Below are 72,089 nucleotides of genomic sequence, written 5' to 3' on the forward strand. Positions count from 1 at the left end.
TAGACTTGGATGGAGTGATCTCGTTGGTAAGTCACTGTACTCTTCAGGGTAATAAAAGTTTGTTGATGTGTCACCAGTAAAAGTGACAACACAGAGCAGTATCTGACTGCCTGCTCTGCCTTATTTCAGTTAACATGATGATCTCCCATTCCATCTATTCTCCTTCAGAGGGTATATTTCACTTTCCTTTATAGGAAAAAAATAAAGCTCTATTGTGCATGAATGCCACATTTCCTCAGTCCATTCATCTGCTGATGACTGACGGGCTCGTTCTCTATTGTTTTTGTAAGAATAGGTCAGTGCAACTTAGAAAGTGTTTAATTGGGCTTACAGTTTTAGAGGATTAGAATTTATGGTGGTAGCGGAATGGTTGAGAGCTTTCCTCTTGATCTGCAAACATGAGGCAGAGAGAACATACTGGGAATAGCCAGAATCTTTGGAACCACAAAACCCACCCCTAGTGGCACAACCTCCTCCAACAAAGCCACACCTCCTAATCCTTCCCTAACAGTTCCACCAACTGAGCACAAAGCATTCAAACACATGAGTGTAAGGGCCGTTCTGATTCAGACCACCACACTCACCATGAGTGTTGTAAATAGTGCTGTAGTAAACATGGTCATGCAAACCAGAAATACAAAGTGGTGGTTATTATTATCATCATACATTAGGTTATTTATTTATATATGTATAAATTTATAATATATTTATATATATTTATTATAGCTAATGAATCAATAATGAAACAGGACAATGGATCAAAGTCAAAACTCTATTTAGATTTCTCTTACTAGATTTTTGTTTTCAATTAATGTTCTTTTATATTTTTTTTATTTTATGAACATTTGCTTGCATGCATCCCTGGTACCCAAAGAAGCCAAAAGAGAGTGTTGGTCCCCTAGAGTTAAATTTACAGACAGTTATGGGATGCCATGTGGCTGCTGAGAACAGAACCTGAGTTCTCTGCAAGAGCAGCAAGTGCTCTGTCACTGAGTCCTCTATCAACCTGGTAGTTTTTCCCTGTTTCAGGATTCTACACTGTGTTTGGTCCTAGTTTCAGTCTGGTTGGTGAAGATTGGCCTGGTTTCTCCTCTGCCTTATTTGTATAGAGTTGGTTGTCATTGGATTTATAGACTCCTGAAGAACTAGAGAATGATCCTATTCCAGTATTTGGTTTCCAACTTATCCTTTGTGCTTTGTCCCTAGGGTAGTGATGGCTGGCGTCTGCTGGTAGGCAGGCCTGTGGAGCCATCATGATAAGCTTCCACTCCTGAGGCTCCTCTCTCTTGTTCTAATAAACTGATGGTGTGGGGAGAGCTTCTTACGTGATTGATTGCACCTGCTTTCTGTTCTCCAGTGTGAAGGCAAGAAGTTGAGGGCTTCATGGTGAGTACCCAGGATGGTAGTAAAGGCCAACCTGGTCTATAGAATGAGTTCCAGTTTAACTTTGCTTTGGCCACCATGTGGAGAAACACTGGCTTCTTCACAGTTTACCCACAGAGTGTCTCTTCATGTGTATTCATGTATATACAGGGGCTCAGGCACACCCAGGACGACAGACAGAGAATCACATTGGCACACACACTGCCACACTACACAGTTGCACTCATGCACTGGCCACCATGAGAAAAGCACTCAGCACATTTGATCACACATCCCAAATTGAGGGAGGTCATTCAGGATGAAGGAACGGGAAGATTGTGAGGCAGAAAGGGAAGTGAAAGTCCAGTGTCCCACCCTGTCAGCAGGAATTGTGATATAAGGCATGAGTTTTGAGAGACACACAGATCCTGTCAAAATGTCCAAGGGGCTTCTCCTCCTCTGGCTGGTGATGGAACTCTGGTTGCTTTATCTGAGTAAGTGTTCTAGATGCTTCCGTTCTGTACCCTGGGGAGGGTAGATTTTAGGGTAAGGAGGTTCCACTTAAGCCTATCTCCTACTCAACTTGCATTTTTATAGGATCTCTTCCTCACTTTGTTATGAAGGGATTTTTTAAGAGACTGATTTGGGTGTTCAGGGATGAAGTAAATGGTTTAATTAACTGCTATTTCTAACCTAATCAAAGACATAGAAACAGGGTATTAAATGAATGGGTGTAAACAATTTCATCTGCAGGCAGCACAAAGCAGAGGCAGGGGAATTTTGTTCTGCTAAGAGCTCTTGTTTTGACTCCTATTGTTCTCTTTGTTTTCAGGAGATTTTATTTGCTTTTTATTTTGTTTTGCTAGGGAGGGGGGCTCCAAAATGAGTTCTTTTCCTCCTTTTGTTCTGTTGCTGGTTTTTTGTTTTTGTTTTGTTTTATTTATTCTGAGACAGGGCCTCTCTGTTATGAAGTTCTGGCTGTTCTGGAACTTACTGTGTAGACCAGGCTGGCCTTGAAATCATGAAGATCCACCTGCCTTTGCCTCCTAAGTGTTGGGAGTAAAGGAACGCCTCACTATGTCCAGCCCTTATTTTTTTGTTTCTTTGAGGCAAGATCTTACTGTGTAGTGCAGGCTACTTGGGAGTCAACAATCCTCCTGCTTCAGCCTTCTGACAGTTGTTATGACAGGTGTGTGTCATGTGCCCAGCTAAGGGGAGGTTTCTCTGCGGAACATTGATACAGATGAGTCACGTGAATGGACATCCAGAGGCACACACAGCAACCACTCTGCTCAGTGCTGTCGCTCTCCTGGTCACCAATGCTGACACTGTCAGTATGTCCTTCTGCCTCTCCCTCTTTCTCTCATCCTTGAATCGAGGTTAACTCAGGTCTCCGGTAAACTTGAGTTTCTCCTATTCTAGTTTGCAGGCTGCTTTAGGGCTTTCTCCTGATCTCTGAGGTTCCTGTGTCAGAGAGCTTGTTGCCACACAGGGTGCTAACTTCACTGCCTCCGTCCACAGATATTCTGTACGTTACCTTCCAGAAGGTGGGCAAGGACTACTTCATAGATATTCCAGAAGCCATCGATGGAACAAAAGCAGCCGGCCATGTTCTCAAATCAACTCTTTGAAATTTACCTATGCGCTTGCTGTCTGTCTGTCGTCTGTCTGTCTGTGTATCTGTGTGTCTTTCTTTCTTAATATTTATTTATATTTATTTGCGATGGTGTCTACGTCTAACAAGGTAACCCAGATTGGACTTCAACTTGCTCTTCTTCTCCTGCCTTGCTGCTCTGAGTACTGGAATAATAATGCCTGTTCCAAGTTTTGCCGTTGTTATTGTTACATCCTGAAACTACAGCGAAAAAAAAAATTGCTGGAGCTTGTGTCCTCATGTCTCGTCTGTGGCAGGACAGGGGTTGAATGGGCTTCTCCAACCTTGCTTAAAGGAGTTAGCACCTGGTGAAATGACCTCTCTGTTCACTTATTTGACTGTTGTTTGGCTGTGACCTAGAGCCTTGCTAGGTAGTGGGGACTACCTCAAGTTTGCTGGCCTCCTGGCTTTGCCTACTAAGTATAGGGGCTATAGGTGTGCACCACTATGCCTGGCTTATTTATTTATTTTTACTGCATCTGTGCTTAAATGGTCAGCTTAGAAGAGAGTAGCTGCCCAGTTTCCGAGGATCAAAGGTAGATGTGTGAGAAGAGATGGTCATGGCATCGTCACACCACAAAACTGAGGCTTGGCTGAAAGGTCATCAACTGGAGAAGGAACAGGCAGGCAGTGACAGAGAAGTGGCACTCCCACTGGGTCACTGCAGTTGAGAAACTCACCTGGTAGCTGTGATTTCTTTTCTTCCTAGTATTTTGTAGCTGAAGGAATCATTTCTCCTTCTGTTTCTGCATCTCATGTGTATGGTTCCTCATTCCGAAACGTTTAGGTATCCAGCGAAGTTGATTTCATGGTGCTTCTTGGCATAGAAACTGTGGAACTCCTTTTGTGGCAAATACTGTTCTTGCTGCCTTGTGATAATGAGGACTGTGGCTTGCCCCTAAGAAGCCCACAACACACACTGGCCTCTAGAGTGACGTCTACTTTGTCACCCTAACAGGGACTTTTCTGCCACACCAAGCTTCTTGCTTCCTTTTTTATAGTAGTGTTTGATTAGGTGAGTAATACTGAAACTTTTGGGTGAAAAGATTAAAAACATTATGAACCTTAAAAATCTCTTTCCCCTCTATGCCCAGTTCCAATCCTGTCCTTTCATCATGGAGGCCCGGGTTACCTGAGATTGCTGTTCCGTCAATAGATGCTTTCTAGGCATCTGTTACACCAGAGTCCGTGAGAAGGGGCAATGCTTTTGTTTATTCACTTCACAGAAGAGACACCATCAGAACAACAACGCACATTTCAAACTTCCTGAATCATTGTTAACTACATCTCATCACAAAAATGAGGTGCATTAGTGAGATAGTAAAGCTAACTAAACTAAGATTGACTGCCTGGTTCTGTGATCATAGTGCAAAACCTCATACTGTACCCTGTAAATTCACACACACACACACACACACACACACACACACACACACACACACACACATCTGGTACCATTTTCTACCTGCCATACCACTGGACACACATGTAGTGTGCTCATGCAAACAGGCAAAATACTGAGACATATGAAATAAAAACAAATATTTATCTACTTGACTTCCCAAGACAAGGTTTCTCTGTATAGCACTGGCTGTCCTAGAACTCACTCTGTAGACCAGGCTGGCCTCAAATGCATAGAGATCTGCCTGTGTCTGTCTCCTAAGTATTGTTTTTAAAGGTGTACACCACCACTGCTGGGCAAATAAATCTGGTTTTTTTTAAGAGAGTAAGTGGGATAGAGACTGTAACTACATGCATAAAACCTACACACGCACACGCCAGACAAAACCCTAGCATAAATGGTTGAACCGCTCCTAAAGTCCCACCCCTAGGAAAGAGGCTGTTAGCAATTCAATTGATGGCTGCTAGGAGAGGGACACTCAGTTCTTTCAGGGCTGTGGCCCTGAGAAGCTGCCCATGTGCTAGTAGATGGCTGTAATGACCCTACATGCACGCACATACCGGCAACACTAAGTGGACATATATTTTTAAACAAGAGAGCACATAAAAGGTGCAAGGCTATGGAGCAATGGGGGAGAAACTGGAAGAGAAAGAATGGAAGATAGATCTCATCAAATATTTATTATATGCATGGTGAAATTATTAAACAATCTTGAAAAGAATGAGTAAGTTAGAGCGAGCAAGCTGGCTCAGTGGGTAAAAATACATGCTCTAGAGCAGTGGTTCTCAATCTCCCTAATGCTATGACCCTTTAATATAGTCTCTCATGTGGTGGTAACCCCCAACCATAATCATTTCATTGCTACTTCATAACCGTAATTTTGCTACTGTTATGAATCATAATGTAAACATCTTTATTTTCTTCCTGTCTGTTGGGAGTCACAACCTGCAGGTAGAGAGCCACTACTCTGAAGCCTGAAGACCCCAGTACAGACAGGAAGGTGGAAGGAACAAGCCAATTCACTAACGTCCTCTGACCATCATCCACTCACTGTAACATGTGAACATCTCTCTCTCTCTCTCTCTCTCTCTCTCTCTCTCTCTCTCTCTCTCTCTCACACACACACACACACACACACACACACTATTAAAATTTTAAAGGAGAGTCAAGAAGAGCAAATCCACAAACTCCTCCTAACTTTGTGTTACCTAAGTGATCACATGGTCCAGAGCAAGCAATTCCCATCTCTGTTTCTGGATAGAGAGTAGGACAATGGAGTTGACTACCACCGATGTCTTTCCTGTCAGATGTCTGTCTGGGCTGGGCAACCCACTCGAGACATTCAAATTAGCAGTACACAATATCTACTCAGTGAGATGTTGTTGTTGTTGTTGTTGATGATGATGGTGGGGGGGATGGTGGTGGTGGTGTGTGTGTGTATATGTGTGTGTGTATGTGTGTGTAGCACAGGTTTTTGGGTGGCTTTAGGTGAAACATGTGACCTAGATCACAGGGTCTGACCTCTATTTGGGAGCTGATTTACAAAATATTGGAGTGTTTAAATTGGCAAAAAGATCTTGCTATGGAGAGACATTTAGAAGTTTGAGATCACCTCTAATTTGGGATGGAGACCTTGAGACTTAGGAGTTCAACAGCACAGGCAAGCATTTGTGCTAAAGGAACTAGGAATGTTCCCTCGTCTTCCTGTACTCTCCCTCTACGTGTACAGAAATGGTGGAGCATATTTGAAAAATTTTTGTCTGTGTAACAGCGTTCTCACTTTCTCCCGTAGCACCAGCTGCCTCCGAGGATACAATAATAGGGTTTTTGGGCCAGTCGGTGACTTTACCTTGTCAGTACTCATCCTGGTCCCAGAGCCGCAACAGCATGTGCTGGGGCAGAGGTTCATGTCCCAGTTCGAAGTGCAATGGAGAGCTTCTTCGTACAGACGGAACAAGGACCATCTCCAGGAAGTCAGGAAAATACACACTTTGGGGGAGTATCCGGTTAGGTGATGTGTCCTTGACCATCTCAAACACCAATCAAGGTGACAGTGGGGTGTACTGCTGCCGTATAGAGGTGCCTGGCTGGTTCAATGATGTCAAGAAGACAGTGCGCCTGGAGCTGAGGAGAGGTGAGGAAAGAACGGGGCTCAATGCTTAGAAAGAGGTAACATCCGTTCAGTGGGTTGTGGTGATGAAACCATGCTTATTCGAGTAACGGGTGGAAAGGCTGCCTCTCAAATGGTGAGGCACCTAGTGTAGTTAGGGAAACCCGCATATTAATTATAGCCAGAACAGCCACAGAAATGAAGGAGGGATTCCAGCCAACAAATGAAGAGCAAGACGGAAGATGGAAGGTACAATTTATCTGGGGGCTTTACCCCGCTTTGCAGAAATTTGGCTCCATGCTTTTGGGCCTCTCAATTTTTATGTGAGCCATAATGATTTCTCTCCCTCCCTCCCTCCTTTCCTTCCTTCTTTCTTCCCTTTCTCTTTTTCTTTCTCTCTTTCTTTCTCCCTCTCCCTCCCTCTCTCTCCTCCCCTTCCCTCACTCCTTTCCCTCTTTCCTTCCTTTTTTTGCATATTATTTGATTTCCAAATAATAAGAAAAAATTAACTGTGCGGACTGAATAAGGTCCATGGTTCAGTTTTAGCCTACAAGCAAACATTTTTTGATTCCTGGCAGAGGGAGGAGGCATGGCACCAGGTACCACCTCAGGCAGCTCTCACACCCTTTTTTCCCCATTTCTATCCAGTGTTTTGGGTAAAATTTGGGATGTGAAGGGACTCCGAAAGACTGGGGCTGCAAGAACAGAACACATGCAGCTTATGGCTGAAGTATGTGACCAATAGGCACATACACATGTCTAGCCAGAGATTTTTAGATTGGATTGGGCTTTGCCTCTGCATCAGCATCTCCTGTGGGATTCTTGAGTCCTGGGCTGACACAGTGATGCCTTGGAAGGCTCAGCCTGGATGGCTGTGTCCTTAGGCTGTCAGGATGGCCCTCAAGTGTTCCAGAGTGGGAACTAGATGCTTTTCATTAGTGAGCCCCATGCACATTCACACACATGACTCTCACAGCGACTCTGTGATATCAAAGAAGAGGAACGAGAAGTTGGACTAAGTTAACTTCAGTAAACTTTTCTCTCCTGCAGGCGTTCCTTGTGGTCCTGACAGTTTGGCAGGAGAATCAGACATTAAACAAACAGAGATATGCGTGGTTACAAAAATATAATAGATGCTGTGGTGAAATCTAGAATTGGGGCATCTTGTTACTGCACAGAAGAGAGCTCCCTTTAGCTGCAGTCTGAGAGTTAAGTGAGGGCTAACCTACTGAAGAGGACCAGCAGTAGGAATAAGGATGAGGTCCAGCAAGTGCAGAATTTACTGCAGCTGGAAGGTCATGGCGCAGTGTAAGAAATACAGAAAGAACAATTGACTGACGAAAGGGAGAATGTTCTCTTCCAGCAATGCATGACTGGAAAGACAGAGGTGCAGATGGTGCCTTAAAGGGCAATGAGCAGGGGTAGGTTTTTTTGTTTGTTTGTTTTATCCGATAAACAAGGAGATGACAGTTGAGTTTTAAGCAGGGTCTGGGCATAATTAGCTTTGTGATTTTTTTTTAAGATTTCTGTAGCCAGATTCTGACAAATAGACCAGAAAGGACAGAAATGAAGGCAAGAAACTCAGGTGGAGTAAGCAGTTCAGGCCAATGGGCCAAGAGGGGCCAACAGAAAGGATGGAAAGGAAATGATCTCGGATTTCTTTGTGGTGTTTCCTATCTCTCATCTCTACTCAGTGACAGATGCATCTTCTGTTGGTTACAGCCACAACAACCAAAAGACCCACAACAACCACCCGGCCAACCACCCGGCCAACCACCCAGCCAACCACCCGGCCAACCACCCGGCCAACCACTCGACCAACCACCGGGCCAACCACCACCCCTTACTTGACCACTACCCCAGAGCCGCTTCCGACAACAGTCAGGACCACACCTGATCCCACAACCACGGCCCGGCCCCAGACACTGGCTTCCACTGTAGTGGGTACAGCAGTAACCATGTACCCCTCAACAATGCCTGGCTCCTTCTCACAAGAAACCACAAGTTTTTCAACCACAGAGATCTTCACGAAAGGGTCTGCCATCACTGCAGGTGAGGATTGTCCATTCTTTCCCTTCTGGTCAGACATGGTGTGGTTTCCTTGAAACAGGATTCTTCTACAATGGGCAACCCAGTGACCTGCACGTGCGCTCATGTGTGTGCATTTCTTTCCCTTTATGTTTTTGAAAAGTCAGCATTTTGGGTTCTCTACTTGACCTCTCAGGAGTCTTGCAGAATCTGTGTGCTGAAGGTTATTCTAGGTTAAACTCTATTCAGGGTTGGACCTATTCTCTCAGGAACTCACTATTCTCTGAGTGTTTGAGATTTATTGAAGTGAAATGGCTAATTAGTGCCCTAAAATTTGTAACAGGAAGGGTTTCATGATTTCTACTTCTTTCCAACTCATGGTTGCTGAGGAAAGACGTTCTTTGGTGGTGCAGTCACTTGTAAGCTGCCCATGGTGCTGTCAATAGCCCATCACCTATGCTCCTGTAAGCAACTCTAACTGACTCAGTGGAGCACTCATGCACACACGTAAACACATGTACACACACAGACAGACATATACACACATACATAACACACATACATACATGCGAGCATGCATACATAAGCACACACAAGCACACATGCATTCACAGACATACACACACGTACACACACAGACATATAAATACACACAGAGACATAAACACACATACATACACAACAGATAATCAAACACATGAGCATGCCTATATACACACAAGCACAATCCACATACAGGCACAGACACACTCATATGTGCACACATACTTACACAAACACAAACATATACAAGTACACACATGCATACATGTGCACATGCATACACATACTTACACAGACACAGAAATATACACATATACACACATGTGCACACACAGACACAGGCATATGTACACATACAAAACACATACACAGAAAGAGAGAGAGACAGATTGAGAAGAGGGAGGGATCAGCAAGATTGAGAAAGAAATAAGACAAGATAATGGAATGAATATAATGAAAATGCATTATATGCATCTATCAAAATGTAATAAACCCATTATGTATAATTAATATATGCTAACAAAACATTTTAAAGGAATGTAATATATTCCTTGGCAGTAGTTCCATTCTATCCCTGTTTCTTAACATTCTTTCTTTCTATTTTGTTCTGAATTTTCCCTGTTTCTGAATCTTGTAATACTGGGTGACCAACTTGGGGTTTGCGGGCTTGTAATAGCTCCTACCATGCTTCTGATTATTAAGTAAGACTATCTAAAAGTCATTGTGAGGTAGTTTGACTGCTTTTCCAGGCAATCCAAATGCCTTGAAAATGTCTAGATAATTGAATCAGCCTTCTAAAATTGAATTGGTTAATTCTGTAATACTCTGAATAGTCATCAAAGTTCTCAAGTTCTTAATTAATCAAATTTTGTGGGTTTTTTTTGTCCCTTTGGGTTTTTAAAACAATCATCCTCTGTGGTGTGTGTGTGTGCATGTATGTATACAGAGGCCGGAGGTTGAGGTCCAATTCAGCGCCTTTCTCAATCCCTATGCAACTTTCTGACACAGGGTCTGAGCCTGGGACTCACAGTTCCAGCTGGAATGGAATATCTAGGAAGCATGCTCTGGGATCTGCCTGTCTTTACCTCCCCTGCTGGAGTTACAGGCACATGATATCATAAGCATCTTCTTCCTTTGGGTGTCAGGGATCCAACCTCAGGTCCTCATGCTTGAATGGCAAGCACGTTATACTGCCTAAACCATCTCCCCAGCCTTAAGTAGTCATCTTAAACCAAGAGCATGCTTGGTTGTTGTTTTTTGTTTTTGAGATGGGGTTTCTCTGTAGCCCTGGCTGTCCTGGAACTTGCTCTGTGGACAAGGTTGGCCTCAAACTCAGAGAGCTGCCTGTCTCTGCCTTCCCAGTGTACCACCACTGCCTGGCTATAATTTATTGTCTCTCTTTTTCCTTTCTTTCTTTCTTTCTTTCTTTCTTTCTTTCTTTCTTTCTTTCTTTCTTTCTTTCTTTCTTTCTTTCTTTCTTTCTTTTATTCTCTCCCTCCCTTTCTTTATCTATCTATCTATCTATCTATCTATCTATCTATCTATCTATCTATCTATCTTTTTTTAATTCTAAAACTAATCTTTAATTATTGAGGAAAAACCGGAAACGTACCAATTGGAACAAAGATGTTGATAAAACTAGCCCTGACTCTCACCACCCACTGCCCTGTTGATACTGCGATTGTTTTTTTAGTAGCTTTAAAATTTTGTTTTCAGAATCAGAAACTCTTTCTGCATTCAACAACTCTCAAAGAAGTGGGATGACCATATCTACAGACACAGCCTTAGTCAGACCCACAGGTATACAGAACTTACTACCTGCATCTTTCCTTCCACCTTGGGCTGGGGAGATGCAAACACAGAATAAAAGTGATCCAGAGATGAGCCCAGTCCTATTTGCCATGGTGTCCTCCTGGTTCCCATTAATATCACGACAGTGTAGGTCATTGGTTCCTTCCTATGGCTTGGAGGGAGGAGTGTGAAGGGAGAGGGAGGAGGGAGAGCACCCTCTTTAATTCACGGAGTTTAGGGGCAGCATGTGGCATCTCTGGTATATTTACCATTACACTTCTGGCTAGAATTGAGGATGACTTTGTTCTCTCTTGTCTTCCAAGGGTCCAAGGCTTGGATTCTCTCATCAACTTCACAGCTGATGACACAGAAAACAAGTAAGTTTGAGACCTGTCAGCACTGAGGTCAGGGAGCTCTCTCTGCTGCTTGAGTGGTTTGCCTCTGGCCTGGGGAACAATCTGATGTCTGTCAGTGGGTCTTGGAATCAGCTATTTTGGTTCCACTCTGGTTGTCTCCCACATCCTCCAGCTTGTTGGGAGGAAAGTGAAACATCCTCGCCTTCTGCTTTCTGATTCTTTCTGAGGCCCCTCTCTTGAGGCCTCTCCTTTTCCTCTGCAGCTTCTCACTCAAAGCAAGGGGTAGTAGTTAAAGAAAATCACCTTTCATTTTTCAACCTGTTATTTACTTATTTTAAATCACGCAGAACATATGCCAATGTGCTTTGGTAAAGGAGACATAAAAGAATGGGAAATAAAATTTTCTTATATATATATATTTTTCCTAAGTTCCAGCCACTTTTCCTGACCCAATGCAAGTTAGATCTTTGTAATTACTAATTGAAACATTCTAGATGATTTTGTAATATTGCCTTATGGATGTGTATATGAGCCTTTTTCCTCCCATTGAGAGTAATCTTATAAAATTCATCTTCAGTATTGATGCTGTAAACTTTAGGGTCTTTGAGATATGCAGTCTCCTTTTTTGTAACCGGCACAAACCCCACTATCTGAGCTCTCTTCATTGTTTTCATTATTTCTGTTTCCCATAAAGCCCTGCTATGTGACCATCCAGTAAACAGAGGTCTAACTTAGGACAAAAGCTGTTCATTCTTGTACTCTATACATTTATGTAAAAATTTATTTATTTGCTATTACAGTGTGTGAATAGTGACCTTTCTTTTTTTTTTTTTTAAATTAACTTGAGTATTTTATATACATGAGGGTCAGAAACATCCCCTCCCCCATCCCTTTTTATGGGTTTTCCCTCCCCATCCTCCCCATTGCCGCCTTCTAGTTCACTGGGGTTCAGTTCCCCACCATTGTTCCACTGGTGCTATTGTGAATAGTTCCGTGACATGCACATGAGGGGTGAAGGCAACCCCTGGGGTCAAGTTTCTCATCCCACTGAGTTCATCCCCACTTGTCATCCATTGGGCGGGCATTTAACAAGGATTTGTTTATATGTATATAGACGTGTCTGTGCGAGTGAATGCTATGTGTGTGGGGGTGCTCATGGAGGTATTGAATCCCTTGGAGCTTTAGGGTGTTGTGGGCTCTGGCAACTGAATTTGAGTCCTCTGGGAGACCAGAACATGTTTGCAATTGCTGAACCCTACGAGCTACATTTTTGAAGAGGACCCTCATGAGGCTTCTCCATTGCTGTGAGCATGTGCTGGTTGTTTGATTCATCAGATTCCATCATGGACGCCTTCTCTAACAGAGCCTCTCCAGTTCTGTGATCTGTACGTCAGATAGCAGTATTTCAGCTTCTTCTTGCCCTGAAGTCTGCAAATAGTGGCCAGGCCTGACAAAACGCCTTACTATTTCTCATCTATTCTTTTTGCTTGTGTATATCTTTAAAAGAAAAAAAAATATTGAGTGATACCACACGAAGGTTTTGCATTCGGTTTTATTCACTTTGTTTTTACATCAGACCACCTCCTTTCTCATGCTGGGAGGAGATCTGCCTTGTCGGGTTAAGCCGCTGCATGTGATTTCATTGCCCATTGATTGGTGTTTCTGTTGCCCCAATGTTTTCGTATTATAGACAGCATAAATGCACACTTCTTCCTTCAGTCCGTGTGCTTCCTTAAGTAGCTGTACAAGTGTTTCTTTAGGAGAGTTGGTAATGGAGTAGAGATGTTATGTTGAAAAATGTGCACTATTAAATTTAATAGCTATTACCAAACTGTCCTCAGGAAAGGCTGGGCCAACTTGTTTGTCCGCCCACAGATTATCAGCTTCTCCATATCCTCCCTGCACTCGATCCCATTTGTTCCCTTTGTTCTTTCAGTCTCTCTAGAACATGTCATCTTGTTCCTCTCCTGTTCTGATTACCAGAGAAGGGAGCATCTTTCTTTGTGTTTATTAGAGAAAATGTCTATCTTCTAACTGTGCGGGGGAGGTAATGTGGCATCACTCTCAGAGGCTCAGAAGATAGGATCGAAGGGGACAGACAGGACTGAATGGAGGAGAGATGATGGGTCTTAATATAGGACTATAAATGAAGAGGGGGTGTGTGCAGGTCTGCTGTTGAAAACCTTTGACTTGTGCCAACTCATGAAGGGGACGGTGAGAAATCGGAATTAGTTCACAACTTAGGGGAGAGTGGTTGTTAAGAATCATCGTTCTTTGTTCATGCAGTAAAGGTGGCTGCTGTTTTCTAGTGAGAGAGGAAGGAAGGAGAAAATTGATAGAGGAAGAGAAGAGTGTTCACAAAACTATTACCTTTTATTCTCTTTGAATCTTAACCTAGTTTATATTGAATTACTTAGAATTGGATTACCTGATGTTTTTCTTGCTAAGCTATCCCTGATATTTATCAGTTCATTTCTCTGTGGCCAAGTCCAAACAGACAGAATTCCTGCTGCCCTGTTGGTGGGCTACAATACAAAAGAGGACCATGTTGTAACAAAAGTCTGTCTCTACATCACATGTCATTATGGAAGAAACTGAGATTCATTTAGCACATATTAGGTCAAATAAGGAATTTTCATAGACCACTTCATTTAAGATCTGTTTGGTAGATAAAGTCTTGTTTTACCTAAATGTCCTGGGGTCACACAGCTCTCAGGTACCAAGTCCTGGGAGTCTACCTCTGATAGCTAGGTCTTAGCTATTAAACCTTGTTCTATGGTTTGAAAGTCAAGTGTTTGGGGCTCTCCAAAAGCTCATGTGTTAGGGAACTGGATCTTCAGCTAGTGATACTATTTTATTTGTGTGTGTGGGTGTGTATGTGTGTGTGTGTGTGTGTGTGTGTGTGTGTGTGTGTGTGTGTAGACATGACACTTGTATACGGGTTCCCACAGAGGCCACAAAAAGGCATCAGTTGCCCAGGGGCTGGAGTTACAAGGAGTTGTAAGCTGTTCCACTTGAGTTCTGGGAGCTGGACTCCCGTCCTCTGGAAGAGCAGGAAGTAGTCTTAACAGCAAGGCCCTAGTGTTGCTATTTTGGAAGGTTCTGGAATATTGGGGAGATGAAAAGTAGCTAGAAGAAGTAAATCACAGGAGTAGGTCTTTGGGAATATCCAGCCTCTCACCCCTTTTATTTGTCTGCTTACTGTCTGCAAGACATGAGTAGCTTTATCTACCAAATAAAACTCTTAAAAACTTCTGCAATGCTCCAAGTGGTTAGGAATTATAATTCAATTATAAATACAATGAAAGTAACAACAAAAATGCTGAAGAAGGTTGTACATAGGTTTCCTTTCCTTTTCAGTGCAGACATTGTAGGACTCTCCAACCCCAATCCTTTGTGCTTCATAGCAGAAACATGTGACACACTCATTAGTTTCCCTCCTGATTATGGGTTCCTCAATCCCTTGTCCTAGTGTTCCTTGAAACCTTCTGCATAGCCTCTGTCTTAGTTAGGGTTTTCCTGCTGTCAACAGACACTATGACCAAGGCAATTTTGATACAGACAACATTTAATTGGGGCTGGCTTACAGGTTCAGAGTTTCAGTCCATTATCTTCAAGGCAGGTGCATGGCAGCATCTAGCAAGCATGGTGTAGGAGGAGCTGAGAGGTCTACATCTTCATCTGAAAGCTGCTAGCAGAACACTGGCTTCCAGGCAGCTAGGAGTAGGGTCTTAAAGCCCACGCCCACAGTGATGCACCTACTTCAAGAAAGCCACACCTACTCCAACAAGCTACACCCTCTAATAATGCCTCTCCCTGGGCCAAGCATATACAACCCATCATAGCCTCCAATAGGGGTTGGTTATAAGGGTTCTCTGGGAGCTTAATGTCCCATGGTTATACCACCATTTTGTAATGATTTCATTTTTAATAATTTCAGGTGAATTACTTTTCTTTGACCTTTGCTAAATCCCTCAAAGTATAAAATGTAGATGATAGTGGTGCTTTGATCAGAACAGTAGTGCTGTTGAGCAAGAAAATGCACAAGACAGAAACCTAGTCTATAATTATTCACTGGCAAATGATGGTCATCGTGAGGGATTCCTTCTGCTTTCATTCTTTACATCCCTGCTGTAGCCACTCACAACCCTTCCTTTTAGGCTAGCGGGGAAGGGTAATAAGAGGCCATTTACGCCAGCTTTTGGCTAGCTCCACGTTCTTGCTAAGAACATAGTACATTGTCTTATATTTTTAAAACTGCTAATCACACTAGGGTAGCAGCAGAGAAGTGACAAATTACAAACTGGGAGGTTTCAGAAGCTTTTAAAATCTCACAGTTGTAATTCTCTACCATTAGAGAGAGTGGGATTTTTGAAAGCTTTCATAGCCTCTTTTCTAGACAGCTTTGTAGACCTTTCAATCATTGCTTTTATTGCTGCTGTGGTGATGGTGGAGGAGGGGGGATCTTTAGTCCCCTGTTGCCTCTTGGTTGCTTTGTCCTTTTTGTATTTCTCAGTCTGTGGAGGTTCTGCTTTACAGCTGAGTTGTGGAAATCAAGTCACAGCTTAAAAAAAAAGAGCTTCAGTCCAGTTCTCTATTCAAGTTCTTCTAGTTTTATGGAATTTATTTTTATAAGGCAATTCTGTGTACATATATCTTCTAGGTCAAAGTTCTCTAAGTTCAAAGTGTGTGGTCCTCAGTGGAAGCCTTACATGGGGTAGTAAATTCTCACCTCCTCTGTCTTGCTATGTGAAATAGATTGTTGCCCAAGACCAGACAGATACATAAACAGAGAGCCAGGACTTCCAACCACATTTCTGGGATCATCATTTTTTATTGGATATTTCTTTATTTACACTTCAAATGTTTTTCCTTTTCCTGGTTTCCTGTCCATAAGCCCCCATCCCCTCCCCCTCCCTTTCTTCTATAAGGGTCTTCCCCTCTCCATCCTCCCCTCTTTACTCCCCCGTGCCGACAGTCCCCTACACTGGGTGTCCAACCTTGGCAGGACTAAGGGCTTCTCCTTCCATTGGTGCCCAGCAAGGCCATTGTCTGCTACATATGCAGTTGGAGCCCTGGGTCAGTCCATGTATAGTCCATGTATACCCATGTATAGTGGGTAGTGGTTTAGTCCCTGGAAGTTCTGATTGGTTGGCATTGTTGTTCTTATGGGGTTGCAAGCCCCTTCAGCTCTTTCAATCCTTTCCCTCATCCTCCATCTCCATTTTAACTGTAAGTCTAAGAACATAAGATTGGGAAACAGCAAAGAAAAATAATATTTGTAATATAGTGGAAATCTGATTTCAAAAACACTTGGCCCCCAAACAAAACAAAACAACAAGAACAACAACCACAAACCTTTTAAATGTGTGTTTAACGTGTGTGTGTGTGTGTGTGTGTGTGTGTGTATGTGTGTGTGTATACATGAGCACACATATGTGTGTATATGGGTGGGGTAGGGTATGATATGCCTATGAATGAGAAAGCCAGATGACAGCCTCAGCTCAGAGTCATCTTCAAATCTACCATCCTCCTCTTTTGAGACAGAGTCTTTCATTGGCCTGGAGATCACCAAATTGACTAGACTGTTGGTTAATGAGCCTGAGGGATCCTCCTGTCTGCCTTTCAGTCCTGGGCCTGTAAACACATGCCGTCATAATGCACCTTTACACAGGTGCTGGGGATGGAAGGTCCTTGCTCTTGGAGGACAAGTATTTTCAGGACACTGACCTTTTGCTCCAGTTCTGACTGCCATTGTCGCTCAACAGCGTCGTTGAGGGCAGGATCTTGTATTCATTTCTAATGTTTAAGTTTATTATTCTCTCAGCCCCTAAATGAATCATTGTACTACTGTTAGTGTACTATGTCAGAACATATATGGATAGCAGCTTTCCACAATGTCAGAATTTACTGAATAACAGATTCACAAGACATATTGGTTTTGTTGGCTGTAATTTGCCAAGGGCTCCTGAATTTCCATCATGGCCTGCTGGTTGTAAGTTCTTTTGTTTAAATTTTAAATACTAGTATTAACTCCCAGATCACATAGCAAACACATCTACATACTTGTATATATGAGTATTACAGCATGGTTATAAAAGGGTTAAAAGTCTTGGGGATGGGGTGAGCAGCAGCAGCAGCAGCAGTGACAGTGACAGCATTCACAGATTTCAAAAGGCTTTATTGGTGATAGAGGCAAAAGACTGCTAGAAATATTAAGAACATTTTTGTAGAAACAGGATAATGAGCCCCCCTAGAGGTCTCCTGGAGGTCTGCACAAGTTCAAGTCCTGCTACAGGATTCAGTCGAGCTACAGAAGGAGGGTATGGGATCATGGAGGTCATAGAAATATAGGGCAGCACCAGGAATGATAAATGGACAGAGAGACAACAATGTGAGTAATCTGTGCCAACAATAGGGACCATGCTGACATCATGACCATGCTGTCGGTTGCCTATGCAGTGGGCAGTCAGATGGCTGTCCTTGCCATTCTTGTGGTAAATGTCCTGTGGGTGGATGGGCTCTGGGTGTGTTACATTTGCCATGTCTGGTGTGTTAAGTTTTCAAGCCTGCTTTTGGCTAATAGGATTTTAATAATGTCCTTGTGCTCATATGCGCCTACTCTGCTTTGATAGATTTAGAGAACAGTACGTCAGCCTTTAGTTGTTTACCAGTCTGGGCCTCGTGAGCTGTGCTGAACAACTTCTGCTGCTCACAGGCACCAGTAGACACAGAATTAGTTTAGAAGATCGAGTCAAATGTTCCTTGTAAAGTGTAATCCCTCAGGGCACGGCACAGCCCCCAAAAGCACTGGTTTACACAATACAGAATAGCTTAGACAGGGAACAGCATGATCTCAACGTATACCCATCACCAGGTAAAGTCAAAGTGGTGTGCGCTCAGACTCAGTGAGGACCGTGACATCAGTCTAGTGTGGCTGGCAACAGCAAATGCTTTTGTGTAATACAACATTTGTCTTTGCTCATGATTCTCAGATTCCTATTCTTGGCTCTAGAGGCCAAATATTGGCAAAGTATGGTGAGTGTATTTGGGGAAATGCTTCTTCTTTTCCATTCTATTACTGTAACTTTCTCTGCAAAGCCAGCCCAAGCTTCACTTTTCAAAGCAAGCTTGTTTTTTCATTAGGTCAGAGGAGTCTCAGAGGAAGGTATGGCTATGAGTAAAATTTCTTATATTTCTATATTTGGTTTAGGCACATGAAACAGGTAATATTTTCTTTAGTTGCTACTCTGTAAATGACAAAGGGTGTGTAAGAATGAATAAGGAGGGGCTAAGATTGTAGCTTAATTGGTAGAGTGTTCAAATACAAGCACTACCGTATAATGCTGACATTGAGATCCATTTTTAGAATCTCAACACTTAGGAGGCAGGAGGAAGTTCAGGTAATCCTCGGCTACATAGGGAGTTCAAAGCCAGCCTGAAAGCTATAGAACAAACAAGCAAGCAAACCATCGACAACAAAATTAGTCAGTCATGGCCACTTTAGTCAAAGGTGTTCTACACTTTGGGAGTGTAGACACGCTTATGTATCTACAGGCCTCATCCGTTGTGTTCTATTTTTTCATTTTGTTGTTTTTCTGGAAAGAGTGGAAAAAGATACACTGGGGGCTCCAAGGACGCAAGAAGTGGGTTCTATCTAGGAAAAGAGAGCCAAAGTCTGGATGACCGCCAAAGGCCAGCTCCAACATCCAGGTAACTGAGGCAAGCAGGGAGGTATAGTGTCATACCTCACTGACTGGGACCAAAAGCTGATGACTTTTGACAATTTAACTCTCTCTTGCTATTCTGGGGCCAAAAGCTGATGACTTCTGGCTGCTTAACTCCCACTGATGGCAGCAGGGAATTAAGAAAAGAAACTCAGTTATTTGGGCTCTTTTCTCTTTGACTCAGGGGCCCCTCTCTGGCCAGGCAAGAGGCTCAGAGTTCCTTAACTCTTTGTGAGCCAGAGAGAAAAGAAAAAAACCAGTAAAGAGAAGGGAAGGGAAGGGAGGAGAGGAGAGAAGAAGAGAAGAAATGAAAACAAAACAAACAAAAAGAAAGTCAGACATAAACATGTATACCGGGTGGAGCAGAAAAGGGCTGCACCAAACGTTTATTATTGCTCTCATCCTTTTATAGTTTTTTAGACAAACGGTTCTCTGTATAAGAACAAATTACTTCACAGATAAAATGCTACACAAAGGGGAGTTACAGAAGGATGTGGACAGTAAGTTCAAAACAGCAGTGTTTCATTCTATAAGCTCATAAGTTCAAAGCAACAGTACCACATGGCCTTCTAGTTCATACCTGTGGATTCATCCTTGGATCTGACCTAGAATGAATGATTTTCCTTTATCATAAATCTGTCCCAAGACTATTTGTCTTAATGTAATTCAGGAAAATTCATTGTATTTTTTATTATGCAGTCTTTACTTACTAGTCTATGAGGGAGCACATTCTATTCTTGACTCTAACTTTATTGCATCTTTCTGGCAAAAGCAACTAAAACCAGCTCTTTAAACATTCTTCCTAAGATTATTTGAGTCAAATCAGGAATTCTATAAAGTCATTAATCCATCTAAACAACATTAATTCATGAAAGTTCACCCAGGAAGTAACAACACCAAGGTATAGGCAGTGAGTCTCTCCCAGTGTCTACTCACATCAAGCCACATAAATGAGGAGTATGGCAATGGCAAATCTGAGAAAGTACATCAATAGCAAGAAGCAACCCTGGGAAGAAGGTTTGTGACCATGTCTCTCCTGAGTGTGTCCATCGTAGCTGGATGGTCGGCCGCCTCTGGGGAGATCACTTGTGCACTGCAGCTTTTCCTGTGTGGTATCCTCCAGATGACTTAACCTAACTCCTATGGACAAACTCAATTCTGAATAAGTTTACTGATGGGAAAAGAGTAGGCAGATGGGAGCCCAGCATGGACAAAAATAGGCAAACACAATAGAACGTGAAATTGAAATTGTGTAGAGGTAGTTTAGCAATCTAACTTAATGGAGGCACAAAGCTAGGAAAGGGCTATGTTCTTCCTTCCTTCCTTCCTTCCTTCCTTCCTTCCTTCCTTCCTTCCTTCCTTCCTTCCTTCTTTCCTTTCCTTCCTTCCTTTTCATCCAGACCACACTTTCCTCTTTCTCCAGTCACATGCCCCACCCTACCTCCACTCCTCTTCCCTTTCTCTTCAGGAAAGGGGAGGCTTCCCATGGATATCCAGCCCTGAAATATCATATTGCAGTAGGACTAGGTGCATCTTATTCTATTGATGCTAGACAAGGCAGCACAATAAGAGAAAGGGTCCCATAGGCAAGCAACAAAGTCAGAGTCAGCTTCTGTTCCTGCAGGTAGGAGTCCTGCATGAAGACCAAACTACACATCTTTACCTATGTGTAGAGGGCCTAGGTATGTCCTGTACATGCTATCTGTTTGGTGATTCAGTCTCTGTGGGGCCCAATGGGCCCAGATTAGTTGATTCTGTAGGCTTTCTTGTGGCGTCCTTGACCCCTCTGACTCCTATAATCCTTCTCCCCCATCTTCCACAGGATTCCTCAAATGTCACCTACTGTCTGGTTGTGGGCCTTGGCCCCTGTTTCCATCAGTTGCTGCATGAACCCTCTCTGATGACAGTTATCCTAGGCTCTTGTCTTCAAGTAAAGCAGAGTGTCATTAGCAGTGTTAGGGGTGGGTTCCCTCTCACGGTGCGGGTCTCATCTGGACCAGTCACTGGTTGGCCACTCTCTAAATCTCTGCTCCATCTTTACTCTGTACATCTTGTAGACAGAGCAAATTGTAGGTTAAAGGTTTTGTGGCTGGGTTGATGTTCTCATCTCTCAATTGGAAGTCTTGCCTGCTTATGGGACATGGCTGGTTTGGGCTCCGTATCCCCCAGTGCTAGGGTTACCTTCATAGATTCCTGAGAGTTTCCATTGCCCTTAATTTCCTAGCTCATCCCAGAAATGCCCCTACCTCATTCCAGTTGTTTCTTCCAATCTTCTTTCCCTCTGTTCTGTTCCCATTTCCACCTACTTCCTTATCCCCATCCAGTTCCATGCTCTCCACCCTCAACCCTAACCCATCCACCTGCACTGTCTATTCCATTTCAAGAGCTAGGTTCTTAAGCAGGCTTGAGTCATAGGCGAAACTATTTAGTTTGTCTACTAAGGGCTAGGAACCATTTGTATCTTCAGAGTAGGGAATGACATTTTCACTTGTGCCTGAAGGGAAATTTTTCTTGAAAAGTGTGGAGGGTTTATTACATGGGAGCAAGTCTGGAGGCAGGCAGGCAAGCAGGCTATGCTGTCAGCCCTTACAATGCTTGAAGTAAGAGAACAGCTAGGTTAGCATGGTTAGCATTGTTGGTAGAGAGGCAGGGAGTGGTCAGAATCATTTAGGAGTCTGAGTTCAGTACATGTCTGGTGATCAAAACAAGACACAGGTAACTAATTCTCCATACCTAGAAGACCAGATCAATGGCAAATATTAACTAGTAAAGGAACCCACATGGAGAAGAATGCAATTTGGTAGAGCTTGAATTTGAAGTTCTTCTGAACAATGTCTGATTGTCAGCTGTGTGTCAGGGATGATTTGGCTGTGGGACTGGGATGTGTGACTTTAATCATTGACTCTTCTTTCTGACCAAAATAATTACTCACAGGGTAAGTGCTGAGGAAGAGCTTGCTGGAATGCCAGTCCTTTCTTGTTTATTATATCTTAAGGAGTAGTTCAAGGCCAGAGATGCAATTTTGGAAGTTGGTGCTAATAAACGACACTTATCAAGTACTTATTACAGGCCAGAACTGGGTTCAGGACTTTCATCCATTGTTCATTGTAAGGTCTACAAGGAAGAGCTGATAATTCTGTTCATCATATAGCAGAAATGGGTTTGGAAAGGCTAAGAAATTTTTCAGAGTTTAAGCATAGGTCTTTTTGATTCTTTGAACTTGTACTTTTAAATATTTTATTGTATTGCAAATGATACGTGTGGGGGACTAAATGAAGTTCCTGTTGGGTCACTTACAGATGTTTTGAGATGATAGCTGGATGATGAGAGGGATGAAGAAAGGCAAGAGTAAGGCTTCCTCTCCCTCTCTCACATTAAAGGAATAACATTTGGGAGAGAAGAAAAGCCACCCAAGGGGACAGAGCTAATTGCAAAAACTCAGGTGGACTCCAGAGAACAGAAGATCAGAGTCAGTGTTACTGAACGTGTGGGTTATAACCTCTGTCCCAACATGTCAGGGTCAGTTCTTCCACTTTTCCTCCTAAACCTATTTCAAGAGCTAAATTAAAGGCAAGAAGCAGAAAAAGATTTATTAAGTGAGGCTACACTGGGAAAAGGGACAAGGACATCTGGTTGCCTCTTACTGGTCCAAGTCCATCTTCAGGGTCCTAGAGTGATGCTTTTAATCCAAGGCAAGAAGTATGTATGACTAAGTCTAGGTGAGGTCGCTTGCCTGTCATTGTTTCAACTCCAAGTCAACCAACCATGTAAGGTCATCTGACAAGTTGTAGTCTTCCTCTAGAAGACAACTTCCCCCTCTGGCTACCGTTAGGGCTTCATTCATTTCTTCTTCAGGCAGGAGATTCCTGGGGATGGGGTAAGCAGTATAATTTCTTTTTTTTTTTTTTCCAAAATTTATTTATTTATTTTATGTACGTGAGTACACTGTAGCTGTCTTCAGACCCACCAGAAGAGGGCATCAGATCCCATTACAGATGGTTGTGAGACACCATGTGGTTGCTGGGAATTGAACTCAGGACCTCTGGAAGAGCAGTCAGGTGCTCTTAACCTCTGAGCCATCTCTCCAGCCCAGCAGTATAATTTCTTAGGCTGTGTTGTTTCACTAGTCTGATAGCCAAAGAGAAGAGACTACTTTGAAATGCTCAATTAGTTGTTATCTATTAGAATTATTTTGTTGCTAGATATTGTGGCAAAAAAAACCTTTAGAATTTATTCCTCTTATCCAACTGCATCTAACTTGTCTCTTCCACTCTTCAACACCTTTCCAGCCTTGGGCAGCCACAACTATACTCTTAACTTCTATGCAATCAGATATTAAGCTTCCATACACAAACAGAAACACATGATGTTTGATTCGTGTGTCTGTCTGTCTATACTTCACTTAATACAAAGTCTTCTAATCTCAATCATGTTACAAATGAAAGACTTTTATTTTTTAAAGATTTCTTTATTGTGTGTGTGTGTGTGTGTGTATGTGTGTGTGTTTACTTGTATGTGTATATGCTCTGTCTTTGTCTGAGTTCATGCTGTGTGTGTGGGGAGGGTGTGGGTGTGGGGATGTGTGTATGTGAAGTATATGTGCCTGAGGAATCCAGAAGAGTGTTTATCTCCTGGAATTGAAGTTACAAGCAACTGGGAACCTTTCAGTCTAGGTTGTAGTACCCAAACTTGGGACCTCTGGAAGAGCAGCAAATGTTCTTAACGACTGAACCATCTCCATTTTCAGTTTTTTGCTCATGAACGTGTTGGTTGAGTCTGTTTCTTGTCTATTATGGGGATGTAGATAACTCTTGGAAACACCGTGTTTTCTTGGGTGTATAGCCAATCAGAGCCCTGGATCACATGCTAGTTCTATTTCTAGTCTTAAGGAATTGATATCATTTTCCGTAATAGATGACGATTTACAGACCCTTTCAACAGTGTGTTAGAGCTCTTCCCTCCTGAGTTCTCACAGTTCTCTTTCCCCCATCTCTGGTTCTAGCTGGAATGAGGTAAGATTTCACTGGGGTCTGGATCTGTGTTCCTTGATTAGTGATGAATATTTTCCCATACTTATAGAAATGTCTTGCTCTTCCTCCAAGAAGTGCATACACAGGTAATAGTATTTTTGCTATTAAGCTGTTTGAGTTTATTTTATTTTAGACACCAATCCACAGTCATATAATATCGGGATGAAGTTTTTTCCCATTTGTTTTCTTTGTTGAACAGAAAATTTTTAGTTTGGTGGGGTTTTTGTCTTTTTGTTGTTTTCATTTGTTTGATTTCTTTTTTGTTTTGTTGTTTGTTTGTTTTATTTTTTGTTTTTTGCTTTTTTGACATGCACACTGAGGGCCAAAATAACTTTATCCTAAATTATTTCCTGCCTTTTCTTCTAGTAATTTCATATCTTACATTTTGATCTTTGGTACAATACCAGTGGGTTTTTATGTACAGTAAGAGATAGGTAGGAAAGGCTCTTCTTATGAAAATCATACCGTGAGATTCTAGTGACTATTTTCCTGGAGATGAGGTGGGCACTATTCAACCCACTACCATTTCTCTTTTGCAGAACTAACTTACTAGCAGGTTCTGGGAGTCTCTGTTCTGCAATACCTGTATGGAACTCAGGGCCTTCAGGATCTAAGGGTCTGAGAGCAGATCACACACAAAGCAGCAGTCTTGGTGGGTCCAACTGTAGAAACTGACAAGGTGACTCCTCTGTGGTATGGTTGAGGGGGGAAGTTTCTGTGGTAGATATGAGAAAGGGGACAGTCAGAGGCATCTGGAATCATTCAAAGTAAGGAGAGAAAGAAGTAGGCTGAACATGGTCAGCAGACTGGATCTGTTCATGAGAGAAGCAGGAGCAGAGTAGAGAGGTGGGGGATGGGGAGAGAGAGAGAGAGAGAGACAGACACATAGACACAAACAGGAGGAGAGAGAGACACATACAATGAGAGAGAGAGAGGAGAGAGAGGAGAGAGAGAGGAGAGAGAGAGGGAGAGAGAGAGAGAGAGAGAGAGAGAGAGAGAGAGAGAGAGAGAGAAGAGGGACACACACACACATACACACACACACACACACACACACACAGAGAGAGAGAGAGAGAGACACATACACATCGAGAGAGAGAGAGAGAGAGAGAGAGAGAGAGAGAGAAGGGACACATACACGATGCACACACACACAGGAATATTAGCAGAATGAGTAGCTGGAGTGGAAGAAGCCTGTGAGCAGGGAAGAGAGTTTAGGATAAGGGAGGAGGTGAGAAGGGTTTGGATGCTAGCACAGATTTTGAAATGTGTAACTGGTACTTGTGATGTGGAGGGAGGCTGGAGGCCAGCATGTGCTTTGGTATGTTAATAGGCACCATAGATAGCCATTTTTCCTCCCGCCTTTTGGAATTTGGGGAAATGGAGTTTCTTTTGAACATGGCATTTGTCCCATCTCAGATGGCTGGCATGGCCGTATTTCACAGTGAAGAAAGAAACCACTGGCCTGTGCCCTCTTGCTGTTTCATGCCCAGGACTGTGGCCTTTGGAGTATGTCTCCTGGCCTCTCACATTTATGAAGGTGTGTGTGTGTGGGTGGTGCTGTTAGATATCATATCACAGCGCTGGTGTTTGCAAAGTGTCTCTTATGTTAGCCCATTCCAATTTAAAACAGATTAGCTCTGATAACAAACTGACCCAGGCTGGCTTTGTGTGATGGCCTCAATTTCAAGCTGATCCATCATGGATGATTACAGTCCAGTGGGATTTGGCAGAACAAAGGTAGGACTTTTGAATTCCTACCTGCAATTTCCAGCGGTGGACAAGAATAGCAGAAAGCAAACAGCAACAATAGCTCAGTGGCTAGGGGGAGCTCAGTGGCTGCCTTCCCTCCTTGCATTTTCATGCTCCCAGGAATTCAACAACCCCATCTCTTCGAAGAACAAATAAGCTCTCTGGTACCAATTATTCTCCGTCACCTCCTCTTTCTGTGTCAAGCGCTAGAAAGCTGGGGAGGAAAATCCATGTGATTGAATCCAGTGGTTATTAGGCTGAATATTTTAACATTTGGTCTCCCCCTCTGTGTCCTTTTTGTGTATATGTGTGAGGTACATGTGTGAATACATGGGTACAAATACCTGTGCATTTATGCATGTGTGTGTGTGTGGGGGGGGTCAAAGCAGGATGGTGGCTGTCACCTGTTGCTTCCCACATTATTGGCTTGAGATAGGGTTCCTCACTGAACAGGAAGCCCACTGGTTCTGCCAGTGTCTTAGGTTTTTATTGCTACCATGAAATACCAGGACCATAAAGAAAGTTGGGGAGAAAAAGATTTTTTTCCATTTCCATTTCCAGATCACAGTCCACCGCTGGAGGAAGTTAGGACAGGAACTCACACAAGGCTAGAAACTAGGAGCTGAGGACATGGGGAGGTGCTGCCTTCTGGCTTGCTTCAAAGAGCTTGCTCAGCCTGTTTTCTCATAGAACCTAGGACTCTCAGTTGAGGGATGGCACCACACACCATGGGCTAGAACTTCTCCCCATTGAGAAAATGCTTTATAGCCGAATCTCACAGAGGCGTTTCCTCAACTGAGGCTCCTTACTCTCTGATGACGCCAGCTTGTGTGAAGTTGATAAACAAAACCAGTCAGTACAGCCAAGCTGGCTGGCCAGCTAGCTCTCAGACCTGACTGTCTCTACTTCCTTCCTGGGGTTACAGCCGTGTCCTGGAGATTTGAACGCAGGTTCTCGTGCTTACAGAGTAAGCCTTTGAACCCACCTTGCCATCTCCACAGCTCTTTTTTATGCAATATTTTTATTATAGGGTCTTACTGTAAATATAACGTGTTCTTGGATGCTTTTTCTCTGCTCTGGCTTCTAACATTGCTTTTACTTTTTGGCCTCCCTGATGGTCTCTTCTGGTTTTTTGTTTGTTTGTTCCCTCTTCTGCCTCCCCAGTCTACTTCCCAATCCTGATATTTGTCAGGTTTTCCCCCTTTCATGGGATATACATTCTGAAGACTTGAACTGCTGACTGGGTACTGACAATTCCCAAAGAGTACAGTATCTAAGGGTGTACTTTTCTTACAAAATTGATTCAGATTCAGATAGATCAGTGTGTGTGTGTGTGTGTGTGTGTGTGTGTGTGTGTGTGTGTGTGTGTGTGTGGTGTCCCACCGGTGTAGTAAACACAGTACCTCTGACTGTGGCTCATAACCTGTCTCTCTCAGGAACCTACCTCTGTTCTTCCCTCTTCTCTGTCTTTGTCAATAGTTGTTGATCGTGTGTCTTTGGTGTGACCTTGGAGATAAGGAAGGCTCTCATTTCTCTGTAGCTCATATTTAATGTCTATATTCTGTTGCTTCTATCCCCTGTCAAACATTTCTGTAATTTTACCCTTGCCCTCTCCCAGCCCTGGACTTCGGACCCCAAATTAGATGAGACCTCTATTGTTACTAAATATAATGTGGCAAGGAGTAGCTGGTAGGTTCATGCCAAGGTGGCCCCCTGAGAAGTTATGCCATGTGATAAGCCTGGTATAAAGGGGTTTTATTTGGGGGAACCAAGGAGTATGAGGACCTGGAGAAGAGATAGAGGCAGACAGACAGGAGCAGAGCCATGAGGGCAGAAAAGGATCGAAAAAAGGAAAGAGAGGATGGCTGTGGGAACAGAAAGAGAGGGAGGGAGAGAAGGAGAGAGAGGCCAGGCAGTCCTTTTATACACTACCTGCACCCCGCATTAGGTAAGGTTGGCAAGTGATAATGTAATCAATTGCTCGGTCTCTGGGAGGAGCCTAGCGGAATGGCCTATAAGCAAACACCTCTGGGCTATTCCCTTGTCCTCCTGTAGGCTCCTATGCAGCATAAAATTCCTAGTAATGGCCTGAAAGCCCAGTGGAGTCTTATCATGTTAAAATAAATCTCTCCACAGCTAGGTCCTACTTGCTAGTCCTGGGCTATTCCTGTCTCCAATGTTCCATCTTCACAGTTGCTTGTATGTCGGCAATTTATGTGACACATAAATTATATCTATATATCTATATATATTTACACACATATAATACACACGCACATATATAAATAATGCAGACACACACATGCACACAAAGAGAAACAAATACACACACTACACATAGTGCAATCCATGAGAAAGGAAAGAGGATAACAAATCAAATCCATTAGGAGAAAGTGATGCAATCAAGAGACACGGTGAGCACAAGATGTATGGATCTGCTGCTGGAGAGACGGGGTGTGTTGTATTACAGTTAGCGTATTTCTCTATGTAGATAGCCTATGTTCTAAAGCAACACTAAAAGGCATAGGGCAGTGGATGACCCCATGGCAGTCATGCAGTCAGTTTACAGCAGCAGTGACAGATGTGTGAACAGTGACATTGTGCCTGCCAAGACATATTAGATGATAGAATCTTTTGACTCCATAATGACTCATGGTACCATTGTTGGGTATGGAGTTCATCACTTACTGAAATGTTGCTATGTTATTGTTTAAGACTGATTTTTTTTTAAACGTTATATGGTAAATTCCCAGAGGACTAGAGTATAGCTAGCAGGATGGCTAATCAGAAGTTCTCAAAAGATATTTGTTAACTGAATGATCGGTAGTTTTCTTTGCTGGATAAGAATCTGCAACGCATTGCTGAGGCTTCTAGAAAAAAATCAGAGCCAGGTTTGTTGAGATGGCTTAGTGGGTAAAAGCACTTGCTGCTCTTGCAGAGGACCCAGGTGTAGTTCCCAGGGCCCACATCAGGGAGCTCAAAACTGCCTGGGACTCCAGTTTATAGGGGATCTGGCACCTTCTTCTGGTCTCTGTGGGATCCAGACACAGATGTTGCACACATACATATAGGCAGGCATTCATACAGGCACACAAGATAAAAATAAATCTTTTTTTAAAGTTGTGATAATGTTTGAAAATAGGAGACAGAGAGAGAGAGAGAGAGAGAGAGAGAGAGAGAGAGAGAGAGAGCGATCAAAGTCGAATGCTTGTTCTCTGGGCATCTTTCACCCATGTGTAAAGTGGAGATGTTCTGTTGCTATGGAGTTGTGCTGGAGAGCAGCAGTAGAACCTTATGAAAGCAACTTTGCATAAATCACATATATGAAGAGAAAGATGATGTTACACAATTAAATACATTATCTGGTGAGCAAGTGGCTTTGGATACCGGTTTCAGGGGGTGCTTCTAATCTTCTTACAGGAAAGCTAACTTTTCCCATCTTTACCTTCCCAGCATTAACAGCAACGACGAGGAGAGAGTCTTCGCAGAAGACAGGTCAATTATATAAGGTAAAAAAATCTGAGATGTATTGGAAGCGTTTGGCTTTGGATTAAAAAAAAATCCCTAATCAGGGAAAGAACTGGAAGAGCTTGAAGGGGCTTGAGACCCCATATGAACAAGAATGCCAAGCAACCAGAGCTTCCAGGGACTAAGCCACTACCTAAAGACTATACATGGACTGACCCTGGACTCCAACCTCATAGGTAGCAATGAATATCCTAGAAAGAGCACCAGTGGAAGGGGAAGCCCTGGGTCCTGCCAAGACTGAACCCCCAGTGAATGGGATTGTTGGGGGGAGGGCGGCAATGGGGGGAGGGTGGGGAGGGGAACACCCATAAGGAAGGGGAGGGGGAGGGTTAGGGGGATGTTGGCCCAGAAACCGGGAAAGGGAACAACATTCGAAATGTAAGTAAGAATTACTCAAGTTAATAAAAAAAAAAAAAGTGTAAAATCCACAGTGAAGATACAGAGCTAGAGAATATTTACTCTAACTTTAAAAATTCATTCAGGAGTATAGAGCTTGGGTCAAAGTGTTTGGGTGGCTTTGCTAATCTAGATATGTTATACCTTTATCTGTGAGCACCTTATAACAGAATGGCATTTATATTAAAAAAGATGTAATAGGAGCCAAAAAAAAAATCCCTAGTAGAAGTTTTCACAGATGCACTCGGGGATGGCACATTGCTAAGTGACAAAATGCATGGTAAGTATTATGTAGTGGTCAAAGTCTTGTGAACCTGTACTCTTGGCAGAAGTACTATTGATTGTTGCTTTGACATGCACAGCATAGATGTTTTGAAAGAAGAAGAAAAATGTTTACTCATACATACAAAATCATCATGTGTGCCTTGTGAAGTCCAGCATCATTGATGTGACTTCGGTGCCGACGCCTGCTTCCGCCATTGCCCTTGTATTTTGAGGTTTCCTTTCATTTATGTTTATTGCAAAAAGGGTTAAAGTAGCTCCAAGGAAAAACATTAGGCACGACAGATGTCTGTGAAAGCAGTGTTTCCTTGGAGACAGTCATGTCCTTGCTTCCGCTTCCAACTGATTCTGGCTTTCTGTGTGCTACAGAATGAGTGACACAGGAAGAAAGGAAGGAAACAGCTTGGCTGCCCCAAAGAAAGTGGGAATGTCCTCATAGGATACCCAAGTGCCTGGCTCAGTGCACCAAGCATTGTGATGTCAATTGCCCTTTAAATTCCTTAAACTTAACATTGAGAATTTTTAACTTTAAAAAAAAGTATTAATTTTACAACCAAAGATAGCAAACTCCTGACATAGTTGCACAAATAGCGTATGTTTTCATAAAAACTCACAATTTCTTTCCAAATGAAGATAAAATTAGTGGGAAGAACGGCACTGACACTTTGACAGATCTCATTCGTACTTGCTTGATGGTAGTGTTTGGTTACTGTGATGTTTCTAGGGAATTGTCAACTTGACAAAATCCAGGATCGCCTGTGCGGCAAGTTTCTGGTTACACCTGTTGAGGATGATCTTGAGCGAGTGGGAGACCCACCCACTGTGGCATCATTTCCTGTCATAGCCTGGGGCTGTGTAAGGGGAGACAGGGAGCAGGGGGGCAGCATGCACGCTCTGCTCTCTGCTTCCTGGGTATAGATGTGATATGAGCAGCTGCTTCAGGCTCCTGCCACCCTGACCCCGCCGTTGTGATGGACAGTACCCTGTGCGCCACAATAAACCCTTTCCCCCTTAAGACACTTTTGTCAATATATATATATTGCAAAAAAGAAAGAACGTACAGGATGAAAGGATTATTTTGCTCAGGGTTTAGGTGGTTTCTATCCCCATCCCATGGAGGGTGTGGTGGAGCTGAGCAGCTCATATCTTTCTCAGTCAGGAGACAGAGAAAGAAGAAGGGAGAAGGAAAGGGAGCTAATAAGAAGAGCGAGAGTCTGTGTTCTTGGCTTTTTCCCCCCTTCCGTTTCATCTAGGTCCCCAGCCTACTGATGGTGCAGTCCACAGTCAGAACAGGTTTGCCCGACTTAGTTAATCTGCTTGGAAACAGTTTTGTGGACTTGCCCTGAGGTGTGCTTCTCCAATCTCCCAGATGCTCTTCACTGTGATGAAGCTGGCATGATGAACCATCACAAGGAGACAGGGATGGATCTCATCCCTGCTCTCACGTTCTGTGTGGTGGGCCAGGAGTGAGGAAGCCTGGTGCTACCACGTATTTGTTCCCCCTGGGAAACTGCACTGTTGTGCTCATGAGAGAACACTGAAAAGGACAAATCAAGTCTCCCGCATACTTCAATGTACTGGGCTCCCAAGCTGTACCTTCAGGACTACCCTGATAGAAAATTCGAAATTCAGCTTCTTCTTCCTCTTTACTCGTTTTCTCTAGAAACTGAAGTCAGCTGTGGAAAGAAATACTCAGGTCTAAGGAGAGCCCAAAGGTGTCGGGCCGTGCCCAGCAAAGAGACTGGGCAGTGGAAATCACAGCTCACAGCGTGGTTATTAGTTTTTAGTCACTTGACCTTTGAGTGCAATAGCCAAACATACCTGATGTCTGAGACTTAGATGATCTAGGGATGTGGGCAAAATGCTTTGGGCTTTTAGGGGAAAAATTAAACCTGATTTAGAACTCTTGGCTTGTTTTGACTTGGAGAAACACCAGGCAGAATAGCATGAGATAAAACGACATTGTGGTGATTGTCAGGCATTTGTGGGATGAGATGTGTCCCAAGGTACCTTTCAGAAATGATAGTACTGAGCAGCCAGAGGTCAGTCACTTTGTCTGTGTCTTGGCAGATCGATGACAGACAGACCAACATCTTGATCATCGCCTGCTGTGTGGGGTTTGTGCTGATGGTGTTCTTGTTTGTGGCGTTTCTCCTTCGAGGTAAGGTGGGCAGGGCCAGATATAACTGGCCTGCAGGGATGGCATTTGTGGGTGGATGACAGAGCTGAGGTGACTCCAGGAGTGTCCTGGGAGGAGGGTATTTCTGTTTCCCCTCTTTCCTTTTATCTCCCAAAGGATCAGTTCTCTCACTGTCCTCACCTGAGCTGTGGGGGCGACAGGTAAGTTCATCACCACCAAATGGCTTTGTGTGTTGTCCTCTTGGTAAGGCTGACACCTTGATGATGAAAAATGAGACCTAGGGACATTCACTGATAGGGCGCAGATGCTTGCACAAGTTGTGCCTGATTTGTTTTGTCTTTGTTACTGCCTTGTGTAGAAGGCCTGTTGTTACCTGCTCTCTTTTCTTTCCTTTGTCTACTTTTTCCCCCCAAGACAGGGTTTCTCTGTGGAGCCCTGGCTGTCCTGGAACTCACTTTGTGGATCAAGCTGGCCTCAAAATCAGAAATCCACCTGCCTCTGCCTCTGGAGTGCTGGGATTAAAAGTGCATGTCACCATGGCTGTATACTCACTTTTAAAAATTATTTATTTATTTATTGATTGATTTGTTTTTCTGTGTGCGTGTATGTATGTATGTATGTATGTATGTATATATTTATCTGTGTGTGAGTGTTTTGCCTGCATATATGTCACACATCACATGTGTGCCTGGTGTCCTTGGAAACCAGAAAAAGGCATAAGATCTGTAACTGGAGTGACTGACAGATAGGAACTATCATGTGGGTGCTAGGAACTGAACCTGGGTCTGCTGGAAGAAAATCCTGTGCTCCTAACCACTGAGCAATCTCTCCTGCCCTGTTACTCCTTTCTTACAGTTAGAAGCACCCATAGGTCCCTATCTTATATTTTCAAGAAGTGTTACAGGAGTAAAACCACGAGCAGTCTTGCTGGCATATGTATTTTTAAAGCAGGCTTGCTCAGGGACCGCAGATGGCCTTCAGGCGAGAGAATCCTGAGAACTGGTTTGCCAACGCGTCACGCATCCATGTCTGTACTTTTCAGGGGACAGGGCCTAAAGTTTTTACGAAAATTCTGAAGTTGACCTATGATTTACACTTTCCCAACTTCAAAACACAAACAGAAAACTATAACCACCGCAAAATGGAGCTATAAAATAAGCATTATGGTTTTCTTATAAAACCCAGGCAAACGGCAGGTACTCACGACTGTTGTAAAACAGAGGGAAATTGATGCTTTATGGCAGCCAGCCATGAGATGAGATTATTCTTTATTGAACCTGTCCTTGGAGAGTGCTGCAAACGCTATCTAGAACTTTCTGGAGGCTTGCTGTTAGCACTCATGTGAAGTCATCCATGCTGTTTTGGATGATTCTGGGTACCTATCACAAAACCTGCTTTAAAACTCAAATGAGGTGCTGGGGGGAGGTAAGTTAATCAGTAAAGTGCTTGTCACCGAAGCATGAGGACTCGAATTTGAGTCTCAGAACCCATGCATTGTGGCGTTTGCTTGTAATCTCAGTGTTGGGGAGGCAGGGGCTGGTGGTGGATCTCCAGGGCCTTCCAACCAGCCAGCCTAGCTTGTTAGCAAGTTTTAAGCCAGTAACAGATTCCTTCTCCCAGAACACGGTAGGCAGAGCCTGAGGAACAATGCTCAAAGTTAACTTCAGGCTTCCACATGCGTGTACATAGATATGTCCAGATACCTGCACACACGTAAAGGTCAGCAAAAATATGAATATTCACAGAGATGCATGCATACACACAAAGTCCGAATCTGTGCTACTAAGTAACTCAAAGCATTGTTCAACCCACATCAGAGAGGCTCTTCTTGTAGCAAATGGTAAATAACAAGGAGACCCACAACTGGACAATGTGCAAAGAGTGAGACTCTGGAGCACCCAGCCTTAAATGGGATTTTATCCAACCCCTCCCCTCAGGGCTCAGGGATCTATTGGGAAGGAAAGGTTATAAGAGCCAGAGGTAGTGGGTGACTCCAAGGAAACAGAGTATTTCAGACACAACAGGCCTAACACCCTATGAAATCACAGAGACCATGACAGACTGCACAGAGCCTGTACACTGCATGCTCAAGGCCTGGACAGATTCAAGCTGCACAACATCCCTGCCCTGAGAGGGGCAATACACACAGAGTCCCACTTCTAACCCAGAAGATATTGCAACTGATACGTGCTGGGCAAATCTGTTTTCTCTAACGGAGTGTCACTGGATAGAGCAACCACGCTCTAAGGCAGGCCCCATGCCTGGGGAATAGTTGGCCAACACAAAAGTGTTTTGCTTGTTTGTGTGTATGGTGTGTGTGTGCGTGTGTGCGTGTGTGTACATGTGTATGTGTGCATGTGTGCATACTCTTTGTTTTGTTTATATTTTTGTCTTATTGCTTTTTGATTTTCTCTTTTTAGTGTTTGTCTGTTTTGATTTTCATTTTTGTTATTGCTTTCCGTGTTTTTTAAAGAGATGGGGAGGAGGGAGGGAGAGAGGGTGAGAGAGAGAGAGGAGAGAGAGAAGAGAGAGAAGATGAAGTTGGGTGGTTGGGGGTTAGGGAAAATCTGGTAGGATTTGGGAGATAGAAAGAAAATGATCAAAATACTTTTTATGGGAAAACATTTAAAAATAAAAGTGTATTAAAATTTTAACAGCTTTACACCAAAATCAATAACACGGGAGCAGCTTTGACATGAACTGGTTGGATTGAGGGCCAAAAGCTGCAAATATCAACCAGGGGAAAGAGAGGCTGTCCTTGCCCGTGCTAGTTTACTTTATGTGTAAGGGGGTGGGCTTCTCCCTGCAGTTCACAAAGCAGCTCTGCTCACTCACATCAAGGCCTTGTCTTTTCAGGAAAAGTCACAGAAGCCAATTGTTTGCGGAGACACAGGAGGTAATTCATCTTGCACAACCGATTGTTGTGTTGATTATACAGCCTGTTACACATGATTAGATACTACTCAGTAGTTTAATGACTTGTGCTTGTATTCTGATTAAACACCGGGTTGGAGAGACATGGCACTACAGGCAGAAAAAGAGATTTAACTCCCATTAACCTCTGTCTCAGTTAACACTACATATGTGTACTGAGGAAGGCAGGGAGCACTAGTGGAAGTATAGCAGGCAGAAGAAAATGAGGCACACCATTGCATTCTGTGCTTAAAGCTGGTTCAGTACTGAGTGGCTCATTTTAACAGCACATTGTTTATGTGGAGTCCCTGAGAAAAGCTATAAAGCTGGAAACTAAATAAAGTGTTTGCAATATTATTCCTGGGGTTTGGTTCCTTTGCCTCATAGACGAGCATGTTTCATGGCTTGCTTTGATTTTGCAAGAGTCTATGAAGAATGTCTGGAATTAGATTTTGAATATCTGTTCTGTTTATAGCTTTTAGGGGAAAGAAATGAAAAGACTTGGTAAAAAGTCTCTGCAATAATTAATTGCATTGATACCACATTGTTTATTAACCAGGAACCAATATTAGGTGGGGAATCTGAGGCCCTACCAAGTGATTCTGAGTTCAAAGCTGGGGATGATGTCTCAGTTTATCAATGGATTTAGATCTTGATTCATGCTTTCAAAGCCAGTTGTAATCTCTTTGTCATAAAGGTTGGCAAAGCCCTATGTGCTCTATAGCCTCACTTTCCCCACTTATAGAATAGGAGGCTTGGGCAGGATGAAGTCTGTGTGTTTAGCCTAGGTTAGTGGTGGTATAGCTTACCAGGTCCAGTGATCTTGCTTTTTTTGTTTTTTTAATCTGCCTTCTTTTCATTTTACAGGCCAGACAACACCGAAGATAGTAAGAGTGTCCTCAATGACATGTCACAAGGGAGGGATGATGAAGACGGGATCTTCACTCTCTGACTTGACACATTTACTTAGGATTAAGCATAAGGGACAGCACTTGAATTGTCAAAATAAGTTTGGGGAATTGTAATTTTCTTTTAAAGTCTCACTCTGTTTACCAATGCTGTGGGTCCTGCCTCGTTGTATCTTCTCACATGAAGGTGCTTTAGAGACACATCTTCCCTGCCTAGTGCTTTAGTCATCTCTGTAGTTTTCTGGCTAGATGACCTTTCACACTGGGCTTGAACACTGTCAGTGATGGTGAACCCATTGCCTCAGCCCTGGGAGCCTTTTTAGTCTCCCAGCAGTAGAAGGAGTTAGAAATAGCCAATGTAAAAATCTCTTTTCAGCCAACATCCGTTTTGTTGGTGGTAGCTGAACCCAATTTACACAGAGCTCATTTAACCTGTCTGTCTTCTTGGTATATAAGTTTTTTTGTTTGTTTGTTTGTTTTGTTATGATATTAACTTCTCATTATATTCAAGTGTCTTTAAAGCTGACCATAGTGCTGTCTGAACTCTTGCCAGAGAGATTGGGTTTTAGAAGCAGTCAAGTGTCCATCAGAGCAAGGGTGTCAATGACAAGGATTGTGCACACTGAAGCTATCCAAGTAAATTCCTCTAAGTATAATTCATTTTCCTGCAGTGTAGGAAGAACACATTTGTTTTAAAACTTTAATAATTACTAGTACCATGAACCCTGAGAGAGATGGCTGTTGAATAAATGAATGTAAGAAAGCATATGTCTGAGCAAGGATACTCTGACTGCTTGCTATGGGAAGCTAACTAGATCTGAAAGACATTCTCAGACATTATCCTTATGCTCAGGGCAACAGTATCATTAAAGGAATAAGCCTCTAGTCCCATAGCTAACTCACTTTTGTATTTCCACTCCCTTAACAGCACCTTTAAGAGGCAACAGAGACTGTGAGATGGATCAGCTGGAAAACGGAGCTTGCTGCCAAGCTTGATGACTTTAAGTTTAATCTCTCGGATCCCCATAGTGGAAGGAGAGGTCCTGTTCTTGCAAGTTTTCCAAATATGTGCCATAGCGTGTACCTTCTCATATTATATACATGTACACACGTAATAAAATAAAACATATAGACACACAAAAGGCAAACAAAATAGCCCTCATGGTATAGCCTAGAGATCTATTACCCTGTTAGTTGACATGGCATAATTTGATTGGGAAGAACCCGCTCCCAGCCCTCTCACAGACACAGAGCAGCACAGTTCATCCTATTGTATGGAGCAGGAAGGATGGGAACCATTAGCTACAGAGCAGCAGCTACTTCTCTTCTCTTTTACTCATCCTGAGGCTAGTGTAAGCTGCGGAAGTCTTGTCATTTAGAAACTAAGGCATACCATAGGTCTAGAGTCAAGTTCAGGAACATAGTATTGTCACTTGGAAAAGTAGAGGTTGACCAGATGTCTTAATAGGTAATCAGTTGTAGTACCATATGAGCCTATGGAAGCCCTCTTCCCATCTTAGCTCCCACTCCCACTCCCTGTCCATCTTCTAAGCCACTCCCACCAGCAGTTAACAACTTAAGTCTGACTAGAAGAAAGACAGGAGGAAGGTTCTAAACAGTATTTAATTTTGCTCAATGACCTATTGTCAATCATTCTCCAATATTGCTCTCAAGATTCCTGGGTCAGACTGAGCAATACTTTTATGAACATCCATTACGTTTAACATGTAGTTATGACCTCCAGAAGTCTTGACTGGAGGAACCCCCAACCTTAGGAGAATTCTGCAGTCAAATGAGGAATTTTAAAAATAGGAATCTCTGGGTTCTAGTCCTACAGAGATTCTTTTGTGGTTAGTCCAGGGTATGAGTTGAGCATCTGAATATTTTTTTAAGGACCCAAAGAAGTGCAACCAGAGCTATTTCCAGAATTTTGGAATGATCCCCTAGAGTTGCCACATGTTGCTGGGAAAATTGGAGTCTTAGAGTTCTTAGTCTGCTTAATAAAAGAATTTTTAAAAATGGACTCAAAAGGAAGCATGAAAACAATTTCATTGGAGGTTTTTTGTTGTTGTTGTTGTTTTAATAATAAAATCTTACTAGACCTGGTAATCCCAGACATGAGCAAGCAAAAGCAGGTGGGTCTTTGTGAATCAGAGGCCAGCCTGGTCTATATAGTAAGTTTGAGGGCAGCCAGAACTACGTAGTGAGAGTTTGTCTCAAAACAAACAAACAAACAAGCAAACAAGCTCTCAAATTCTAAAGCAGGAGAGTTATAAATCTCCATGGCTGCCTGTAGGAAGAAGAGAGTGAGGATGAAGAGACAAAGCAAAGACCTTTGAGTTAGGCCTGTGTGCAAGTCAGCCACATGATAGGCAAACAGCCACGTGGGGAGATGGACCACCTTGTCTGGTCTCAATTGGAGAGAATGTACCTAGTCCTTCAGTGACTTGTGCCAGGGTTGGCTGATTCCCAGGGAGGGCCTCCCCCTTCTCAGAGGAGATGGGGAGAGGGGAAGGGGGTAGGGACTGTGTGTGTGTGTGTGTAAAGGGGAACCAAGAGGACAGGGGGATGGACTGCAATCAAGATATAAAGTGAATAAATAAACAAATTAATGAAAAAAGAAAGAAAGAGAGAGGAAAAAAGAAAGAAACCTAAAGCAGTAGGGAAATGGGGTTAAGGAGAGAGATAGAAAGACACAAAGACAACGTTATGCTTTTTGAGTAATTCAGATAAGTGAGCAGACTTAGGGAGCTACCTGGCTGCATCTTTATAAGTGACAGAGGGCAGGGGAATTCTGGGAAGGAAAAAAAAAAGCTCATCCAAAAGGTTACTTTTCTTCATTTCTCCTTAGGGAGGCTTAAGACAAACCTGCCTTCCTAAAGGGTGGTCTCTCTGACAGGTGATTGACCAACCCAACAGGACCAGCTGTCCTGGGAGAAGGCAAAAGCTTGTCTCCACCAGAGGTGGATTCCATTCTTTAAGGAGAGAATAGCATCTACCCCTGTGCCAGCCTGACTAATTTTGTCTAAGTACTTCAGACCAGCAGTCACTACTTCTGCTGAGCTTGTTAGACCTGTGAATTCTTGTCCTCATTCTGTACCTGCTGAACCAGAAACTCTAAGGGAAAGCCTGGGACCTGTGGGTTAGCAAGTTCTTACACAGTAATAACGCCCATCAGGTGGGGTCTCCCTCTTTCAGAGGGGTGGCAACCTAGGATGAACAGAGGTTAGGGGCTTCCTGAATCAGCAGTCATGGGGAGTCCCCTCTCAGATGATCCACCTGGCTTTTGAAGTAGTTTCCTACCAGGACCCCACCAGCTATCCCCTTATCCCTGCTGTTTTCTCCAGGATGTTTCTCCTCAGTACCAGCCAAAGGTTCCTGGCTCCTGACTTTCAGCTCTTAAATCCACATAGAAGAAGTTCTTCCTGGGGTAGATGACAAACTGATGACTTCAGCAGCTGGGCATTAGAGTAGAGGAATTTAAGGCAATGGTAAACAAGTATGTGCGTATGTCTGATTAAAAATATAAAAATTCATTTAGTTAAATAGGCCTCATGCGAGCAAACACATGGCTGGGGGTTAAGACGAGGAATCCATCTTTAGACTGTGTTTATTAATGATGAGTTACTTTATAAACAAGCTGGGGATGTAGCTCAGTGGTAGAGCGTGTGACTAGCCTGGACAAGGCTCTGGGTTACATATCCATATCTAGTGTTGCTTAAGTATACTAGAAGGCCTGGATTAGAGGGGGCTGTTGGTGTTGGTATTCTGTCTAAGCTCCACCCCCACAGCTACCCAGAAATAGGAAACAGCCAGGTATGCTTCGCCCCATGGTTGCCTGGCAACAGCCAGCTGTGCCTGACACTATATAAAGGGCTGCTTGCCCCCTCCTCCCCCTCTTACTCCTCTCTTCCTCCCCTCTTAACCCCCTCTTGCTCTTGTTCTTCGATGCTCTTGCCCCCTTCCCCCCCCACCCCCCCATGTGCCCATGGCTGTCCGCCTTTCCACTCTTCTACTCTTCTCTCATTAAAGCTCTCCCAGTGAAATCATGGTGGCTTGGTGTTTTCTGTCCTGGCACAGACCGAGATTTAAAACCTAACATTGGTGCCGAAACCCGGGATCGAACCAGGAACCCTAACAGTTGGTACAGTTTGTTTCATTCTCTTTGGGATGAACCGGTAACTGTGTGCAATCAATCTTCTAGTAGCTAGTTTGTGCTAGAACACACACACACACACACACACACACACACACACACACACACACACACACACACACACACAGAGAGAGAGAGAGAGAGAGAGAGAGAGAGAGAGAGAGAGAGAGAGAGAGAGAGAGGAGATATTATTAAGGTGTTTAAAGTCTGAATGAGACAACAGACTGGAATGCTGTTGCTTCCCATTTCCACAAGGAAAGACTTTGATTCGAGGTGGCTCTTACCGCTGATGTGTATAGGGGAAGGCCACAATATAGCCATAAGATCTATAGCAACCTAGTTTTTCAACCTTGACCTTGGAATGAAATAGGTAACACAATTGTTAGATATCTGAACTGCATTCCGGACACTCAGCTAAGGATTTCAAAGCAGTCATTGAATCTGGAAGCAGTTTAGGGAGGCAGGCTTGTTATCCTGAGATGGGCTGACTCTATGTCAGGCTTCAAATTGGCAGTTCAGGAGAGTAGGCCTAAATCTCTGATTCCAAGAACTGGGCAAGTCCAGTCTAGTACAGGCCTCAGCAGCTGCCTTACCACCTGGTCTGAGGCAAGGATAATTAATAGGTCAACAGCGGTTTCCAGACTTGTCCAGCAACAGTTTCCAGCCCTGCCCAGGCCTCAGCCTGGGCAGTTCTGGAAAGTCCTTAGAGATAGAAAGAACAGATTAAAACAGAGGTCACCTACCCCTCCCTGGACTTCCCCTAATGTGCTTTAAATTGGTGTTTAAAAAATTTAAATACCATCCTTGTGGATGGTAGACCCCAGCATGTTGGATTTCTGTAGAATCAAACACTTTGTGTTTACATACTATTTGAGTCCAGGGTATCATTTCTCGATGAATCCTGGACCCTTACATTCCCTCATTCTGAGCTCAGAAAACTGGAGCATAGACGTGAAAGAACTCGGTAAAGGTCACATAGTCCAACCTCCTGCAGCAGAGCCAGGCTTGAACCAAGCCTGGAGGACCCCATTGTCTTTTTGTTTTGCTTTGCTTTTTCTAGATAGGTTCTAGTGTGTTCCACTTTGGCTTTGAACTTGTTATGTAGGGAAGATGTTTTTGGAGCTCTGACTTTCCTGCCTCCATTTTTCAAGTGCTGGGTTTATCCAATCCTCAAGCTTCCCAGTGAAGACTTTAGTTTATGGCTTCATGCACTGCCTCCCCAGCCTTGACCCTCATTGGACCCAAATGGACTTTAGTTTCCTGGGGTCACTTGCAGTTTGAATGTATTGACTGCGTCTCACCCTGTTTGTGGCTCAGTCTTCCTTGTCCCCTGTTATTGACTCAGAACCCAATTTGCATTTACAGAGAAAGCAGCAGAGGAGAACCCGGCAGGAGCCTTAATGAAGCCAGGTGGGACACATTTAAATAGCAATGTGTGGAAGTAACTTACAAAGAGCTGAAGCCAGCTGTCAGCAGGCTTAATGAAGGGTTAACAGGAATTCTGCAATGGCTGGCAGGGGAGACTCTCCGTCTCTCTAAAGAAAACAGAAAGTTGAGAAGTGGGCTCCCTGGGTGGACACAAGAGCAGAAGGAGGAAACCACTTGAAACCGTAGGACAGAATCTGTAAATAGAGTTTCATTTAGCTTTGTAAACCCGCTACAGTCTTTAAAAGGGGGTGGGGGAGGGATGTCTGGAGTTCTCATTGCTCTGAGCATCAGAGGACAGCAGGGGGAACTGTTCTCAAGTAAAAGGAATGCTAGTGCTGTATTGAAGAAGCCTGGAGAGCACAGATAATTACTCATGGAACAGAAGGTTGGTGCAAGCGAAAAGGCTCTGTTCTGGACTGGTGCACATTATCCATATTGGAAATATAGTAGCTGGGACAGGGACCCTTATACTGCTTTCCCTTCAAACCTTTATTCTCAGCTAGAGAAACCAAGGCCAATAAAGGGGGAGACACATTGCTTTGGGCCAGACAAAAAGCAGGCTGATGCTGAACATTGACTTGAACTTTGTCCTCTAAACTCGAGTCTGGAAGTGTCATTAACTTGATTCTTAAATATTTTTCAAGTTATGAGATCTGCCTTGCAATTGCCAGCCTCCTAACCCACATCCCATGTCCACCTAAACCCACTAGTCCATTATGCTCTTATTAGTGTGGTCACACACCACAATAATTCCTTTCCTAACTGTACATACCATACCATCTCTCTCAGCACTTTCTGACCCATGATGAACTGCTGCTTCCAGAGAGAAGAACTGGAGTGTGAAAATGCATGGCCAGGGTGCTCTGTGACTCTCTTAGCCTCCTAACTTTGGGACTAATGTGTCTAGGTTTGCCTAGGACTTTTCCAGGTTCAAAATTCCTAAACCCAGTATGCTGGGAAAGCATCCTCTGACTTGTCCTGGGCAAACATTGATGACTGTTTAGTCTATGTCTACACTAGAGGTCAGAGACAAGCACCCCTGATTCTTCTGTTCTGACTGACCATGTTGGGTCTGAGGGATGTTTTCAGGTAAACAGATTTGGGAACTCTGGGTACAAGGGATTGAAGTCCCTCTGATGAAAATTTGGGAACCCTCTGGCTGCCATTGTAATTTAGGGAACAGCAGGCAGAGGACTGGGGTTCATCAGATTGAGGGAATTGGGTTTGTATGGAGTGACTCTGAAGTTGTTGCTATTCAGTGGAATAGACTACTATCAGATCTAAATTCTAGAACCTTCCTGTCAACAAAATATGGGGCTCAAATCATCTCCGTGGAAGGCAGAATAATAGGCCTTACTCTAATCCTATTAGTTCAGAACCTTTAGTGTTACTTGTAAGATCTTTAGTATTCCAGTTCTAGAAATCCTGGTTGAAGGTATTGATTTTCATAGTTGGCTACAATCATCTGGGGGACTTAAAAGAGTACCATCGTGTGGCTTTTCCTCTGAGGTTCAAATTTAATTGACATGGGGAGCCCTGGCCATCAGGAGTTCTGAACGCGCCAGTGCTTGAAAACCACTGTTCTGACAAAGGTAGCTTTGCCCCAGACAGTAATGTTGATTAATCAGGTTAGGGCTTGGCCTGAAGTTGCAAGGTTTTGTGTTTTTAGTGCTCCCAAATGATTTTGCTCAAAGAAATGATCGATAAAATGCTAAGAAAAATCTGAGAGATGAGATAATGACCACTTATTATGAAAGACTCCCATTAAAGTAAGTAAAAGCTGGGCTGGGAGATGGCCTAGTGCATCATCATGCTTTCTGCATAGGCATGAAGAGCAGAGTTCAGAGCCCCAGCAACCACAGAAAGGCTGCCTATAATATCAGTGCTTGGTAGGCAGAAAGAGGGATACTGGGGCCAAACCTGAGAGCGAGATAAAATGGATCAGTGATCTCTGGGTTCAGGCAGAGACCCTACTGCTTCCAAAAATAAGGTATAGAAAGATGAGAAAGAGACTCAACATTAACCTTTGACCTTCACACATATAGGTACACATGTGCCCACCCACATAAACATTCATGCACATATGCATACACACACAGGTAAAAGCCAGGATCTAATACATATATATATATATATATATATATTCTAATAAGATCTACCCATTTTTATATAACATAATGGAAGACCCTTATTAATGAGTAAAATATTCATTGTCTTCATGTGATTGTATTCAGCTGCAAGAAAGACGATACAAAATTAGTAGCAAGTTAGTTAAGACTGGATTGATTCCATGTAACTAGAAGATTGAGAATAAAGCCGTTCCAGGTTTGGTTTATTATCTTCAATGGGTTGAACCATGATTCTATGACTTTCTTGGCTTTTGCTTCATGGTTGCAGAATGGCTGCCACAGCTCAGCTGGGCATTCACACAATGCATCACAGGCAAGAAAGGGGGGGTGGCTAAAGGGGATTTCCCCCAGATATAACCTTGTACTATCTCACCAAAGCTAGTAGAAAGTTGCCCTTATGTCTCATTGTCCAGAACTAGGTAATGGGCTTGGTCCTTGGAAAAGGGGTTGACACTGAAAGGGCTCATTTCCATCTAGCAGGACCTATACATACATGGCTACTCAAAGCTCAGGCTGGTTAGTATGAGTGGAACTAGGAAGCTGGTAGATAGCTTTGACTTGACTAAATATACTCATCCATCAAGGCCTGTCAGTTGGCTCCTATGTGCCAAAAAGTCATGTAGGGTTCTGGGATGTAACAAGAGCAAGAGAGCTCTAGGCCTTCCTTGTTCCTAGGCAGATTGAAGTCAGCATGACCAGTCCTTTTCTTTTTCTTAAATCTAATTTTTATTCCGTACTTTATGACTGCAAGTGGTTGGAACATTTGTGATGTCCCCAAGGCACAATAAAAGAAAGAAATAGAAGTTCAGAAATTCTGTGTTTATCTTTTCATAAAACTTTGTGATATGGAAACATTGGGGGTGTTTTGAGAATGGATCTTTTCTTAGGGAGCTAAGAATTCCAGAAACTCAATGGCCTCCAAAGCTGCTCAGACCCAGCTTTCAAGTTATTATCTCATGGATTCCAAACAATGAAATTCATGGACTGCAAAGGATGTATTAAGAGGCAAGTAAAAAGGATGGGTGGGGGGGTGCACAAGTACAGGTACATATCAGGAGTGGTCCCAGGAAATAGGGTATCATCAAGCTGCTAGTCTGGGGATGTTTAAAGCACTTATGATAGAACATAATGTGAGGAATGGGAAGGCCAATGAGCTGCTCAATCCCATTGGCCACATCAAGGTGTTCAAGTTCTTCCCTGGGCTTTTCAATGTAGGCAGAAGGACTCACTTAGGAGTGATGGAGAAACAGGAAGAGAACTGTCTTCTGCCATCTCTGGTCTTCAACAAGGACATTCATGGGACAGCTACTATGGCGTCTCCTTCTTCTCTTGTTACTTTGAAACCCTCCTTTTGATGTGCCAGATGTCATTGCCTGAGGTGGCTGAAAGTTTAGGTCTAGGAGCTGGAGGAAAATTCCAGCAAGAATTTTTCGCTCTGGTGAAACATTAGAAGCGAACTCAGGGCCTTGCACCCATGAGACAAGGTATCACATACTCCATCAATGAACTACATTTTCAGTCTATGAGTTTACTTACTCTTTTGAAGTGGTTGTTTGTTTCTCTTTGTTCATTTGGCAAATAAACTAGAAGCTGAGATAGATGCCTAGCTGGCCCATAGCCAAGCTGGAATTCAAACTCTGGTGCTATGCCACTGCACAGAGCCCCTCATGTTATGTAAAGGTACCTATCTCAGCTGTGCGTCGGCAGACAGTGCTCTTGGCAAGGCTGAGAGAGGAGGCTCACAAGCTTTAGACCAGCCGGGAAAACCTGGTAGACATGGTCTCACACCAAAATTCAAAGGAATATGGGTATATATTAATAGTACAATAATTATGAAAGAGAGAGGCCCAGGGTTAACCTCCAGTTAAAAGGAGGAGAGAGAGAGAGAGAGAGAGAGAGAGAGAGAGAGAGAGAGAGAGAGAGAGGAGGGAGGGAGGAAGACGAGGAGGGAGGAGGGAGGGAGGGAGGAGGAGGTAGCAACTGAAGAAAACCCCAGAGACTGACCTTTGATCTCCACGTGTATGCAAATACACATGTGCACATATACACGACATGCTAAAGGTAGAGCACGAGGTGATAGCCTGGGACCTTTTGTTCTGAGGAATCTCTCAGCTAGCCATCCTCCTGGCTGGCCTTGCCTTTATTCTGACTCTTATCTCTTTTTTACCTCTTGTATCTCAGCTCCCTCCTCTCCTCCCTCAGAGATGAGTAATGTTTTATCTCCACTCCACAGCCCCATCCACAGCTTCCCTCTTTATTTGTCTTCTGACTCATGCTTCCTCATCCTTTTCATCTGCTCTTCTGCGCTTTGGTTTTCAATCTCCTCTGAGACTTAATTTCAGGCAACCTGTTCCCTGAGGTGAGAGGAGATGCCCGAAGGGAGACTACAGAAGCTGCAGACACCTTCTGGGCTGAGGATCAAAATGATTAGAAAAGACAGTCGAGCCTAGCCTCGCCACAATTCTCCTGGTTTTCCAGAGTGAAAGAAATTTCTTAATTTCTAATTCAACATCAACTATTGGTACAGCCACCATGACCCTTTTAAAGCCTGCTAGTGAAAATCGGGCAGCCATGTTGGGGCCAGACACCTGGGAAGGGGCCACCCACCATGAACTCATCCCAACTCAGGCCTCTTCACCTGTTCACAGGGCTTTCCTACCTGCTGAATCAACCCTCTTTCGACTCTTCCTTATGTCCCTTAAGCCACCCCACTGGACTTCCAATCTAGAGGAAAATCTCAGAAGAGGGCCAAGCATGCCATTTTGAACCAAATAATGGTCACAAAGCACCAGATATATAGAGTGTAGACAATATGTTGAGAGTTCATTATCTCTATGACATAAGTCACTACTATAAAGATATATTTATTTTAACTTTATGTCATTATTAATTAGCGTTAATAGACACTAATCAATTTTTATTAATTACCATTACATTTGATATTATTGTTGGTTTTAATTAATTTAAACTAATTACTATTAATTTTTTGCCTAAGTATATGTAAATGCACCATGTTTCTGCTTTCTGCCAGAGGAGGGTGCTGGATCACCTGGAACTGGATTCCCAGCCATTTGTGAGCTGTTTCATGGGTACTGGAAACTGACTATGCTTTCTGCAACAAGTGATTTTAGCTGCCAGACCTCCCTAGGCCCTAGAAGTTAGCCTTTATATTTCACTATTTTAGCATAAAATAAAATACTATTTTATTTTATATGTATGAGTGTTTTTCTGCATGCATGGTTGTTTATGCTTGATATCCATAGAGGTCAGAAGAGGATGTCAGATCCTCTGGAACTGGAGTTATGCATGGTTGTGAACTACCATATGCTTGGTGAGGACCAAACCTGAAACCTCTGTAAAAGCAATAAGTTCTCTCAACTACTGGGCCATCTCTCTGGCTCTATATTTCAAATTTAAATCCATCTGACAGCTCAGTTCACGGTGGCGTTTTCCATTCCCACTAAAGGATGGATGGAGACTGGAAGATAAATGTTCTGGGCTCTGTCTAGAGTCTGGTTGCTTTACGTTTTATTGTGTGTTGAGTCAGATATCATGCCATTATTTAACCTGACATTTCCTTGGGTTCCTGAACAGTGGAAAACAGCACAGGAAAAAGCAAATGAAAGTCATAATCAAATCCCACTTCAGACAGACAGACAGACAGACAGACAAGTTGTACATGGTGGGGCATGGCTTCTATCCAGCACTGGGGAAGGAGAGACCAGCCTGGTCTACCTAGTAAGTTCCAGGACAGGTAAAAACTCCATAAAGAGACTCTATCTCAAAAACCAACAAGCAGGCAATTAAACAAACAACAACAAAAAACATAAAACATATAATTACAAGCACTACAAGGGTTGGGAGTAGTCAGAACCCACACTCAGTTGGCAAGAGTATAAGGTGGTACACAACTCTTGAGTGCCTGTCTAAAACTTGTATCACTATTTTATAACCACCATCAAGTAGAAATAAGCTGTAGTCAGTGAACTGATGATTAAATGATTGTGTGTGTGTGTGTGTGTGTGTGTGTGTGTATGTGTGTATGTAATAGATCTGTTTAAGAAAATTCCATTCAGTATTAAAAAGATATGAAGCAATTGATTTGGTCTATGAAAAGGTTGCTGAAGAAGCTAGATGACCTATGACCTAGCTACAGCACGGCTTCATTCACGAAAGACCTGCATATGTAAATCTTTAGCGGGATGCTTTAATGGCTATGCTGGGGGTGAGTGTAGGAGGTAGGAATGTTTACCAATGGCCTTTTTTGGGGGGGGAGAAACAAAATTGTTCTAAAATTAGCTTACTGTGAGGCTTACATAATTCTACAAACCTGAGAAAACCATTGGTTATATTCTTAAAAAGAGAATTTATAGTCTGTACCCTGTAGCTCATGGTGTTGGCTGAATATGGTTGAATAGTGGTTGAAGTGAATGTGGAACCCTGTCTTCCGTAGAACAAGGCCACTATTTTTACATGTTCACAACTGAAGACCATGATAATTTAAAATGGCAATGTCTTACCCAGTTGTTTCATACTGAATTTGTGCTCATTCAAGTTTTTCTGATGTATTCTTCTGGAATATTGCTATAAACATGACTATGAAAATTCTGAAAGTACCCGGAGGAGGCAGCCTTCTGTGTATGATGTGTGTGCATTGTGTGTGTGTATGTGTGTGTGTGTGTATGTGTGTGTGTGTATGTGTGTGTGGTGTGTATGGTGTGTGTGTATGGTATGTGTGTGTATGGTGTGTGTGTGTATGTGTGTGTGTATGTATATGTGTGTGGTATGTGTATGTATGTGTGTGTATGTGTGTGTATGTGTGTGTAAGTGTGTGTATGTATGTGTATGTATGGTGTGTGTGTATGTGTGTGTATGTATGTGTGTATGTGTGTTTATGTATGTGTGTGTGTATGTGTGTGTATGTGTGTATGTATGGTGTGTGTGTGTGTGTGTGTGTGTGTGTGTGTTTGTGTGTGTGCCTTATGCTATCCGGAGGAAAAAGAAATAGCAAAGAAGGATTGCTGTGAGTTTGAAGCCAGCCTAAGTGAGTTCCAGACCAAGAAGCGCTACATAGTGAAGCCCTGTTTCAAAACAACCACCACTCCTCTCAAACCAAAATAAACCAAAAAGAAATTTAATAAATAGAAAACTTAAAAATTAGCGTTAGTTGACTTTTATATAAAAACCAAACACAAGACTTTGGTAGGAAGATGCTGATCTCTGAGACATCGTCTCTGTTTGGAGATCTAGGCTTTTGTGCGGCTAGTGTGTTGTACAGCAATTTCCTTTGGATTAAAACATCCCCACAGGAAAGAGAGGGAAGTCTTGTGAGACACGGGAAATAAACAAATGCATGTCTGGGAAGGCTGAAACAGAGATTCAAGAGGGGCCCCTCCCTAAGGTGATGGAGGCAGCAAGGAACTAATGGTTCACACAGAGCATCTAAGCTCCTGAAAGGAGACTCTCCCACCTGGTGAGCCCCGCAAGTCTTACAGAGAGCTGTGGGCTGCGGCCTTTGAGAATCATCTTCATGCTGGCTTTTGGCTGGATGCGAGTCATCTCATCCTCTTGAAAAGTTGAACTTTGATAGAATTATTACTTTGGCCACTCGTTGGTTCCCTGTCTGGGGTGTCTCTCCAGAAAATATTCCAACAGTAGTGCATCTGCTGAGTTCCAGGTAACAGGAGCCTGGGGACCAAGCCTGGTGAGATCAAGAGAGAGGATACCCTGACCTGGGCCAAGAGAGCTGTTCACCCCACAGACGGCAAGGAGAAAGACTCAAATCATCATGGGCAAATTAATTAAAACAAACTTTTAAATTTGTATGTGGACTCTCTCTCCCTCAAGGCAGAGTTCAAGACATCAGTGGACTTGGGGAAGATAACGGTTTTTATAGTTTAGGAGTAGCGGGTTTCCAAGTGACTTAGCAGACAAATAGGCAGGGTTACAGAAGCTGAACATAAACATAACAAGTCGGTCATAACAATGGCCTAAAACAAAGACATGGTTCAAAGGGAGTTATAACAAGGTAGTTAGTTATGGCAAGGTAGTTAGTTATGGCAAGGTAGTTAGTTATAAAAGGTAGTTAGTTATAACAAGGTAGTTAGTTATGACAAGGTAGTTAGTTATGGCAAGGTAGTTATAAATGGTAGTTAGTTATAACAAGGTAGTTATGACAAGGTAGTTAGTTATGTCAAGGTAGTTAGTTATGGCAAGGTAGTTAGTTATAACAAGGTAGTTAGTTATGGCAAGGTAGTTAGTTATAACAAGGTAGTTAGTTATGACAAGGTAGTTAGTTATGACAAAGTAGTTAGTTATGACAAGGTAGTTAGTTATGACAAAAAGTAGTTAGTTATAACAAGGTAGTTAGTTATGACAAGGTAGTTAGTTATGACAAGGTAGTTAGTTATGACAAGGTAGTTATAAAAGGTAGTTAGTTATAACAAGGTAGTTAGTTATGGCAAGGTATGTTATGGCAAGGTAGTTAGTTATGACAAGGTAGTTAGTTATGATAAGGTAGTTAGTTATGACAAGGTAGTTAGTTATGGCAAGGTAGTTATAAAAGATAGTTAGTTATGACAAGGTAGTTAGTTATGACAAGGTAGTTATAACAAGGCAGTCAAAATAAGATGGTCATAACAACATGGTCATAATAACCTTTCTTTTTTTTTTCTTTTTCTTTTTTTCCGGAGCTGGGGATCGAACCCAGGGCCTTGCGCTTGCTAGGCATAATAACCTTTCGAAACAGGTATAGTTGCTATTTTCTGGAACCAGCAGTACAGAACCATTTGTATTTATTTTGTATTTGTATTTGTTATAGGTGTGTGTGTGTGTGTGTGTGTGTGTGTGTGTGTGTGTGTGTGTGTGTGGGGAGGGGCATAGCACAATCCTTGAGAAACAGATTTATTCATAAACAGAAATGAATCTAGTTTGTCTTTACTATGAAATGGCTCTCATACCTAAGATGGAGGCAGGCTGGTTTATTAGATCTACCTCTATCTTCTTCTGAGAAGCACAAAAACCTTCACCTTGCACTTTCTCGCTAAATCAAATTAGGAGACCGAAAGTCTGTGTGTTTTGTCTTAACTGCAATGACTTCTTATCACTCGATGTCTCTGATAAAGAAAGATTTAATTTGGAGAATTTGGGTTATTTAAATGTTAAAAACAATAAAACATTTAAATACGGAACTTTAAATATTTTTAATATTTTACCCTTTTCTTTCCTCCTGTGGAGAGAAAAATATCTCTGCCTTTTGGGGAATGTGTGTGTTTAGTTTAGTTCCCAAACAAGCAGACTGTGTATGCTAATTTTCCTGTTATTCACAAAGGGTCACACTGTACAAATTGCTGGGTATCTTGTTTTATTCTCTAATATGATGTATATCGGAGATCTAGCTATCTATTAATCAATCATCATCTATTTAATTCTATCTATCAACTATCTATAATCTATTTAATTTTAAGATTAAGAAGCATTTTATTGGCATTTTATTGTTTGAGAGGACAAAGAAGAAGGCGATCTGTAATTACAACAGTTGCTGAGAAGAGGGAGCTGGATAAGAGCCAGAAAGATAGCTCTGCCTTTAAAGTTATATTTATAGGTGATCTTTGAAGATCAGCACATAAAATGTCTTTAATTCATTTATTATCATTAAAAATGTGTTATTATGTATATTACTAACATTTAGCCATTGAACTATTGGTAGTTAGACCAGGATAAGTTTTTTGCTGTTATAAACAATTAATATTTTAATGCAGGTATCATTTTTAGTGTATGTGTGTGTGTGTGTGTGTGTGCTTGCGCGCATGTGTGTGCATGTGTGTGTACAAGCTATGAAATGCATCTGGAGGTGAGAAGACAACATGTGACACGTGGGGAGTCAATTCTCTCTTTTTACCGTGTGAGTCAGGCTTGCCAGCAAGTGCCTTTGACTTCCGGGACTCCTTGGTGGCCCCAGTGTCTTTTTAAAAGAAAATCATTTATTGTATGCGTGTGGGCGTGTCTGTGGGGGCACCATGCCACAACATGCATGTGCAGATCAAAGAAGACTCACAGCAATATGTTTTCTCCTTCTGTTACGTGGGTCCCACGGCTTGGCCTCAAGTTGTGGACCTTGGAAGAGAGCAGCTTTCTGGTTGAGCCACGTCACTGGCCCTCTATATAGGTACATGGAAGGGGAGTACAACTGTGTGGGTAAATTCCGAGTAGGAGAATCGCTGGCTCAGAGTGTATGTCTGCTTAAAAATCTTGGTAGAATATTATTACGATTATATAGATTATTATAATATAGACTATTATCTTGTCTTAGCTTGTATTAGACAGTCATTTACTAAAGTCTCTCACTGATGATCTTGGCTATTACCACTTTTCTAACATCTCCATAAGACAGTTTGATTGTGTAGTCATCCAGCTGAGACAGTTCAACTGTGTAAATCTCTCTTCCAGATTTGAAAACACTTACAAAATAAGTGTTTGGAGTTCTAGACTTAACTTTGTGGTTTAGCATTTTCTTTAGTTCTGGGCATAGTAATTTTTGAATTATTGTGTTAACCCTGTGGTTTGTTAAATGATTTCTTGCTTATAAGTGCCAGAGGACTTGGAGGATTATGACAAAACAAGGTCTTCTGGACACAACTAGGATGCTACCCTCCTGAGCATCACCAGCTGTGGCTGCCTGTACAAGACCTGGGCACCATCACACAGTCAGCATTTAAGCATGGATGGAAAAAATGCCCCAGAGCCCTGCCCCTAAGTGAGGAGCTACAAGCAGTGGATGGTTGTGGAAGGAGGGAGAGTCAGGTTTGTTCAGGAATGAGCCTTCTAGTAGGTTCTCCGCAGTCCAGTGGTCAGCTCAACACCCATGAGCATTTGGGTGACACTAATTAGACTCACTATATGTTAGATGATGATGATGATGATGATGATGATGATGATGATGATGATGATGATGATGACGATGGTGGTGGTGGTGGTGGAGGTGGTGGTAGTGGTAGTGTTGGTGGTGGTGATGATTATAATGATGATAGTAATAATAATAGCAAATGTAATAGAAGAAGAGGACATGAGTTTGAGATGGAGACTTAAGGGCCATATGAGAGGAGCAGAAGAAGGGAGGAAGGGGTAGAGATGATGAAATGCACTGTACTCATGTATAAAATCCTCAAAAAAAAATTCTGGTGCTTTGTTTTAGCAATAGGCTGGTTGGCATTAGCAGAACTGACTGCCTTTGAAAATACCTGTTTCTTAAGGAGCATTGTTATAATAATTCTTATCAAATTTATTAAACACTTGTTTTCAAAGTAGAGATAAGCAGAAAGGACAGCGATGTGATACATTAGTCCCTCATTATCTATGGGGAGGGATTTTAGTATCCCCAAGGACACTGGGATTGGAGGATTCTCAAGCCCCTTATAGGAAATGGGGTTGTATTTGTATATAACATATGCATATTCTCAACATATATTTTAAACCTTTTTTAGACCACATGGAAGACAGTAACCAGCCTGTAGAATAGGTAAGGTGAGTAAGGGAGGTTGTCTGAAGGTCGTAAGGACATCCCAATGTATATTTTTTGCTTCCTCGAAGCTCTTAAACTGTATTAAGTTGGGTATGATACCCAAAGCCATGAGGTACCCAGAACCTTAAACATGCTACCAAAGTCCTTTGATACTTACCTATAACCTATTCCCTCTAAGTTTCTTTATTTTGCTTGGATCTATTCACCTCCAGAGTCAATGCATAACACACCAGGTAAAGTACTTTATGAACTGGATAGAAATCCATGCATGTTACTAGGCCTACACCCGTGGATCTGGTAACTTCAAAGGGACTGTCATCACACAAGATTGGCTATCCTTCAGGATCAAGTCAGACAGAAGTGATTCATACGCAGGCAGGGGCTACCGCTTTAATGTAGACATTCATAATGTTTAATCTTGGATTGAACTACTTATAGAGAGTTGGATTATTCACTGAATTAAGTTATCTCATTTACAGAAAACAAGATCCCTGACAAGATGGGCGCCATAGCTGGAGTTGATTAGCGAGTCTCTTTGTTGGGATGAATTATTGATTAGACCTTTGTATCATCCGCTAGGAGATGACAGAAGGTGACTTGATTTAAACAATTTTTAAGTATTCAGAATCTACGTAAAGGAAGTTTTGAGTACTGTGCTTTTGGTTCTCCGTAGTCCATCATCCTGTGGATATTTATGAAAACTCGAGCTGAGTTTATATCACGGTGTTGAGCTATTTTTAGATCAAAATAAGTAATAGTCTCCATCTGCGGATTGAAGTGGTTTTCTCCTTTGGTAGTTATAATTATACATGGTTTAGGTCCAGATGTTTTATTTTTTTTTTAAATAGGAAAATTTCCTTTCAAATCAACTGAAATGCCAAGTACTTAACTAGGATGGCTTACATTTCTATGAGGTGTTTAATTCTGCAGAATGTTTCCACCCCAATTTCCGCAGTGCATAATAGTTAATTAGCATTTAGTATGTGCTGAGTACTTTGCTGGGGATGTTATATAGCTTTATCATTCAATTCTTACAAAATGCTGCAAACTAGCTGCTATTAATATCCCTGTTTTATGAATGAAGAAACTGAAGTGTCGTAAGGGATAGCTAGCTTTTTGAGCACCATAAGAAGCTGGAGTTTAAAAATACTTGCATTTACCTGGGACCTAAGCCTTTGTCCTATATTCTAAACAACCTCTACAAATCCCAAGACACTAAAACATTTAATCCAGTCACCTGCATGGCAATGTGAAATTCTTCCAGTGGTTTTAAGACGTCATTGTCTTATTGTCTCCATTCTTTAGGAGAGGAAAGTAAGACATAGACATAAAAATGACATGACAGGGGTCACTGTTTTTTATTGGGAATAAAATTCTTTCACCAGTGCATGACATTAAAATGTTATCTCCTATTAGATAGCCTTCACTAATGCAAAAGCGCCTTTGAGACTCTTCACAATACTTCAGAGTTCTAATGACTTTTTAAAAAAATAATCTATAAAGTGTAAAATAACAAAGTATTTATTTCATTTTCTCTGAATCAGACTCTAAACCTACAATCCGGTGGACTAGAGGGAGATGAATTTTACTCAATTTGGGAGGCTTTCTTCTGCTCCGCAGGGGACACTTAAAAGTTTTAGTAGCCAGAAAGTAGTAGGGAAACATACTCATTATTAGTCCTTCATGGAAGTCACCAGCAAGTCTCAGTTATGGAGGAGATTTGGTGAAGACATTTGGTACTTATGTAGAAAGAACGAGTCATAAATAATTATCTAGATGGACGCCCAATTACTAGAGTCCCAAGGCAGATTTCTAAGATCTGAATCTGTGTCTGTCTTTCTGTCTATCTCTGTCTGTCTCTCTCTTTCTCCATCAGCTTCAACATCTTTCCTCTCTTGAGTCATCTGCGCTACTCCCCCCTTTCTTTTAGATTCAAAGACACTCCCCTCTTTCCATTCTTTCTGTCCCTATCCTTCTCCATCCCAAGTTTTTCAGAAAGATAAGACTCTAGGACAAAAGCGAAGACCATCAAACCTGGTGATATCACACCCTTGCTTTTGCATGGGGAACAGGAGAGTGAACATTGTACTACCTAGTCTGAGAGGTCACAGCAGACAAGAAGAAAACAGAAGGTGCTCATATCTGGAGACATCAACTTGCCTCCTAGTGCCTTCTCTTATGAGAAGGGAACCAGTAACAATTACAACGGAGCCCTCTTCTTGCCTGGACTAGGGATTTTCAAGTTGGAGTGATAGTTTTTAAAAGGACCTCAACCCACTGGGGAGACATTTTACAGCGTTATTGGGCTTGGTGAGTGAATAAAACCGCAAAACCCTTCAGAAGAAGAGGGGGTGCTGTGGGGCTTAATGAAAAGAGGTGTCTAGAACATAGATCTGTAATCATAAAACAGAGAATTTTCTAGGGATCAGGTGGCGTGTATAAGTTACCATGGCCGCAACAGTTTTTCTTGGTAGAGGTGTTTAGACACTGACTGAGAGATGACCTATCAGTATATTGTAATTTCTATTTAAGTACAATTTGGGACACTTGATCTTGATTTTTCTAATCGTGCTGGGGTTCAGACAAAGGACTTTGGTACATCCTAGACAGATGTTCCGTGACCAAGTCACACTCCCTAGCTAAGGTACTTGACATTTAAGAAGAATTTAAACCCTGGGATTTCTGACTGTGTGAACAAGTGGTCTATGGTCTTCGTTCCCTTTCTTGGACATTTTCCTTTCTGTTTGTTTTGTCCTATTTCAGTTTGCATGTCTTTGTTTGATATCATTTTATTTTAGAAAGGAAATATTTGTATCTAATTTGGAGTAACTTTTTAATTTTCATGGCAGATAGTAGAAGAACGCAACCAGTTGTGGGGTTTTGGTTATCCTTATTGGCTTGAGGAGGGAGCACTTTGAAATAGACTGAGGCTTTCTAATGGGGTGATACATGCCTGCCTTTTGGGAAATGTGTGTTGGATGCTAAAACTACAATCTGTATCTTCTCTGTTGCTTGTGATAAACTATTTAGTTACCGTCTGAGTAGGTAAAAAGAAAGGCAGTACATATATTGTATAAAACAAAAGTATAAATATGTAACATTTTGAATCATTATGTGTCAACGTCTCTCAACTAGTCACATAAACATGTAGTTTTTTAGGAGAAGAAAAAAAAAACGGAGAGAGAATAATCAGATGGGCTTACAGACGGCAGAGGTTGTAGACAATTAAGATGGCTAATTCTACATGATGACAGCAGACAAGCTATTTGTCCTGATGCTCTGTGAGTCTATTATTCTCCTTCTGAGAAGGACTTGACAGTACGGTGAAAGCTCAGATGGCCCAGGCAGCTGTTTCCTCAGAGTTGTTCAGTGAATCTGTTCAGGGAAAAACAGCCAGCTGTCCTGAAGGTATGCAAGAGGTCTACTGCAGAGAAATCTTGTTTAATCCTGTATTCAGCAGAAGAGCTAGACTGTAGGTAAGGCGAGGGGTTCAGCAACTGTGGGTCGCAACCCCACATGGGTTGCATCAGATATCCTGCATACTGTATATGCATATTGGGATTCATAACAGTAACATTATGGTTTGACGTAGCAATGAAGGAATTTTATGGTTGGGGGTCGCTACAACACGAGGAACTGTTGGGGTCACATGCATTAGGAAGTTTGAGAACCACTGCTTTACCATATTTTAATCACAGAAGATTCCCTTCTCATTGATAGAACTGCAGACTAGCGTGACTATCTAGGAGGGTTCTCAAATGAAAGTTTCGGTCTACAGTCTCTGGATGACGTGTGTGGGGAGGTATATTCTGAAAGGGGCCAGTAATCTGAAAACTATCTGAAGGCTTTAGTGCCTTAGCCTGGAGCCCAGTTTTCTGCTGCCCACAGAGAACCCAGAATGTCCTGTCTTTTTGCAGTGGTGTTTTCTTGGTGTCATACCATCATCTTAGATAACAATGATTCTGGGACGTTTTGTAAGGTGAGACTGAAAAGGGATACATACATCCAGAGCAACAAATGGGTCTGCTCACCGCTACTCTACTCGCTATTAGAAGTACTTGAACTGCAGATGCTTGTGAACCCCAACCCCCACCACAGCCCCAGGGTGCTCTTGTTAAAACACTGACCCTGTTCCTGAATCTGGGGCGGAGCTTGCTCTCCTGCTTCTCTAACAAGCCCCCAGCTGACACTACAGCAGGAGCCTGACTAATTGCTGTTTAAAGGGAAGGGGCTGCCATCACAACAACCTTATGGGTTGTTTCTAGTTTTCCTTGGCCACTCCTAGGCTGCCTTAAGCCTGCATAGACTCTGTGAACTCATTACAGGGAGAAGGCTGCAGGTGAAGCCACTTCCAGGCTTCTTCCGTGCACAGGGTTTACGGCCCAGGTGAGAGTTTTGAACTGAGTTCGGAGGATCCAGTTGAGTTTATTTGGCAACTGCTTGCCAATGGCGGGCAAGTCTCACCGCATTTGACTTAAGGGTGTCTCCACCAGTGAGGCTTACCAATGCCCAGCCATTGGATTTAGGGTAAGTTCCAAGACAGAGGCTTTGGGGATCTTCCACATTGCCTTGAAAATCCAAATTGTGTCTGTCAGCCCTTCACACTCTGAATGCTTTGCCTTCCTCCCCCTGCTCCCCACCGTCTCCAAAGAAACCCGATTTGCAGCCTAGAGAAGTTCATTCGGGGAATGTCATTATCTGTGTGCCATTCATAATTCATTACTTAACCTTGGTGGATGGCAGGCGCTGTGGTTTTGAACAGCCCTGCCGGAATAAGAATCATAGGGTTAATAATCTCTGCTCTTTGTCAGTAATTGGAAAAATGGTATCCTGGTAACGAGACATTAGCAGAAATGAGTTTTTTTTTTTTTTTTTTATCAATTTCTATAGGATAAAAAATGGTAAGAAGTGACTAGAATAATTTCATCGTGAGTCTCTTTTTCCTTGCTTCACTCAGAACTGGGATGGACAACTGCTTTCTGATGCTGACCTTTTGTAATTTGAGAATCCGTGTTTCTCTACTAGAGCTATTGGAAACAATACAAGCATAGCGAGCCCCTTTCTGGGCTCCAGTTAAGGACGGTGATTAGGATTGCCTTGTGCCTGGCTGCTTCAGTTAACAACGGGTGGGGCCTGTGCCTTGTCAGCAACTTCAGATCTGTCTTGGAGTTTCAGGTGTTAGATGAGGCTCAACTGTGTGGAGAATCTGCATGTCCTAAATTGATCAATGATAGATATTTGGGGGTGGTTCTCAGTTTCTATAACTCTGAGGTTTTAAGAATGGGGGGAAGGGGGTTCCTTGGTACTAGATATGAGTGGGTGACAGAGAAGTGGGCCAGATATGAGCAGTGGTGTCTCTTGCTGAGGTATGAGGAATATTTACTGGGAGGGGCATATTTCTCTCCAGTAGCAGATGGTGAAGGCAAGGGAGAAAGAAGCACCAGTCTTGACAGGGTAAGAACAACCCGGGGTCACGTGTGAGACTGTCCCGGAGGGAGGAATACAGCACAAAGGACTGGCAATGAAGCAGGGTGCCCCCACCACATTTCAGCAGAGGCATTCAGGAGAGCACAATTCTTGCACCTAGAGTCAGACACCACAGGGTGGCAGGCTACCCTAGCAACTGGCCAGGCATCACTGTTGCTGAAGAGCTCAAGTGTAAGGAGGAAAGCCATTTCTAGTTATGACTGACTGACATGGTTGGTATGAAGAGTCATTCTCTCTTCTTCTCCCTCTCTCTGTCCCTCCCTTTACCCCCTCTCTGTCTCTCTCTTCTTCCTTCCTTCCTTTGTTCCTTCCTTCCAGCTTGATTACATGTATTAGTTAATTGTTACTTTTCTCATTTCCATGCTAAATAACCAGAAAGAAGCAAGAATCTAGGGTGGAAGAATTTATTTTGGCTCATAGGTGGAGAAAGTACAGTCCATCATGGTGTATGTATGGTGGGGGTTCAAGGCTATTGGAATGTGTGGCTAAAATTCCTTACATCTTGGGAGATGAGGAAGAGAGGACAGAGAGAGTCAGATTGTGCTGGGACCTGGCTATACCCCTCCTGGGATGACTCACTTCTGGTAAAACTGTACTGTCTAAAGATTCCATGGTCTCCTTAAGCATTGCCACCAGCTGGGGACCAAGTGTTCAAATACATATGTCCCTGTGAGATACTTCACAACCACAGCAAAGTATTTGGTTTAATAAGTGAATTCACTATATTTTCTTTTTTTTTTTTTTTTTTTTTTTATTAACTTGAATATTTCTTATATACATTTCGAGTGTTATTCCCTTTCCCGGTTTCCGGGCAAACATCCCCTTCCCCTCCCCTTCCTTATGGGTGTTCCCCTCCCCATCGTCCCCCCATTGCCGCCCTCCCCCCAACAATCTAGTTCACTGGGGGTTCAGTCTTAGCAGGACCCAGGGCTTCCCCTTCCACTGGTGCCCTTACTAGGATATTCATTGCTACCTATGAGGTCAGAGTCCAGGGTCAGTCCATGTATAGTCTTTAGGTAGTGGCTTAGTCCCTGGAAGCTCTGGTTGCTTGGCATTGTTGTACATATAGGGTCTCGAGCCCCTTCAAGCTCTTCCAGTTCTTTCTCTGATTCCTTCAACGGGGGTCCTATTCTCAGTTCAGAGGTTTGCTGCTGGCATTCGCCTCTGTATTTGCTGTATTCTGGCTGTGTCTCTCAGGAGCGATCTACACTTCTGCACTTCTTTGCTTCATCCATCTTGTCTAATTGGGTGGCTGTATATATATGGGCCACATGTGGGGCAGGCTCTGAATGGATGTTCCTTCAGTCTCTGTTTTAATCTTTGCCTCTCTCTTCCCTGCCAAGGGTATTCTTGTTCCCCATTTAAAGAAGGAGTGAAGCCTTCACATTTTGATCATCCGTCTTGAGTTTCATTTGTTCTAGGCATCTAGGGTAATTCAGGCATTTGGGCTAATAGCCACTTATCAGTGGGTGCATACCATGTATGTCTTTCTGGAATTCACTATATTTTCAACACTGTTCTTTCTTCCTTCCTTCCCCCTCCCTCCCTCCCTCCCTTCCTTCCTTTCTCTTTTTTTCTTATTTTCATTAAAAGTAATGTGAGCTTAGAGGAAATTTGATGAATTTTGCACAGTTCTAAGAGTTTTTGCAACTGTCCAGTAACCATTTCCCATCTTATATCTTGATGGCATTTGGAATTTATTATGTTCAAGAGTTGTACCTTACTGTCTCTCCTCACAGGGATTCATTGCATCTGTGTCTTATATCCTAGCTGCCTGGTTTGCTTTAGGCCCTCATAAACACCTGCCTGTATGACTGCCATGGCCTCTTAACTGATCTTTCTGCCCAGGACATTTCCCACTGAGGTGTCAGTGGGAACCAATAGTTCCAGAGAAGTTTCTAAATCCAAGCCTTCACTTGTTCCAACACCCAATAGTTTATCTTTTCTGAAGGACACCTTTATTGGGGCACCTTTATGTGGACTCTGAGAGTGCCTCCCCATTCTCCCCCATTGCCTAGCCCATTTCCCAGGCTTCGTTCTGATGGTTTCCCTGAGTGGCTTGTATGCTGACCAAACTGTCAAGATAGAGACGCAAATGCAGATTGTCTACGGCGCTCTTCCATCACTGCCAACTTCTTTCTTCTTGTCTTGTTTATAAATTTATGTCTAACCTCTCTCTGTGTGTCTATCTCTTGTCCCTCTCTGTTTCTCTTTTTTTCCTTCTCTGTGTTTGTGAGAGAGGGGGAGGGAAAGAGAGGACAACTTTGGGTGTGGGTTCTTACCATCCACTTTGTAGGAAACAGTTTTTCTTGCTATGCACAGTTGGGTGTGCTAGCCGAGATCAGCCTTGAGCTTCTGAGGTTTCTCCTATCTCTACTTCCCACTGCTCTGTATGACTTCTGGAATGACAGAGAGAAACACTACTCTGTCTGGCTTTATGTGGGATCTCAAATTAGGCCATCAGGCTCCTAAGGCAAGTGTTTTGCCCACTGAGCCATCTGCCCAACTCCTCTTGACACTTAATTCGAGATAGTTTAAGAGCCAACCCCACATCCTTCTCAAACCAGACGACAGCATGTTCCAGCAAACTATTGATGTACCCGGAGCATAGCCAATGAATGCTGTTCGGCCTCGGAGGGGAAGTAATTGAGTTGAGTATGAGTTGCATTGATTTTTGTCTATGCACTTCTTTTGATTTGCTGCCAAGTTTGGTTTTCTTTTCCACCAGCAGAAAGTTTTATTTGCTAGCATGCTTTGCAGGGAGAAGGGAAAGTGGATTGGAAGGATAGGGAAGGGGTTATGCCTTTCTCCACTGCCTGACTCTACTATGGATAAAATCAGATTTATAATTCAGTCACACTCAGAACTTTCTCTCTGTGTGTTTTACATTCTCCCATTGGAGCAACGGATATTTATATGCATAGTAATTTAACACAGTTATGGCTAGTTTTAAAGTATACCAGGTAATTTTTTCTTTTAGGAGCTTTTCCCCCCTTTACTTTTCATGATCGATTGCTATATTTACTCTTCTTGTTAACAGTAAATTTCACTATGCTATTTTCTTATTTGCAACAAATAGTTGGTGAAAATGAATTTAGTTATATATTTTAGGTAGCTCTTAGCTTTGCAGAAGGAAGGGGAAATGTTTGTGGTAGTACGCCTCTGTAATCTCAGTACTGAGAGAGCTCAGGTCAGGGGGATCATGAGTATGAAGCCAGCAGGAGAGGGAGAGGAAGATGAAGAGGAGGAAGAGGAGGAGGAGGAGGAAGAAGAGGAGGAAGAGGGGGAGGAAGAAGAGGAGGAGAAGGGAGAGGAGGAGGAGGGGGAAGAGGAGGAGGGAGAAAAGGAGGAAGAGGGAGAGGAGGAGGAAGAGAACGAAGAGGGAGAGGAGGAAGAAGAGGAGGGGGAGGAAAAAATGAAATTCAGGAATGGAGGAGAATATATTTATATTTACATACCAACATTTAAAGAATGTAAAGAAGTTTCTTCAATGTGCTGAAAGATTCTCAAAGGAAAGCGCTGGAAGAACTGGAAACACACAATTGATCCAGGGGAAGGGACAAGGGAGACTATTTTGTTTGAAGTGATATGTTATGAAAAAAATTTAAAAATATATATTCCTAGGCACCAAAGCCACAGATGAATATCGCAGAGAAATCCAGTGGTAATTGGCCACTAACAGGTTCCTAGTGTCACCATTGAAAATATTCAAACAGCAAAACCCACTCTGCCGCTGCCACATAGTCTCATAAGGGTGTGCACACCTTTTGTCTTTCCTTTTCCTGATGACTGTTGGCAAAAATGAGCATCTCTATGGAGTTGTGTTTATTGTTTTTAGATACATTTGGCTAAGGAATGTTCCAGTTCAGGACTCTAGCTTTGCCTTTTGTTCACATTAAACGTTTGAGTCAGTCCATTCATCCTGTCTGTAATCTCCTTATGCAGGAAATGTCCCTTTGGAACGTGAAGGGGCCTTGCTATTAAAATGCAGCTCCAGACCCACTGGTCTTCCAGAACTCGGAGAGAGGCTGAGTATCACTTGCTCATTGATCATGCGACTTGCACGATGCGTATCTTGGAAGAGGCCGATGCATGAAAAGAGGCTCCTGAATTGCTCTGCAAATGGCCAAGAACAGAGTCCCGAAGGCTCTGTCCTTTCTCACCTTGGGGACAAAACAATTGATGGGTCAGGAGTGTAGAGGTGGGGTTGTGGTCGTTTTCTGACCTCGTTACCTGTGAATTTGCTGTCTCAGGACAGTATGACACAGACACAACCTTGAATGGAGTGCTCTTTTTACCACATCTCTTTTATCTTTTCCACAAGCCCTCCACAGCAGGAAAGATATGAGCAGAATTAACCACAGCATTCTATTACAGTTACGGACAGACTCACCACCACCTCTTAAGTAGTAGAATCCTGTGAGAGAAGCAATGAGTGAGAAAGCACACATTGGGCAATCATGGGTTATCAATGCTACACATGACAAGATCTTAAGGACTAAGTGGTTTCCTGAGCTGCTGTATACACTTTATCTCAGCATTCTGGGTATTCCCACTAACTCATCTCTGCTCCTGGAGAAGCAAGGAGTACATGGCACCACTGGATTCAGTCAGGCTGGTCTTATGTGGTCATAAATGCAAGTGCAACACGTTATTTATAATGAAGACCTCCACGAATATGAAGTGAGCTGCTAAGTAGACTTAAGAACAATATGTGTGTAATTAAATTATAGATGGCAGGTAAGTGTTGGCATGTGTATTGATAACTTGGTCCTGGTTTTATAACATCGATAAATTATAGAATTGAAGTGCACAAGGGAGTGTAAACGTCATTAGAACTGAACGCTAACCACCACATAGAGGGCGTTGCTTCAGAGCCACCTCACCTGTAGCCCTGATTTGCCTGTGAGACTTTGAGGGAAGTCATGTCATGTGTGTGAAACTCAGTGAAGTGATGATTAAAAGTTCAGTTCCAAGCCAGTGCTGGACCTCTTCATATGACTAGGAGAGATGTCGGTGACAGCCATGATACATCATATGGTAGGCACTTTGTAGGGCAGTCAATGCTGTTAACATAGTGGGTATTGAAGTCCTAAGAATTATCTAGTAGGCTAATGGTACCCTGTTGAACAACACTGTGATGTTCTTGGCATATATCGTAGTTGTAAGTAATGACTAACAATGTTCACAGGAAATGGTCTGAAGGAGAGACAACAAGAAACTATTGTTAGTGAATTTCTTCTACTAATTTTAGTTATTTAATTAATCAAGACAGGATCTTGGGTAGCCCAGGCTGGCTTCAAATGTGCTATGTAGCCAAGAATAACTTTGACCTTCTGACCCGACTGCTTTCACCTCTGGCCTATTGAAGTTATAGTTGTGAACTATGACTCTGATGCTGGGGGTGAAACATAGGACTTTGTGCCTGCTAGACAGCCAAGTTTTGCCCTCTGTCCTTTATTATTTTTTTATGGGTTAGAAGTAAATAACACTTTCAACCAGCCTGGTAGGTCACTCTGACTTCTGAGACATTTGGATATGTTCTTTTCACATTCTCTAATTTTAAGAAGCACCCAGGTTCCTTCCTGAAGAACATACAGCTATGATACAAAGCCGAACATCCCACCCGCTGGGGCTGTCTCTCCCTGAACAGCAGAGGCTGCCCTATCACGGGGCTCAATCAGAACACAGAGTAAAGAGCAGACTCCCGCTCTGCCTGTGCCTGAGGGATTAATGTTGCCAGAATAAAATCAAATAATGCACTGTGAAAGCAGATACCTTAGCTCCAGAGTAGCAGACTCGATGATGATGATGATGATGATGATGATGATGATGATGATGATGATGATAAAAATCTTCCTATACCGCTTCCTTTTTTTCTTGTTGTTGTCCTTTTTCTCCTCCTCTTCTCTTCCTATTTCTTGTGTGTGTGTGTGTGTGTGTGTGTGTGTGTGTGTGTGTGCGTGTGTGTGTAGTGTGCGCATTTGTGTGTAAGAATTGAACAATGATTTAAGCATAGGAATCAGAGGAGATTCTATACTTCACAGATAGGAAGATGGTGGGCGATTGGAAACCATATGCTTTGCCTGTGGCTGCATTCTGCTACAGATACCAAAGGGTAGAATGCTGGGAGGTAGCTCCTTCTTGCGATTCTCCTCAGCAGAACCCATTACAGGTACAAGAGTCAGACATCTACCAGCCAGTCAGTTCCCTCTGCACAGGCACTAGGAAGTTCCTGACTGAAGAGTAAACCATATGAGCCTTTAGGTGCAACGAACCCCTAAGACACCAGGCAGATGAATTAGAAAACAAAGTTTATCAGCACCTCTAAGGTAGAGTTCCTGAAAATGAAGAGTTCTCAACAAGATGCCTTTGAATTCAAATGTATGTGGCTTATTTATTTATTTATTTATTTATTTATTTATGATTTTGTGCTTTGCTTTGTTTTTGAGACAGGGTCTGTTTATATAGCACTGGCTGTCTTGGAACTAAGTATGTAGATCAGACTGGCCTCAAACTCCCAGAGATCTGCCTGCCTCCAACTTAACTGTGGCACAGAATAGTGAGCTTTTAGAAGGGTTGCTCAGTTGAAGGCTGTTCTATTTCTCAGGAACTTCTTGCCTACAAATGGCAGTAGTTCAATCGCCAAAGCAGTAAGGTGTATTGGTGTGGTGTAGCTAATCAGGGGACAGAAGGGAAGAGGCACAGGGGTTGCGGGACTTAGAGCACGCCCTCAAGGCTCCCAGCTTTGGGCTTTTGATTTATTTCTCTCCACATTGCCTCTCCCTTAGCTGCAGGGGCACTGCTTAGGGCTCTGCATGAGCACACTTGGCAAGAGTGTTCTTGATGCAGATGGGTAGCCTTCTAGTGCTGTCCAATAGAGAGAACACACACACACACACACACACACACACACACACACACACATCACTACATCTCTTAGTGTACATTAACTTGAGTATTTCTATTTACATTTTGAATGTTATTCCTTCCCCGCATTCTCCCTAACCTCTCCCCTCCCCTTCTTTAGTTCCCCCTCCCATCCTACCCCCATTGCCATCCCCAACAATCCTTTCACTGGGGGTTCAGTATTTCTTCCACTGGTGCAGCAATATTCATTTTTTTCTTCCATGGGTCAAGTGGCTTGAATAGTTCCTTGAGGTTGTTCATAGGGGTCAGTATCGAGCTCAGTTTTTCTCTGATTCCTTCAACGGGGTCCCATTCCCAGTTCAGTGGTTTGTTGCTGGCATTCGCCTCTGTATTTGCTGTATTCTGGCTGTGTCTCTCAGGATTAATGTACTCTTCTTACAGCAAGATTTTCTTCATGGGCAAGCTTGAATAGTTCCTCAGAGGTTGGTAGATGGTATGGAAAGTCATTTTTCATAACCAGGATCATCCCAAGATATAAATAAATTTAATGTATGTAATTCTTGTGCATATATATATGTATGTATATATATGATATGTTCATGTGTTTGAAACAGTCTAAATGGGAGCAAACTATTGATGGAGGAGACTCAAACTAAATTTAAAAGATTAGAGGATTAATTTTTCAGGTACTTTGAGAATAAGATTTTGTAAGGATGTGTGGGAGACTGGGTCTTAGGAGATTATGCATCATAAAGAGTGGAGCCTACTCCTACATGGCATTTATCATTGTAAGGGTTTTGTTTTCCCAGTAACATCGCAAACTGTCAATAATTTTAGTTAGATAGATACTAATTAGCCATCAACACCTTGGCTAATGTGACATTTTAACTCAGGGGTTGGCAGACGGTTTTTTATTTTGAAAAGGACCAGATAAGAAGTAGTTTTAGATTTTCAAGCCAGAGAGCTCTTGTGGCACCCACAAATGGCCCTGACTCATAAAGGGTTTGTCCCAGAACACCTGCAGCAAGTTGACGAATGCATTTCTGATTTATGGTATTAATGTACATCGCCCAGTGAACTTCACAGCTTACCAACTCTGTACTGCCTAATAATATAGTCATTTTCCCTTCTGATTGTAGGGCAGTGATCATGACTCAGCAGCCTGGGAGGGAATCATGCCTGTCACTGGCGCAGAAAAGGATTAAAACTCAGAACTGTAAGTACGGTTTCTATTAAAGGTTTGCCTTTCAAAACTGTAAGTATGGTTTCTACTACATGTTTGCCTTTCCCACCAATCAGGAAGTTGAGCCCCTGACAAGTTGGGAACCTTCTAAAAGGAAACCTGCTGCTACAGTGTGAGGCCAGCCGTAACACATAAACAAGCTGGCATGCGGTATTGCTAAAACTCAAGGAAAAGAAGTAATGCCTTGGAATTCAGCTCACAGGCAGAGGTTTGGTGACTCCTGTTCACAGTCACCTCCTTGCTTCTACTTTTAAACTTCTGGGCCATTTGGTACACAAGAGCCAGAGAGGCCCCGATTTCAGGTTCTTTCAGAATGTGTCACCCCCTTGCACTAGACAGTTACCACACACCGTGTCTGTTTTAGTTACAATGCCAGCTTTATATTAGTGTACAAGGGCCTGGATGGTCTGCCCTGGTCAATTTCTTGGATTAATGTGGTCCTTCCTCCCCTCAGTGATGCGTGCTAACTGAGTTGTACAATTCTGTCCTGCTGGAGGACATCGCACTTCAGTCTGGAAGGTTCCCTCTTCCATTGTTCCTCATCCTTCAGTTATGAGCTAAATGCTACTTTCTTATAGACGACATCTGTAGTGAACCTGTCTAAATTGTGCTTTCATCAAGGTCTCTGTGAATACCCCACCCCCTTTAAAATCCTGGGGTGTTTACCATAACGTGTGATTACTGACTCTTTGGTCTGTTCTTTGTCTTTTCCTTAGTTTAACAGCTACAGCATGGAAGGACTCATGTGTGCTTGAATCACCATTCTGTCTTGAAGGCCTGCAAGAATATCAATTAATTGAACAAACTTGATTGGAAGCAGGAATACTGTTCCATAGCTTAATCTGCCCTTGATTTCATATTCAAAACAGGGACTGTTCTGCTGACAGGAACTGATCGTTTGTTTGTTGTTGTTGTTTTTTCTCCCCAGGGCTGCACATTCTTCTCTAAAATTCTCTGCAAGCTGGGCTCACATTGAGAATTCTTTATCATGTACAGGAAAAGACAACTCTGTTCTTACCATCCAGATATTTGGTATCAGATTCTTTCTGCGTTGTAAACATTATAATTTGAAAAGTCTTAAGTATTTATACATAAAAAATAAAGTTGTGGTGGGACTGGTGATCCACCCTCACCTCCATTCAAAGACACCAAAAAGAGGCTATTTATTTTCTTCTCAGGTTTTCTGGAGTTGTCTGAGAAAATCCTAGTACACAAAGGTCATATTTTCCCTAGCACATGTTGTCCAAGGTTATGCTGTCTGACATATTCTTTGCGTCATAACTGATGGGTTAACTCCTGTCCATTCTTGGAAAGGCATGTGAACCCAGATCACAGCAGAGCACAGTTACCTCTCTTTGGGTGAGCTTTAGTATTACTGTAAGGAAGGAGTAGTTTGCTCTAAATCAAATCTGAGGAGTTAGACTCAAATCAAGTGTAAAATGTAACTGAGTTTTCTTACAGGCAAGGTAGAAGAAAACAAGCAAAAGCAAAAACAAAGAATACTCCCCCTCCCCCCGGAAACCACAGCTACCTTTCATGGTCTCATAAAACCTAACCTCCTGCTTCATGAGACAAATGGTTTCCATCTTCCACATAAAAGAGACCACTCATTTATCTCTTGTGTTTGCTCAGAGAACAATCTTTTGCTCACAAATCCATCCTTTACCTGAACTTTTCTCTCTTTGATCCCCCATCCTCCCAGGGCAGTGTCTGAATGAACCTCTCTGATTTGCCCCTGTTTCTTCCAACCCTGGATGACTGAGATCTATAGGAGGGTTACTGTGGTGTTCTGGATGTAATGGTGAGTGGTGATTTTTAGACATTAGATCCACAAAGCCTGCCTGAGCTGTAAGGGGGTCAATATTTAACATTCTCTTCCTTTTTGAACAGATGGCAGAGTACACTGGTCAGCAAATGTGGCCTTCACAACTCAGAAACTTCTGTCAGAAAATCTGATAAGCTTTCAGTTGTCAGAACTAAGGTTCCTGTCTGTGGCTGGGACACCTTAGATAAATTCGATAAACTGTCTGCTGTGTGCAATAAAGAGTTGTGGGCAGTCTATTATATATGTAGGTGTGTGCAGGGGTACACATGCACATGTCTGTGCATGCCTAGAGACTAGGAGCTGTCTTCCTTGTGTTTTGAGGCATTGACTCTCAATGGGACCTGGGCTGGCCTATTCAGCTAGGCTGGCTGATTGGCCAGCATACCCAGGAATCTACTTGCTGCTACTTCTTCAGCTATGGAATTACACGCGCATACGAACTCATGTCCTTATGCTTGCACAGCAAACACGTTTCCAATGGAGCCATATACTCTGTCTCATCATCACAGAGAGGCTTAAGAGGATCCCACCTTTTTGTCTGACATCTTGACTGAGGCTACAGTGGTAGGCACTGCTCGCTGAACTTTGCTACGCCACCGAAGCAGGACAGCAAGAAGAGAGATGACATTAAATAGGCAAGAGGACTTAAAAGGTGGTTTCAAAACACAAAGCTCAGGAATACAGAAGAAGGAGATACCCCAGCTGCTGGCAAAGAAGATGCATGAACAGGTTCAATCAACCATACATTTATAAAAATAAAACCATTATAAATAGATAGATAGATAGGAGTCCTATAGAACAAAGTGACAGAAAGCTGTGTTTAAGTCTCATTTACCAATGACCAGCTGTGTGACCCTGGGCTAGTTACTTGCCTTCTCTGGGCTTCAGCCTTTACATAAGGGATTTTGATAGCATCGCCCCAATCAGTTTTGAGAAGTAAGCCAGAAAACGTACTTATGACACCATGCTCAGGCCTGGCACAATGAAAGTCCCCAAAATGTTACTTTTGCTTGGAACCCTTTGTAGAAAAGCTTTTCTGCCTTAAGACTGTCTGCCATTTAGTTTTGTTCCCTGAAACCAAATTTACTGTGCTCAATATTTCTAAATTCCCCATGGCTGTGATGAAACACCATGATGAAGGCGAATTATGAAAGAGTTTATTGGTGTTTATGGTTCCAGAGCACTAAGAGTTCTCATTGTGGTGGGGCAACATGGTGGAAAGAGGCAGGGATGGTGGAAAGAGGCAGGGATGGTGACTGGAGCAGCAAGCTGAGAGCTCGTATCTTAAACCACAAGCATGGAGTAGAGAGCACAAACTAGAAGACCACCAACCACGACTGACTTCCTCCAGCAAGGCCACCCCGCATAAACCTACCCAAATAGTCCCCACCAATTGGGGACCAACTATTCCATGGGAAATATTTCATTCATAGTCACATACCCAGAGTATTTTTCATAGAACCTGCAGAACTAAATGAAGAAACATTAGACTTAGTTTTCCTCAGGAATTTCTACGTTCTTTAAATTTGGGGACTTTCATGCTTGTCTTTCACAATAAATTGTAAAAGACCTTACCAGGGAACTGCCCGGTCATTCTCAGGAACCCTGATACCTACTTTCTCACAGCCCTGAGACCCCTTCTGTGGATGTGTGAGCTCCACAGTTTAGAGACCCTAACCCCTCTGTCGTTGTTTAGTTTTTGAGAAGATGTACCAGGGTTACCTTGTCTTCTTGAGCCGTATTTTCTCACATCTTGCACATTTTGACTAAAGGAAACCTGGGCGCTCAGATTGGGCCTTTTGTGGCCAGCCCTTCTTGGACCAATAGAGGGCCTTGTCCTCTGAAAGTGAGGAAATGACTTTCTGCAAACTCATCATTGCTATGACATGAAGTGATTCACTGACTGTCATCTGGCTTCAATCATGGACAGCCTTGGAGGGCCCAATCCACCATCCCCTGCACCACCAAGAGCTGGGGGATTCTCTGGCACTGGGCTCTTCGGGCTCTGTCAGACTGACTTAGTCTTTTCCTTCTCAAAGTTTTTAACCACATGTCGGTGTACAGCCTTAAGTCATCTTGAGCTGTTGATGTTCCTGAGGCACACTTAAGGAAGCTAAGACATCTTGTGTTGAATTTGCATGAACAGGTATTTTTGGGGATGCTGGTCTGCTGGGTTTCCTGGGGAATTCTATTAAGGTGATCTAGCAGTTTCTTTTCTACAAAGCAACCTGCCTTTCCACCCAACATGCCGTCTGATGGTTGGAAGTTGGACCTGAGGCTTCCATGGTTTATCGCTGCCTTGTATTGTGTCAGTGGAAGACATCTGGGAGGATATTTGGCGGCTCTTCTTGATGGATTAATTTTTGTTTCAAATTGTACTATTTCCCTATTGTACGACAAAGGACAGAGACACAGGACCAGGAGAATAATAGGATTCATGTTTGAAGGGAGGGGATGTTCCAGCTCTACCACCATCTTTTCTTTTTTTAAAGATTTATTTATTTATTATTTTATATACGTGAGGACACTGTAGCTGTCTTCAGACACACCAGAAGAGGGCATCAGATCTTATTACAGATGGTTGTGAGCCACCATGTGGTTGCTGGGAATTGAACTCAGGACCTCTGGAGAGCAGTCAGTGCTCTTAACCACTGAGCCATCTCTCCAGCCCCATCTTCTTCTTCTTCTTTTTTTTTTTTAAATTCAAAATAAGATTGCAAAATAGCAAGTTTCCATATGGAGTTTTGATAGGTATTTCGTTTTGGTTAAATCTCCCTGGCTCCCCCTCATCTCCCTCGCTCTTCTTCTCTCTTATGCCCCTTCACCCCCATCATTAACCTCTTCCAGTTTCCTCCATTGCCTTCCCTGTCCCTCCCCTCACATCCCTTCTTCTTTTTGTTGGCAGCCATATGGGGGGATCCTTTTTTAGTTTCCTATCATTTATCCACATTTTCTCTCACCAGAATATGCATATGTGACAGTTGAGAAACTAGAATCTCTATATGACAGAGAGATACAGTACTTTTCTCCGTGAATGCTTCACAACAATCTTAACAGGTGACTTCACGGAAGTTCTTTCCCTGGGCTTGGTCTTACCATTCATAGAATGGGACTGCTTACTGGACGATAGATGGAAAGGATGATCAGGTGGTATCCACAACAAACGGTATTTAGAAAATGCTTAATTCCAGTTTCTCAGGGTCCTGTATGCATTCTGCATTCTCTCTCTCTCTCTTCTCTCTCTCTCTCTCTCTCTGTGTGTGTGTGACAGTGTGTGACAGAGAGAGAGAGAGAGAGAGAGACAGAGAGAGAGACAGAGAGAGAGAGAGACAGAGAGAGAGAGAGAGAGAGAGAGAGAACAGAGAGACAGAGACAGACAGAGACAGAGACAAAGATTTAGAATACAAAGATCATTTGAGAGGTGTACTAAGACTAACATGTAAAAAGTTGTTTTCCACCAGAGTTAAAATAATTGTCTTGGGGTTGGGGATTTTCTAGATCATACTCTG

At 42.7% G+C, this 72,089-nt stretch overlaps 1 protein-coding gene across 1 annotated transcript; it reads left to right on the forward strand.

Annotated features, from left to right (window-relative positions):
- The first annotated feature begins 1,798 nt into the window (after positions 1 to 1,798).
- On the forward strand, positions 1,799 to 35,966 carry LOC116910204 (T-cell immunoglobulin and mucin domain-containing protein 4-like). The gene is made up of 9 exons (XM_032914067.1): positions 1,799 to 1,856; positions 6,211 to 6,552; positions 8,251 to 8,580; positions 10,816 to 10,899; positions 11,214 to 11,267; positions 29,218 to 29,264; positions 32,032 to 32,122; positions 34,958 to 34,997; positions 35,882 to 35,966. The coding sequence occupies exons 1-9, from the start codon at positions 1,799 to 1,801 to the stop codon at positions 35,964 to 35,966; spliced, it is 1,131 nt and encodes a 376-aa protein (XP_032769958.1).
- The last annotated feature ends 36,123 nt before the right edge of the window (positions 35,967 to 72,089 follow it).

Source organism: Rattus rattus, chromosome 9 (genome assembly GCF_011064425.1).
Source record: "Rattus rattus isolate New Zealand chromosome 9, Rrattus_CSIRO_v1, whole genome shotgun sequence".
NCBI lineage: Eukaryota > Metazoa > Chordata > Mammalia > Rodentia > Muridae > Rattus > Rattus rattus.

What these genes read in the sequence shown, in the direction of transcription:
- LOC116910204 (XM_032914067.1), top strand. Translation starts at nt 1,799, where the DNA reads ATGTCCAAGGGGCTTCTCCTCCTCTGGCTGGTGATGGAACTCTGGTTG. An exon ending in GCGCCTGGAGCTGAGGAGAG is followed by an intron (nt 6,553 to 8,250) that starts GTGAGGAAAGAA and finishes TGTTGGTTACAG; the next exon opens with CCACAACAACCAAAAGACCC. An exon ending in AGGGTCTGCCATCACTGCAG is followed by an intron (nt 8,581 to 10,815) that starts GTGAGGATTGTC and finishes TTTTGTTTTCAG; the next exon opens with AATCAGAAACTCTTTCTGCA.